This window comes from Coccinella septempunctata, chromosome 8 (genome assembly GCF_907165205.1).
Source record: "Coccinella septempunctata chromosome 8, icCocSept1.1, whole genome shotgun sequence".
NCBI lineage: Eukaryota > Metazoa > Arthropoda > Insecta > Coleoptera > Coccinellidae > Coccinella > Coccinella septempunctata.
In genome coordinates this window covers 4,216,699-4,288,787 of record NC_058196.1, presented here as the reverse complement: position 1 = coordinate 4,288,787, position 72,089 = coordinate 4,216,699, and positions in this window count along the sequence as shown.

Here is a 72,089-nt window from a genome sequence, read left to right as displayed (position 1 = left end):
TTTCGTGCTTGTGGAAAATGGATCGATATAATGTGTGGAAATTGGTCATGAGAAATACGTGGGTATTTGTTTTGACATTCTGAAAAATACACTTTCGATTGGGTATTGAAATATGCACGGAAAGATGATTTCATAAGGGGTGTGATGTACCCAACTAGGGTAGGTTCGGCTAATCGTCTATGCGGTGGAGGGATGACGAATAATGTTCGGCAGACTCATCAAAGGTGTTTATTTCTTAAGACATGTTGAACGGAGCACAGACTATAGAATTGACAACTGTATGATGTAATTCAATTATGAATGAATATACACACTGAATGAATCTTCCTTAGCCAAATGCTATATATTATTTATACATTGTTTACGGGTTGTGTTTATAATACATCATGAATTGATAAATATGAATGACAATGGTTATAAACATACAGATATCGATTACGTGTGATTTCAAGATCAATTCTATCTATCTGAGGCACGTTCTAATAATGATGTAAGGTTTCACAGGCCTTGCCGTCTCACGTATGAAAATATACAGGTTGTTCATACTGATACATACTACACCTTCCCTCTTTGTGAGAAAAAAAAAATTTTTCTATACAAAAATGAAAAAATTTTTTTTTTTTTTTTCCTTAACTTAATAACTATATATATTACATATCACAGTCTCAATGGGTCTTAAATCTACAAAGTTAAATACGTTAATATCCTAATCTAATTCTTAATTCTAATCACTGATTAGTAATTATTACTAGTTATGAGAAATACGGTTTCACTCTGTTCTTGTGCACTTCTTTGAGTTTGTTGTTGGCCGTTTTCACAATAATGTTCGGGTTTCGCACTTCCACTATTTCGTAGGGACCGTTAAATAAGGGGTCAAGTTTATTGTCAATGTTCTTATTATTCAAGAGCACCTTATCTCCTACTTTATAGTTTATTTCGTTACATTTCCTGTCGAAACTCTCTTTTCTCTTCAATTTTGTCTTTACCAAGTTTTCTCTAGCATCTTTCCATGCCGTTTGCAACCTATATTTTAGTTCAAGCGGATAGTTGTCAAAATTGTAGATTGGATCTATTTGGTTTTTTAAATTTTGTGGCAATCTACTAGGTTTTCCGAAAACTAATTCGTACGGAGTATAGCGAGTTGAAGAGTTAACGGTATTGTTATATGAAAAGCACCAATACGGAACCCAATTACTCCAGTTGTTACTTTCCTTAGCTGCGTGCATACGAAGGAAAGCTCCTAAGTGTTTATGCGAATTTTCGAGCGCACCTAGTGTTTCGTGGTGATAAGCTGTTGAATTGAATTGCTTAATTTTGAGCAAATCACACGATTCACTAAATATTCTTGATAAGAATTCAGTGCCTTGGTCTGTAACAACTTCAGAAGGTATACCATATCTTAAAACAAAGTTTTGAATAAAAGATTTCGAAACTGTTTCTGCTTCTTTGTTTGGTAGTGGGTAACACTCTACAAATTTGGTTAAGTCGCATTGAATTGTGAGTATATATTTGTTATTTTCGATATCTATAGGTAATGGACCTACGAGATCTAGAAAAATTTTCTGAAAGGCAGACGAAGCTGTGGTAGTGATTGTCAAAGGTTCTTTTCTAGGTAAAGAATGTTTATGACGTTGACAATCATCACACTTCTTTACAAATTTTTCAACATTAGATCTTAAGCCATTCCAGAAATACTCTCTTTTGATATTGTTGAACATGCGTTCGATACCTGCATGTCCACCGGTTGGAAGCATGTGAAAATCGTTCAGAATTATTTGCCTTAATTCTCTGTCTTCGATTCGCGTTACATCTCTTATTATATTAATCTTTAAGGATGTTCCTAGAATTTCATTCTTATAATTTGTCAACATATTCAAAAATTTTTTATTAGTAGCTAGCTTTATGAGGTACAATTCTAATATATTATTTTCTGCGCATAAGTTTTCCAGTTTCCTCAACGATGTACCTAAGTCGTACGCTGATCGGATATCCTGGTTAATGAAAATAATTTGTGAATTCACATTATATATTAAATTCTCATTGTAATCCTCTAAATGTTGATTTTTCAAATTATGAAATTCTTTTTCTGAAATTGGTCTTAACTCAAAACTTTTCGCTGGACGTTTTAAAACTTCGACAACAACAGGGTGATCAATCCTTTTGCCATCGGAGGCATTCGTCTCATGTTGATTAGAACCTACTTCATTTTTAGTTCGAGATCTCGTCATGACGCATATATTTCCAACTATACCGTTCGTCATTTCATTGAGTTCTGCTGAATCTATTTTGATACGCGATAAGGCATCTGCTGTTACATTTTCTGAACCTTTTACATAATGAACCGTGAAGTCATATTCTTCTAAAATCAAACGGAATTTGGTTAATCGACTAGATGGATTGGTCATACTGAACAAATAAATCAGTGGTCGGTGATCTGTTAAGATTTTAAATTTCCGTCCATACAAATAAGGTCTGAAATGTTTGACTGACCAAACTATTGCTAAGAGCTCTTTTTCAATTGTAGAATAGTTCTTTTCTGCTGGATTCAAACTTCGTGAAGCAAAGGCTATTGGATGGTCATTAGAATTTGATAAAACTGAACCTAATGCAAATTCACTAGCATCCGTTCTTAGAATGAATTCGTTATTCTCTGAAAAATCTGGATATTGTAGAATAGGTGCTGTCCGAAGGACTTGCCTTAAGGTTTGAAATGATTTTTCGCAATCTTCCGTCCATTGAAAAATTTTTCCTTTGCGTGATAAGCAACGAATGTCCAAAGATTATTAAATCATCTAAATAAATAAAACATGAATCGTAATTTAAACCTGACATAGCTTCTTCTTCTTCCCCATATTTTAAGTCTGCGGCTTGTATTTTCCAATTATGACTCCTGAGAGATGGATGTCCATGAGTCTCTCCAGCAGTGGTCTTCCCAACGGTCGGCATGTTCCCGGTGTTCCGTCTCTCGCAATCTTCGCAATTCTTTCCTCGCCCATTCTTTCCACGTGGGCATTCCATGCCCTTCTCCTATTGCGACCCCATCGGACTATATCCGGAACATCAAATTCCCTTCGAATTTCTTCGTTTCTCCTTCTGTCTCGTAATGTGAGGCCTAGGACGTTTCTGAGCACTTTCATCTCGGCAGTTCGTAGTGCGTTCTTCATTAATTTAGTGTCGGCTCTCGTTTCAATCCCATCTTGGCTTGGTTACGAACACTCAGTCAAAACCATATGGACCTCTAACCGCATACGACTGGCAGGATCGCCATGTGATGTACCCAACTAGGGTAGGTTCGGCTAATCGTCTATGCGGTGGAGGGATGACGAATAATGTTCGGCAGACTCATCAAAGGTGTTTATTTCTTAAGACATGTTGAACGGAGCACAGACTATAGAATTGACAACTGTATGATGTAATTCAATTATGAATGAATACACACACTGAATGAATCCTCCTTAGCCAAATGCTATATATTATTTATACATTGTTTACGGGTTGTGTTTATAATACATCATGAATTGATAAATATGAATGACAATGGTTATAAACATACAGATATCGATTACGTGTGATTTCAAGATCAATTCTATCTATCTGAGGCACGTTCTAATAATGATGTAAGGTTTCACAGGCCTTGCCGTCTCACGTATGAAAATATACAGGTTGTTCATACTGATACATACTACAGGGGCCGTTGTGAGACTGGGTCACATTTCAAGAAGGTGAGAGATCAGACGGTAAATACATCAACAGCTCTTTCTGTTTTTATCCTGATGTGAGCAGTTCTTCCTAGAAGGTGATAATACTAACACCCTGGAATATATCACTAAGGGTACTTGAAACTGATAGGACTCATCGAAAAACACAATAAACTTTTCGAAAGCACATCAGTGGTTATTTGTAAAAATATGTAATAAATGGTTCAAAGCTCACCTTAACTGGATTTCCGAAGAGGGGGGGAAGCACTAGTGGTGTACCTCCCGTATTTTCTTGCATCCTGGCTCTCAACTGTTTTTCCTGCTCCCGCCGGCGTTCCCTGTAAATAACGAATGGGTTAATATTAGGCTCAACAGGTACATGACTGCCAAACAATACAAAGAGCAACAAAAAATTGATGTACGTAAAAAGGAGATAGGCACAAAAATAAGGAATTCAGCGAGAATCGAATTTCATCATCGGTGTCGCAAACTTGATCGGATCTCGTCTATTTTTTGACCTCGAAGTGGTAATCCATGATCTACTTCATTATATCACTACCGTTATCAATTAGTTCGATATCAAGCAGCAGTCCAAAAACTCGTGTTCAGAGGAGAGTCAGTCATTCAGATTGAATAAGAACTATGAGACATTATGATATGTTTTTAAATGTATCCTATTGAAAACAGCTCTATAGTTAGAAAAGCAAACAAGATGAAGAATGTGATGATTGGAATATCAGAATTGTTGAAAATATTGAATCACAATTATGCAACCATACCTTGAGTTTTTTAGATGTTTCTGAGTTTAAGAGATACAAAACTGCAAATTCAACTGGGAATTTAGAGGACATTCCATCTTATATTCAAAAAAATGATATTTCGCGAAAAATATATATTTGTGAAACAGTATAATGATTTTTGGTTATTTTAATTCTGCATGTCATTTCGAAAACCAGAAATTATAACTATTCAAAGTTCACAAGAATGAATGAAAAAAAAATTTTTATTCGGAAGAATTATACTGAATAAAATTTCTGAACTTTATTTAGTAAAAAAGTAGGGATGCAGAATATTGAGAGAACGCATTAACTATCGATCAGGTTTCTACCTGGAATTTCAAGAACATTCTATCATATTCTTCAAAAGAATAATACTTTGCTAAAAGTCTAAATTCGTGAAACTGTAACATGATTATTTGTTATTTTGATTCTGCTTGTAATTTTGAGAAACTAAAATTATGTTAACTATTCAAAGATCACAAGAATGAATGAAAAAAAAATTCATATTTGGAAGAGCAAAAGGAGGAAGTGATAATTGAAATATTGAATGAGTTGAAAATACTGAATCACAATTGAGAAACCATACCTTGAGATTTTTAGATGTTCCTTAGTTCAAAAGATACGAAACTGCAAATTCAACTGGGAAATTAAAAGATATTCCATCTTATTTTCAAAACAATAATATTTCGCAAAAAATCCATATTCGTGAAACAGTATAATGATCCTTGGCTATTTTGATTCTGCATGTAATTTTGAAAAACTAAAAAAATGTAAACCATTCAAAGTTCACACGAATGAATGAAAAAAAATTATATTTGGAAGAGCCAAAAGAGAAAAGAAAGTGATAATTGAAATATTGAATAAGTTGGAAATATCTAATCACAATTAAGAAACCATAGGATAAGTTTCGATATGTTCTCAATTGAAAAGGAAATCGTTTATGCAAATTCAACCTAGAATTCCGAGAACATTCTATCTTATTTTTCGAAAGATTAATACTCTGCTAAAAGTTTATAATCTAAGTAATGTAATGTAATTCTCACGAAACGGTATCATGATTATTTGTTATTTTGAATATGCATGTAATTTTGAGGAACCGAAATGATTTTCTGCTAGTCAAAGTCCACAAAAATGAAAGAAATAAGCCTGTTTTATATTTCAAAACGCAAACAAAAAGAAGAAACAGTTTATTTGATTATTGAAGGGTTGAAAATATCGAATCAAAATTTTGAAACAATACGATAAGTGGAGAAATATTTTCAACGAAAAGAATATCAATTCTGCAAATGTATTGAATTAGTACGGGGTTAGAGTGGCTATTCAAAAAAATTTAAAAAGTGATTAGTGGGAAATATAAGAAACCTGAAATTCAATGGAGACTTGATTAAATGAAAAATATTTCGATGTTATGCTGAATATACACTACTTACATCAACTCCTTGTACCAATTATTAGTTAACTTCATTTTCGAATTTTATCGATACGGTATTCTGAATGAAAAAATTCACAAAACTTTGTCAATGATCTAGAAGACACTAAGGATTTCGCCAAAATTTTCAACTTCTCAAAAGAGCGAACAGAGTTATACTGAATAGAACTTTATCTACTAAAAGAGTAGGGATGCCGAATTTTGAGAAAACTCATTAACTATCGGTCAGGTTTCTACCTGGAGTTTCGAGAACATTCTATCTTTTTTTTTTCGAAATAATGATATTTTGCTAAAAGTCTATATTCGTGAAACTGTATCATGATTATTTGTTATTTCGATTCTTCATGTAATTTTAAGAAACTGAAATCATGTTTAATATTCAAAGATCAAAAGAATGAATGAAAAAAAAATTTATATTTGGATAAGCAAAAAGAAAAAAAGATAATTGAAATATTGAAAATATTGAATCACAATTGAGAAACCGAACGATAGGTTTTGGAATGTTCTCAATTGAAAAGGAAATCAATAATGCAAATTTAACCTAGAATTTCGAGTAAATTCTATCCTATTTTTCAAAAGAATAATACTTTGCTAAAATTCTATTCTCGCGAAACGGTATCATAATTGTTTGTTATTTTGAATATGCATGTAATTTTGAAGAACCGAAATGATTTTCTGCTAGTCAAAGTCCACAAAAATGAAAGAAATAAGCCTGTTTTATATTTCAAAACCCAAACAAAAGGAAGAAACAGTTTATTTGATTATTGAAGGGTTGAAAACATTGAATCACAATTTTGAAACCATGCGATGAGTGGAGAAATATTTTCAACGAAAAGAATCAATTCAGCAAATGTATTGAATTAGTACGAGGTTAGAGTGGCTATTCAAAAAAATTTAAAAATTGATTAGTGAGAAATATAAGAAACCTGAAATTCACTGGAGACTTGATTAAATGAAAAATATCTTGATGTTATTAACTTTTTCTACACTAACTAATTCGAAGTCATTCTGAATATACACTACTTACATCAGCTTCTCGTACCAATCATTAGTTAACTTCATTTTCAAATTTTATCGATACGGTATTGTGAATGAAAAGATTCACAAAACTTTGCCAATGATCTAGAAGACACTAAGGAATACGCCGAAATTTTCAACTTCTCAAAAGAGCGAACAGTGTTATACTGAATAGAACGTTATCTACTAAAAGAGTAGGGATGCAGAATTTTGAGAGCACGCATTAACTAACGGTCAGGTTTCTACCTGGAATTTCGAGAACATTCTATCATATTTTTCAAAAGAACAATACTTTGCTAAAAGTCTAAATTCGTGAAACTGTATCATGATCATTTGTTATTTCGATTCTTCATGTAATTTCTAAAAACTGCAATTATGTTAACCATTCAAATATCACAAGAATAAATGAAAAAAAAACTTTCATTCCTAAGAGCAAAAAGAAAAAAGATAATTGAAATATTGAAAATATTGAATCACAATTGAGAAACCGAACGATAGGTTTTGGAAGATTCTCAATTGAAAAGGAAATCAATTATGCAAATTTAATCTAGAATTTCGACAACATTCTTTCCTATTTTTCAAAAGAATAATACTTTGCTGAAATTCTATTCTCGCGAAACGGTATCATGATTATTTGTTATTTTGAATATGCATGTAATTTTGAAGAACCGAAATGATTTTCTGCTACTCAAAGTCCACAAAAATGAAAGAAATAAGCCTGTTTCATATCTCAAGACGCAAACAAAACGGGGAAAGAGTATAATTGATTATTGAAGGGTTGAAAATATTGAATCACAATTTTGAAACAATAGGATGAGTGGAGAAATATTTTTAACGGAAAGAATATCAATTCTGCAAATGTATTGAATTAGTACGGGGTTAGAGTGGCTATTCAAAAAGATTCAAAAATTGATTAGTGGGAAATATAAGAAACCTGAAATTCTCTGGAGACTTGATTGAATGAAAAATATTTTGATGTTAACAACTTTTTCTACACTAACTAATTCGAAGTCATGCTGAATATACACTACTTACATCAACTTCTCGTACCAATCATTAGTTAACATCATTTTCAAATTTTATCGATACGGTATTCTGAATGAAAAGATTCACAAAACTTTGCCAATGATCTAGAAGACACTAAGGAATACGCCGAAATTTTCAACTTCTCAAAAGAGCGAACAGTGTTATACTGAATAGAACGTTATCTACTAAAAGAGTAGGGATTCAGAATTTTGAGAGCACGCATTAACTAACGGTCAGGTTTCTACCTGGAATTTCGAGAACATTCTATCATATTTTTCAAAAGAACAATACTTTGCTAAAAGTCTAAATTCGTGAAACTGTATCATGCTCATTTGTTATTTCGATTCTTCATGTAATTTCTAAAAACTGCAATTATGTTAACCATTCAAATATCACAAGAATGAATGAAAAAAAAACTTTCATTTCTAAGAGCAAAAAGAAAAAAGATAATTGAAATATTGAATCACAATTGAGAAACCGAACGATAGGATTTGGAAGGTTCTCAATTGAAAAGGAAATCAATAATGCAAATTTAATCTAGAATTTCGACAACATTCTATCCTATTTTTCAAAAGAATAATACTTTGCTGAAATTCTATTCTCGCGAAACGGTATCATGATTATTTGTTATTTTGAATATGCATGTAATTTTGAAGAACCGAAATGATTTTCTGCTACTCAAAGTCCACAAAAATGAAAGAAATAAGCCTGTTCCATATCTCAAGACGCAAACAAAACGGGGAAAGAGTATAATTGATTATTGAAGGGTTGAAAATATTGAATCACAATTTTGAAACAATAGGATGAGTGGAGAAATATTTTTAACGGAAAGATTATCAATTCTGCAACTGTATTGAATTAGTACGGGGTTAGAGTGGCTATTCAAACAGATTCAAAAATTGATTAGTGGGAAATATAAGAAACCTGAAATTCTCTGGAGACTTGATTGAATGAAAAATATTTTGATGTTAACAACTTTTTCTACACTAATTAATTCGAAGTCATGCTGAATATACACTACTTACATCAACTTCTCGTACCAATCATTAGTTGACCTCATTTTCAAATTTTATCGATACGGTATTCTGAATGAAAAAATTCACACAATTTTGCCAATGATCGAGAAGACACTGAGGAATTCGCCGAGATTTTCAACCTCTCAAAAGAGCGAACAGAGTTATACTGAATAGAATTTCAGAACATGACGTTATCTAGTGAAAGAGTAGGGATGCAGAATTTTGAGAAAACGCATTAACTTTCGATCAGGTTTTTACCTGGAGTTTCGAGAACATTCTATTTCATTCGTCGAAAGCATATTACCTCACGAAAAATCAATATTCTTGAAGAGGAATAATGTTTTCGGGTTATTTTGATTCTGCATGTAATTTTGAAGAACCGTGTAGATGTTCAACTACTCAAAGTCCACAAGCATTAAATGGAAAAACAGTCTTATGAATGCCAAAGGTAAATAAAATGAATAAAGTCAGAATTGAAATTTTATAATTGTTGGAAATTTTGAATCACAATTATGAAATCATACGTTAAAATTTGAAATGGTCTCAATCGAAGAAAATACTGCAGATATATAAGTATAGAAATGGTTACAGTAACGTTCCGAAAAAATTGAGTAATTCTCTATTGAAAATTATGAAAATCCTGAAATTCAGAGAAATCACTGCCTATTATAAAACAGAGCTTTATGACTTTAGCCTTGCGGCTTTCACACTCCTCTTCAGAGGAAAATTCACTTATCCCAGATATCTCAGATATCAAAAGGATTAAGCTCTGTTGGAGCCCTTTCCAGGTTTTCGGGCTCGTGGTGTTGGTCGGGTTCAGGTCGCTCCTCGGATCCCTGCTGTAAGTTGGATTCCTGCTCCCTCCGCACTTCCTGTCGGAGCAGACGGTGTTCCTCTGAATTTCCCATGTACTTGCGTACAGTTCTCGCCGTTCCCAGCAGTACCGCCTTCTGCATCACTCTAGAGATATTTTCGTCCAGCTGAAGTTTCCTCAAGTTCTCCAGTAGTTTCTTCGGTATCAGGCCTGTAGATGATATGACAATAGGGATGGTCTTGACATCTTTCAGCTTCCACTGTCTCCTGGTTTGCTCCTCGAGATCTCTGTACTTTGAAATTTTTTCAGCGTGCCTATCTAGAAGATTGTTATTATTTGGAATCGCCACATCGATGAAAAGTGCTGTGTCCTCATCCTTATTGAGCAATATGAGGTCTGGTCTATTGTGGGTTATTTTCCGGTCTGTGAGAACCGTGCGATCCCAATAGAGCTTGTGATGTTCATTTTCCAATACAGCATCCGGATGGTAATTGCAATAAGAAACCTTTTTCGAACTTAGAAGTTGGTGTTTTAGTGCCAATTCTTGGTGAAGAATCTTCGCAACGGCATCATGTCTATTTTTGTACTCCGTGCCCGCGAACTTCTGACATCCCCCGGTGATGTGCTGGATAGTTTCATGTGTCGCACAGCCATAACGATAGCTATCATCCGCCACTGAGGCATCCTTGGCGATATATTTCATGTAGTTCCTTGTTGGAATCACCTGATCCTGGATGGCAAGCATGAAGCCCTCTGTCTCAGGAAACAACCTTCCGGAAGTCAACCAGTAGTTCGACGCAGAAATGTCGACGTAATCATGGTTGACCTCGTTCTGGTGCCTCCCATGCAAAGGTTTGCCAATCAGTTTCTGCATTTTACTTTCTGCAGAGTGTTCGACGGTTTCCAAGTGGTCCTGCTGTAGCTTCAACGGTGTAGAAGTATCAGCAACACAAACTACTCGATGGAGTTCTGACGAAGCAGCCTTGCTCAGAAAATATTTTCGAAGTCCTTCAATTTCCTGGGTCATACGGTTGGACAAATCAACAATTCCTCTACCCCCAAGATGTCGTGGCAGCTCGGTCCGTTCTATTGAGCTTTTGGGGTGATGTTTATTGTGTTTAGTGAGCATCGTCCTTATTTTTCTTTGTAAGGCTGCTAAATCGGTGGTGGTCCAAGAGATGATACCGAATGAGTAGCTCAGTGCCGAGCAAGCGTAGGTGGGTAGGCAGATTCTTGCTGTAAAGGCCAGTTCTCATTATCCTTCTCAATCTTCGGGTGAACTTCTCCGTTAGTTCTTTCTTCATCTGGATCTGATTGATTTTTCTTGCCTATTTTATGCCCAGATACTTGTATGTGTCTCCTTCCTTCAATGCTTCAATTTCTGCACCTTCTCTGAGTTTGAACGTACCATCTTCTATTTTCCATCTCGTTATGTTGAGCAGTCGACATTTTTCTAATCCAAACTTCATTTTGATGTCTTCCGAAAATCCTTCCACCATTTTCAGCATCTGTTGCATTTGTTTTTTGGTAGATGCGAAGAGTTTCAAATCGTCCATGTAAAGGAGATGATTCAGTTTCATCATAGTTCTACTGCCGCTTTTGATGGCAAATCCGTAGTCCGTAGAGTTCAATCTATGAGACAAGGGATTCAGAGCCATGCAGAACCACAGAGGGCTCAGCGAATCCCCTTGGAAAATTCCGCGTCTTATTGGAATAGGTCCTGTCGTAATGGAGCCATCTGCGGCTTTCATTTGAAGACTAGTACGCCAGGTTGACATAGCGTTTTTCAGGAACTTAACAATATTGGGATCCACCTTGTAAATATTCAAGATAGTCAAGAGCCATTCGTGAGGTATGGAATCGAATGCTTTCTTGTAGTCTATGTACGCAGCGTAAAGATTCCTTCGCTTGGAGAACGCTTGATTGCCGATAACTGAATCAATTATTAGCTGTTTTTTGCACCCTCTGCTCTCTTTGTTGCATCCTTTTTGTTGCATGGCGATGATGTTATTCCTTTCGCAATGGTTGTGAATTCGATTTGAAATGCACGATGTGATTAATTTGTACATCGTTGGAAGACATGTGATTGGTCGGTATTTGGATGGGTCTTCTGTATTCCTTTGGCCTTTAGGTAACAGGTACGTTGTGCCATGTGTAAGGAATATTGGCATTCTTTCAGGATTTTCAATGACATCATTTATTGCGGAGGTCAATTTGTCATGCATGATCCAAAGTTTCTTGATACAGAAGTTCTGTAATCCATCAGGCCCAGGTGTTTTCCAGTTGTGTAGTCCTCTGATAGCTGATTTTACTTCTTCAATTGTGATTATGTCATGTTGTATCGGCTCATATTTTACAGCTTCAGACTTTTCATCTTCAATTCATCCGGTATCTCCATTGAACTGAGGTTTCGTTGATAATTGTTCGGTCCAGAATTGTTCAATGGCTTCTTTTGGTGGTAACTTTCCATTTTCTCCATCAGACGATGTGAGTGACCGGTAGAAAGTTTCTTCCGACTTTTCGAATGAATTGTTGTCTCTTTTCCGGCTATAATTGCTTTTATATCTTCTCAGGCGTTCTGCATACAGACTTAGCTTTTGCTTCAGAGTGTCGAGGCAGTGGTGAGCTGAAGCATTCTCAGTCTCTCGTTCTGTGTGTGTTCTGTTTCTATCCATGATTTCTTTGGCAGCTTTCACAACCTTCCTTCCGCGATTTCCGTTCACGTACTCCGTCAGTCGTCCAATGTCTCTTATTAGTCTCTCTGTTTTGTGTTGAAGACGTTTCTGCCATGGTGGCGCATATAATTTGTGTAATTTTGGACCATCGTTGTTCGTTCGGCGAATTTTTGCCCCTATGATTTTAGCCGTCGTTAGCGCTGCACAGTAAAAAACTAGATGAAGATATTCCAATGAACTGCCATTCTGTAGGTACTCAGGTAAAACGTCCTTATTCAAGATGTCGATTATGAGTGACATATTCTTGGATGTATTGAGTCGGGGAGGTGCTATTCGATGAAGAGGATCTGTTCCTTCCAATTCGGCAAAATATCTCCTCATCTCAGAGTCAATTTGTCGGTGGAGCTCTTCCCTATCGTCCTGGTGTTCTGCTTCACTTGGGTTGCAAGATGGACTTTCAGCGTCAATTTCTTCTGGCTGTTGTTGCCCAGGCATGTGAATCTCATCAGAGATGTTGGTGTCGCTCTCTGTTACTGGCGGACGCTGAAGTTCTTGTTTAATTGCGTCGATTCTGGCCATTGGTATTAGTTCATTTCTCAGAATTACGCGGTACTGGTCTGACACCCGTTGTTCAGTGACATTTATATTTGGGTAGGCGTTGCAGAATTCCTCATGGAGCCTTTTCCTATAGTTGTTCGTGTTCTGCCCTAGTCCCGTGATAGAGTTATATATGCGCACAATAGTTTCATTCATGGACGTTGTCCACTTCATGCGCTTTCTAACTAACCCCGCTTGGGTAAGCACTGGCTGAATATCCTGCGCAGCACCTTCAGCGGTTCGAGTCGGCAATTGAATTGGACTCGTTGGTTGCTGTTGTTGCTTTGGAGCTGTAGCTTCTTCTGCAGCAGGAGCCCGCTTCCTCAACATCCTGCCACCGACGTCCCGCATGCTCTCATGTCCAGCGCCGGCTCCAGACATGCCCTGACGATTATATTATTTGTATTATTATTATTAACATTTTTTATATTGATTTGAATTCAGAAGAGCAAACAGAAAGAATAAAGCGATCATTCAAATATGGAAAGAGTTGAAAATATTGAATCAGGACTATAAAACCATACGATAAGTTTTGAAATGTTCTCAATTTATTTATTTATTTATTGATACAACTCATACAGATTCCACAATACAAGTATTCTAGTTTCCGATTCTTGAGTCGGCTATTACTAATAACAATTGTACACTAATAATTATCAATCCGATTCAATTTTAACCATTACGGTTCTTGAATATACAATACATAATTGAAATCATCAACAAAAGAATGAAACAAAAAAAAAAAAAAAAATTGAAATCAAGTTTGAACTCTCAAGTTGCAATTATTGAATCATAGAAGTAGTCATACAGTTTTCGCTTTATTTGAGATGTTGAGTGCGAAAACAAATCACATACATCCTGAACCCTATTGTACTTATCACACATTGAATGTATTGGAGAAAATTTCATATAATTTGTTCTAGGGCAAGGTAAATAGAATGTAGAATGAGATCTCACATTAATCCTCGGTACTGAGAAAAGTAATTTATCAAGTGTAGCACTGTCAGTATTTTCATTTGTGATAGTTTTATGTAGGTAAACTATTTCAGCAATAAATCTTCTATTTCCTAGTGTTATTAAATTATAATTTTTTAAAATATTGTTAAAACTATTTTTACTCTTACGTAATATAAAGTTAACATTATTAAGAAATTTCTTGATTACACCTTCAATCTTTCTTTGTTGACACAAATAACTAGGATTCCAAACAACCGAACAATACTCAAGTCTAGATATAACATATGAATCAAATAGGATTTTGATTGTTCTAAAGTTTGTGAACTCTCTAGTGTTCCTCAAAATGAACCCAAGCATCTTATAAGAATTTTTAACTACTTCATCAATATGATCATTAAAGGTTAAAGATCTATCAAATGTTACACCTAAATCTTTGATTTTCTCGAGTCTAGTCAAGGGATCACCGTCCACAGCATAATTATAGATAAGGTCCACCTTTTTTCTAGAAAATGTTACAAGATAACATTTCGCACTGTTAAATGTCAGTTTATTTCTTTTAGCCCAGGCCACAACCCTATCCAAATCAGACCTCAGTTCCTCTGCATCATTAGGATTTCTAATAATCCTATATAACTTCACATCATCAGCATAGAGACTCATCTCAGAGAAAGTCACAACATCAACAATATCATTGATATAAAGAAGGAACAACAAGGGCCCAAGGTTTGAACCCTGTGGTACCCCTGATGTGGCTTCGAAGTTTTCAGAAAAAAATTGATTTATCCTCACACACTGAGTTCTCCCACCCAAATAAGAACCAAAAAAAGAAACCAAATGAGGTGAAAAATTGTGTATATGCAGAAGCTTAAACAATATAATGTCATGGGGTACCCTATCGAAGGCTTTAACTGCATCCAGATAAAGCACATCTACTTGAGAATGATTAGAAAAGGCATTCAAGGAATATTCAACAAACTCGATCAAGTTTGATGATGTAGACCTACCAGCAGTGAAACCATGCTGTTGAACTGGGATTTTGTTCTTCACGTGAAACATAATATATTTATATAAGACCGATTCAAACACTTTTGCAATATTTGAAATGATAGAAATAGGCCGGTAATTCACTATTTTTTCTTTTTCACCCGTTTTATATACTGGGCATATGGAGGCTGTTTTAAGACATGTCGGAAAACTAGCTGTTTTCAAGGATAAATTAAATAATATGAAAAATGGTTTCGCAAAAATATCTGCACACTGCCTAATTACACATGCCGGTAAATTATCAGGACCCATACTTTTTTTTGGTTTCAAATTTTGAATAGCCTCTTCAATATCTTCCACAGTTATCTGACTTATATGGAAAAACCCACCACGATCAGCATTGCAAACATTATCTAAACAACCCGGTTCCTGCCTTGTATAATTTTTAGAGAAGTGATCTGCAAATGCATTTACTATTTGTGAACCGTCTGATAAGATTTCACCCCCATACTCCATCTCACCTGGTATCCTAGTGATATCTTTTTTGTTATTGATAAAATTCCAAAACTTTTTAGGGTTTTCTTGAAGTTCTACTTCTACATTCATCAAATATTTTTTATAAGCAGTTCTAATATCTTTTTTAATTTTGGATCTTAATTCATTGAATCTTTCATAGTAACAACTTAGTAAATGCCTCTTATATAGTCTATGATATTTATTTTTTTGTTTTATATTATTAATTATATCACTACAATTGAAAACAGAATCGATAATGCAAATTCAGCTCAGATAGACGATATGAGAGATAAAGAAAAATTATCAACTCCTCTTTTGTAGAGCTCAGAAAGTTCTATAAAAAATCAATGATGCTATATATGTAACTCTCGTGAATAACCCAATTAATCCGTTTCAACGTTATATATTTGATTCGAGAATATTCTCCATTTAAAGAGGTGTTTTGAGCAACCTCAAATAAAGTAACCTCAGTTAAAATACTGAAAGAGTTGAAATTATTATATCAAAATTTTGAAACCATACGATGAGTGGAGAAATGGTTTTAATAAAAGAAATTATTCCTGCGAATGTATTGAAAGAGAAAGAGGTAAGAGAAAGGTTCCGAAAAAATTCAAGAATACTCCAAATAATTCTTCGGTACGCTCTTCTATAGAAAATGAACTTACGGGAAGTGTTGATTTCGAGGAAGTGAACAAGTTGATTGAATACAAAAAAGGAAAATTATCTCACTGAGCGGGTACTTATTTTTCAAAAACAAAAATTTTCAGTTATTTTCTGTTGTGAACATACTTCATAAAAATATTTGTTATGAAATTAACATAATCGCTATTTTATTTTTTTGAAAATTTTAATTGTTAGATGGTTTCAAGAATGAAAAAATATAATTTTTGGATTATTTATTTATTTGAATAATTATAACAGAGTATGGGCACTGAAAAATCTGCTGCTTTGGGCGCTGACTCTCTCAAGATAGTCCTTCAGGATTTGCGGGATGACGTCCATGTGATTGGCGGGTGGTATCGCCGTTATGTTAGACAGCGTTCTTTTCACTACAGAATGGTCTTATTCCTCGTCGTCGCTGATATCGGACAACGCCAATTGTATTCTGAGATCGCTGGAGGAGAAATTAAGGATTAGTTGAATGCGAATCTACGGTTTGGAATGCGGTTCGAAAGCGTTTGACGGAGAGTTACTTACGCTGATGTCCCAGAGATGTTGTGCAAGGTTTGATCGGAAAGTTTTTCATTCTGTTCTGAAAAGGAAAAATAATGGTTACTAGATAAAAATTTCGAATTTTGGTGAAAGCCAGCAAGGTCTAGATCTATTCTCGCAACCAATTACCTCATAGGTGATCAGAAGTTTTCCTAGTTAAAGTTCTGAGCAGCATTATGTGCAATACTTCGACAATACATTTCATATCAATTTACATTGTAGCCTTGAGAAAAAGCTGAATAATGTCCGAAACGTCGGCCAAATGATAAAGAAATTCAGTAGTTCAGATTCCTTAAAATCTCATCATATATGAAAAAATGGACCTTAACGAAACAAAAAGTTTCAACAAACTGAAAGACCCCGCCAAAAAATCGAATTCCCTAAAATTTTCGCAAGTGAAAACGAACAAGTTTTCGAATGAAAATCAGGTTATTTAGAACCATCACATCGGCTGAAAACTGCCCGTTCGCGGATTTCCATTCAGGCTTCCTGTGATATTGTATTTCAATTTTATCACGTGATTGGCGATTTTCATGTTCCGTTCGACGTCCCTGAATTTTGACTCAAGATTTGAAATGAAGTCTGTGTGTATACGTTGAAATTTCATTGCAAAGACAAATCAGAGAAATTTGGTTTCGAAAGAAATTTTAGTTTCTCAGATGAGTTGAATGTTGGGAGCGTAAATGTGGAGATAAATTATTTGTACTTACTCGGGGTAGAGGAACCTTTACAAAGGGGCATCTCTGATAGCTGAAATTGAAAAAAGGAATTAGTGTTGATCGATGTGTGGTTTCTTTTTCTCCCTATCAATATGAAAAAAATGTAGGATTGAAATAGGAAAAAAATATCTTATCAAACTCACCGTTGCCTTAGGATGATGGAAGATAAATTATTTTTTGTTAATATCCAACCCCGAAATGGGAACAATAGGCGAAAGTTTTGCTTTCATAATGATCATTTCCTTCAGAGCCCTGTCTACTTCGTAGTTCGAGGAAGCTGGACTCTGGTGAAGTAGAGTTTTTCTGTCCTGTGAAATAAAAATCATGTGTAAGTATTAAGGATACCTCGTTTCGATAATGAAATTTACTACGATTTTTGAAAGAGTCTGGAGTTGACAAGAGTTCACTTATTTACCACTCAGAACGTTTATTGGATGGAAATGCTGAGAGGATAATACATGCTGTACGTCGAATTACGAAGGCAATAGAATAATTTAAATAAATCCAAAATCTTTCAGCTCGTATTTCACAGCGAGGCATAATTTTTAGAAGAACTGGTGTTTCATACTTACCGGTACAGGAACGGCTGTACGCCTCACTTGATTATGACTAGGATCACCCATGGTCATAGGACGACGCATTATTAGTGGAGATAGACCATTTACTTTCTGTTTGTAGGCGGCATAGTTGTAGTTAATTTGCCTATTCTTGTGGCCCTGATAAGGGCCGCGTTCGTGGGGTCTGATGTCGAAGGGCCTTTGTTGGTTCGATACGGGGCCGGCTGGACGGGTCATTCGATAAGCAGTAGGACGACCCATGGCCATAGGACGACGCATCATTTGTTGATATGCGCCGTTTCCGCTATGTTCGTAGTTGTTTTTGTTGATTTGCCTGACCTGGTGGCCCTGAAAAGGGCCGCTTTCGTGTGGCCTGCTGTCGACTGGCCTGTGTTGAATCGGTTTCTTCTCGGGCATAAAATGAAAGCCAGGATGGTGGTGGTTATTTTTCTTCATCAACTCGTGCCTGGCTTCAACAGAAGTTGGTCTGCAAGGAAAAATATTGATTAGTATTCTGTTTATATAAAGTAGTTCAGTAAAAGTTAGGGTATTTCAAAAAGGGCTGCACATTGAGATACGACGCGTTGCACGATAAAATGTGCATCAAGATGATTTGAATCTTCCTTGACTGAAGTCAAGGATAACATCTTCATAATGCTCGTCACAAAAATTAAGCAGTGACATTCTACCGATCAATCCTGACAAGTATTTGAAATAAGTTGGAAAAATAGCGTTGTTGAGACACATCTCAATGTCAGTAAGGGTCTTGTGAATTCTACATTTAATTACCTGTTTGCTGGCTGATGGGGTGGCATGTGTGTTCTCGGTTGCACCGCATATAGAGTGGTGAAACCAGGCTGGATCAAGACCTTCTTCCCATCGAATAAATGCTTGGCCCTGCTATACTCTCCCAGTACGCCGTTAATTCTTTTCACCAACGGGTCATTCTTATTTGTAGGAACCTGAGAAAAATAAAAAAAAATTGAGATCAGTTGAAAGATGATTAAAGCAAGGCTACTAGGATAATTTTTCAAAATTATAATGACTCATACAGTTTTGAATTATCATTTCATTATCGAAGATGTTATGATATTGTAAAGTTTCGAAGTTGTCGAAAAAATTAAAATGGGGGGATTTATACGCGAGGACTCCAGGAAATAATGTTGGGGCTTAGAGATCCATATCATTATGTCTACATAAAATATCACTTCTAAAATATTGTGATTAATCTATAGGGAAAGATGATAGAACAAATACTGACTGGCGGATCGAAACTAAAAAAGGTGCGTTTAAGAATCCCCAATCCCGGATTGTGGGTCATAGGCCCATTTTACATATATTCAAATTGGATACCATCTGATGGGCGCTAAGATGTTCTGAATCTCTTTTTTTGCATTTCACAGAACCTTTCGTGCTTGTGGAAAATGGATCGATATAATGTGTGGAAATTGGTCATGAGAAATACGTGGGTATTTGTTTTGACATTCTGAAAAATACACTTTCGATTGGGTATTGAAATATGCACGCAAAGATGATTTCATAAGGGGCCGTTGTGAGACTGGGTCACATTTCAAGAAGGTGAGAGATCAGACGGTAAATACATCAACAGCTCTTTCTGTTTTTATCCTGATGTGAGCAGTTCTTCCTAGAAGGTGATAATACTAACACCCTGGAATATATCACTAAGGGTACTTGAAACTGATAGGACTCATCGAAAAACACAATAAACTTTTCGAAAGCACATCAGTGGTTAGTTGTAAAAATATGTAATAAATGGTTCAAAGCTCACCTTAACTGGATTTCCGAAGAGGGGGGGAAGCACTAGTGGTGTACCTCCCGTATTTCTTGCATCCTGGCTCTCAACTGTTTTTCCTGCTCCCGCCGGCGTTCCCTGTAAATAACGAATGGGTTAATATTAGGCTCAACAGGTACATGACTGCCAAACAATACAAAGAGCAACAAAAAATTGATGTACGTAAAAAGGAGATAGGCACAAAAATAAGGAATTCAGCGAGAATCGAATTTCATCATCGGTGTCGCAAACTTGATCGGATCTCGTCTATTTTTTGACCTCGAAGTGGTAATCCATGATCTACTTCATTATATCACTACCGTTATCAATTAGTTCGATATCAAGCAGCAGTCCAAAAACTCGTGTTCAGAGGAGAGTCAGTCATTCAGATTGAATAAGAACTATGAGACATTATAATATGTTTTTAAATGTATCCTATTGAAAACAGCTCTATAGTTAGAAAAGCAAACAAGATGAAGAATGTGATGATTGGAATATCAGAATTGTTGAAAATATTGAATCACAATTATGCAACCATACCTTGAGTTTTTTAGATGTTTCTGAGTTTAAGAGATACAAAACTGCAAATTCAACTGGGAATTTAGAGGACATTCCATCTTATATTCAAAAAAATGATATTTCGCGAAAAATATATATTTGTGAAACAGTATAATGATTTTTGGTTATTTTAATTCTGCATGTCATTTCGAAAACCAGAAATTATGTTAACTATTCAAAGTTCACAAGAATGAATGAAAAAAAAATTTTTATTCGGAAGAATTATACTGAATAAAATTTCTGAACTTTATTTAGTAGAAAAGTAGGGATGCAGAATATTGAGAGAACGCATTAACTATCGATCAGGTTTCTACCTGGAATTTCAAGAACATTCTATCATATTCTTCAAAAGAATAATACTTTGCTAAAAGTCTAAATTCGTGAAACTGTAACATGATTATTTGTTATTTTGATTCTGCTTGTAATTTTGAGAAACTAAAATTATGTTAACTATTCAAAGATCACAAGAATGAATGAAAAAAAAATTCATATTTGGAAGAGCAAAAGGAGGAAGTGATAATTGAAATATTGAATGAGTTGAAAATACTGAATCACAATTGAGAAACCATACCTTGAGATTTTTAGATGTTCCTTAGTTCAAAAGATACGAAACTGCAAATTCAACTGGGAAATTAAAAGATATTCCTTCTTATTTTCAAAACAATAATATTTCTCAAAAAATCCATATTCGTGAAACAGTATAATGATCCTTGGCTATTTTGATTCTGCATGTAATTTTGAAAAACTAAAAAAATGTAAACCATTCAAAGTTCACACGAATGAATGAAAAAAAATTATATTTGGAAGAGCCAAAAGAGAAAAGAAAGTGATAATTGAAATATTGAATAAGTTGAACATATCTAATCACAATTAAGAAACCATAGGATAAGTTTCGATATGTTCTCAATTGAAAAGGAAATCGTTTATGCAAATTCAACCTAGAATTCCGAGAACATTCTATCTTATTTTTCGAAAGATTCATACTCTGCTAAAAGTTTATAATCTAAGTAATGTAATGTAATTCTCACGAAACGGTATCATGATTATTTGTTATTTTGAATATGCATGTAATTTTGAGGAACCGAAATGATTTTCTGCTAGTCAAAGTCCACAAAAATGAAAGAAATAAGCCTGTTTTATATTTCAAAACGCAAACAAAAAGAAGAAACAGTTTATTTGATTATTGAAGGGTTGAAAATATCGAATCAAAATTTTGAAACAATACGATAAGTGGAGAAATATTTTCAACGAAAAGAATATCAATTCTGCAAATGTATTGAATTAGTACGGGGTTAGAGTGGCTATTCAAAAAAATTTAAAAAGTGATTAGTGGGAAATATAAGAAACCTGAAATTCAATGGAGACTTGATTAAATGAAAAATATTTCGATGTTATGCTGAATATACACTACTTACATCAACTCCTTGTACCAATTATTAGTTAACTTCATTTTCGAATTTTATCGATACGGTATTCTGAATGAAAAAATTCACAAAACTTTGTCAATGATCTAGAAGACACTAAGGATTTCGCCAGAATTTTCAACTTCTCAAAAGAGCGAACAGAGTTATACTGAATAGAACTTTATCTACTAAAAGAGTAGGGATGCCGAATTTTGAGAAAACTCATTAACTATCGGTCAGGTTTCTACCTGGAGAACATTCTATCTTTTTTTTTTCGAAATAATGATATTTTGCTAGAAGTCTATATTCGTGAAACTGTATCATGATTATTTGTTATTTCGATTCTTCATGTAATTTTAAGAAACTGAAATCATGTTAAATATTCAAAGATCAAAAGAATGAATGAAAAAAAAATTTATATTTGGATAAGCAAAAAGAAAAAAAGATAATTGAAATATTGAATCACAATTGAGAAACCGAACGATAGGTTTTGGAATGTTCTCAATTGAAAAGGAAATCAATAATGCAAATTTAACCTAGAATTTCGAGTAAATTCTATCCTATTTTTCAAAAGAATAATACTTTGCTAAAATTCTATTCTCGCGAAACGGTATCATGATTGTTTGTTATTTTGAATATGCATGTAATTTTGAAGAACCGAAATGATTTTCTGCTAGTCAAAGTCCACAAAAATGAAAGAAATAAGCCTGTTTTATATTTCAAAACCCAAACAAAAGGAAGAAACAGTTTATTTGATTATTGAAGGGTTGAAAACATTGAATCACAATTTTGAAACCATGCGATGAGTGGAGAAATATTTTCAACGAAAAGAATCAATTCAGCAAATGTATTGAATTAGTACGAGGTTAGAGTGGCTATTCAAAAAAATTTAAAAATTGGTTAGTGAGAAATATAAGAAACCTGAAATTCACTGGAGACTTGATTAAATGAAAAATATCTTGATGTTATTAACTTTTTCTACACTAACTAATTCGAAGTCATTCTGAATATACACTACTTACATCAGCTTCTCGTACCAATCATTAGTTAACTTCATTTTCAAATTTTATCGATACGGTATTCTGAATGAAAAGATTCACAAAACTTTGCCAATGATCTAGAAGACACTAAGGAATACGCCGAAATTTTCAACTTCTCAAAAGAGCGAACAGTGTTATACTGAATAGAACGTTATCTACTGAAAGAGTAGGGATGCAGAATTTTGAGAGCACGCATTAACTAACGGTCAGGTTTCTACCTGGAATTTCGAGAACATTCTATCATATTTTTCAAAAGAACAATACTTTGCTAAAAGTCTAAATTCTTGAAACTGTATCATGATCATTTGTTATTTCGATTCTTCATGTAATTTCTAAAAACTGCAATTATGTTAACCATTCAAATATCACAAGAATGAATGAAAAAAAAACTTTCATTTCTGAGAGCAAAAAGAAAAAAGATAATTGAAATATTGAAAATATTGAATCACAATTGAGAAACCGAACGATAGGATTTGGAAGGTTCTCAATTGAAAAGGAAATCAATAATGCAAATTTAATCTAGAATTTCGACAACATTCTATCCTATTTTTCAAAAGAATAATACTTTGCTGAAATTCTATTCTCGCGAAACGGTATCATGATTATTTGTTATTTTGAATATGCATGTAATTTTGAAGAACCGAAATGATTTTCTGCTACTCAAAGTCCACAAAAATGAAAGAAATAAGCCTGTTTCATATCTCAAGACGCAAACAAAACGGGGAACGAGTATAATTGATTATTGAAGGGTTGAAAATATTGAATCACAATTTTGAAACAATAGGATGAGTGGAGAAATATTTTTAACGGAAAGAATATCAATTCTGCAAATGTATTGAATTAGTACGGGGTTAGAGTGGCTATTCAAACAGATTCAAAAATTGATTAGTGGGAAATATAAGAAACCTGAAATTCTCTGGAGACTTGATTGAATGAAAAATATTTTGATGTTAACAACTTTTTCTACACTAATTAATTCGAAGTCATGCTGAATATACACTACTTACATCAACTTCTCGTACCAATCATTAGTTAACCTAATTTTCAAATTTTATCGATACGGTATTCTGAATGAAAAAATTCACACAATTTTGCCAATGATCGAGAAGACACTGAGGAATTCGCCGAGATTTTCAACCTCTCAAAAGAGCGAACAGAGTTATACTGAATAGAATTTCAGAACATGACGTTATCTAGTGAAAGAGTAGGGATGCAGAATTTTGAGAAAACGCATTAACTTTCGATCAGGTTTTTACCTGGAGTTTCGAGAACATTCTATTTCATTCGTCGAAAGCATATTACCTCACGAAAAATCAATATTCTTGAAGAGGAATAATGTTTTTGGGTTATTTTGATTCTGCATGTAATTTTGAAGAACCGTGTAGATGTTCAACTACTCAAAGTCCACAAGCATTAAATGGAAAAACAGTCTTATGAATGCCAAAGGTAAATAAAATGAATAAAGTCAGAATTGAAATTTTATAATTGTTGGAAATTTTGAATCACAATTATGAAATCATACGTTAAAATTTGAAATGGTCTCAATCGAAGAAAATACTGCAGATATATAAGTATAGAAATGGTTACAGTAACGTTCCGAAAAAATTGTGTAATTCTCTATTGAAAATTATGAAAATCCTGAAATTCAGAGAAATCACTGCCTATTATAAAACAGAGCTTTATGACTTTAGCCTTGCGGCTTTCACACTCCTCTTCAGAGGAAAATTCACTTATCCCAGATATCTCAGATATCAAAAGGATTAAGCTCTGTTGGAGCCCTTTCCAGGTTTTCGGGCTCGTGGTGTTGGTCGGGTTCAGGTCGCTCCTCGGATCCCTGCTCTAAGTTGGATTCCTGCTCCCTCCGCACTTCCTGTCGGAGCAGACGGTGTTCCTCTGAATTTCCCATGTACTTGCGTACAGTTCTCGCCGTTCCCAGCAGTACCGCCTTCTGCATCACTCTAGAGATATTTTCGTCCAGCTGAAGTTTCCTCAAGTTCTCCAGTAGTTTCTTCGGTATCAGGCCTGTAGATGATATGACAATAGGGATGGTCTTGACATCTTTCAGCTTCCACTGTCTCCTGGTTTGCTCCTAGAGATCTCTGTACTTTGAAATTTTTTCAGCGTGCCTATCTAGAAGATTGTTATTATTTGGAATCGCCACATCGATGAAAAGTGCTGTGTCCTCATCCTTATTGAGCAATATGAGGTCTGGTCTATTGTGGGTTATTTTCCGGTCTGTGAGAACCGTGCGATCCCAATAGAGCTTGTGATGTTCATTTTCCAATACAGCATCCGGATGGTAATTGTAATAAGAAACCTTTTTCGAACTTAGAAGTTGGTGTTTTAGTGCCAATTCTTGGTGAAGAATCTTCGCAACGGCATCATGTCTATTTTTGTACTCCGTGCCCGCGAACTTCTGACATCCCCCGGTGATGTGCTGGATAGTTTCATGTGTCGCACAGCCATAACGATAGCTATCATCCGCCACTGAGGCATCCTTGGCGATATATTTTATGTAGTTCCTTGTTGGAATCACCTGATCCTGGATGGCAAGCATGAAGCCCTCTGTCTCAGGAAACAACCTTCCGGAAGTCAACCAGTAGTTCGACGCAGAAATGTCGACGTAATCATGGTTGACCTCGTTCTGGTGCCTCCCATGCAAAGGTTTGCCAATCAGTTTCTGCATTTTACTTTCTGCAGAGTGTTCGACGGTTTCCAAGTGGTCCTGCTGTAGCTTTAACGGTGTAGAAGTATCAGCAACACAAACTACTCGATGGAGTTCTGACGAAGCAGCCTTGCTCAGAAAATATTTTCGAAGTCCTTCAATTTCCTGGGTCATACGGTTGGACAAATCAACAATTCCTCTACCCCCAAGATGTCGTGGCAGCTCGGTCCGTTCTATTGAGCTTTTGGGGTGATGTTTATTGTGTTTAGTGAGCATCGTCCTTATTTTTCTTTGTAAGGCTGCTAAATCGGTGGTGGTCCAAGAGATGATACCGAATGAGTAGCTCAGCGCCGAGCAAGCGTAGGTATTGATAGCTTTTATCAGATTCTTGCTGTAAAGGCCAGTTCTCATTATCCTTCTCAATCTTCGGGTGAACTCCTCCGTTAGTTCTTTCTTCATCTGGATCTGATTGATTTTTCTTGCCTATTTTATGCCCAGATACTTGTATGTGTCTCCTTCCTTCAATGCTTCAATTTCTGCACCTTCTCTGAGTTTGAACGTACCATCTTCTATTTTCCATCTCGTTATGTTGAGCAGTCGACATTTTTCTAATCCAAACTTCATTTTGATGTCTTCCGAAAATCCTTCCACCATTTTCAGCATCTGTTGCATTTGTTTTTTGGTAGATGCGAAGAGTTTCAAATCGTCCATGTAAAGGAGATGATTCAGTTTCATCATAGTTCTACTGCCGCTTTTGATGGCAAATCCGTAGTCCGTAGAGTTCAATCTATGAGACAAGGGATTCAGAGCCATGCAGAACCACAGAGGGCTCAGCGAATCCCCTTGGAAAATTCCGCGTCTTATTGGAATAGGTCCTGTCGTAATGGAGCCATCTGCGGCTTTCATTTGAAGACTAGTACGCCAGGTTGACATAGCGTTTTTCAGGAACTTAACAATATTGGGATCCACCTTGTAAATATTCAAGATAGTCAAGAGCCATTCGTGAGGTATGGAATCGAATGCTTTCTTGTAGTCTATGTACGCAGCGTAAAGATTCCTTCGCTTGGAGAACGCTTGATTGCCGATAACTGAATCAATTATTAGCTGTTTTTTGCACCCTCTGCTCTCTTTGGTGCATCCTTTTTGTTGCATGGCGATGATGTTATTCCTTTCGCAATGGTTGTGAATTCGATTTGAAATGCACGATGTGATTAATTTGTACATCGTTGGAAGACATGTGATTGGTTGGTATTTGGATGGGTCTTCTGTATTCCTTTGGCCTTTAGGTAACAGGTACGTTGTGCCATGTGTAAGGAATATTGGCATTCTTTCAGGATTTTCAATGACATCATTTATTGCGGAGGTCAATTTGTCATGCATGATCCAAAGTTTCTTGATACAGAAGTTCTGTAATCCATCAGGCCCAGGTGTTTTCCAGTTGTGTAGTCCTCTGATAGCTGATTTTACTTCTTCAATTGTGATTATGTCATGTTGTATCGGATCATATTTTACAGCTTCAGACTTTTCATCTTCAATTCATCCGGTATCTCCATTGAACTGAGGTTTCGTTGATAATTGTTCGGTCCAGAATTGTTCAATGGCTTCTTTTGGTGGTAACTTTCCATTTTCTCCATCAGACGATGTGAGTGACCGGTAGAAAGTTTCTTCCGACTTTTCGAATGAATTGTTGTCTCTTTTCCGGCTAAAATTGCTTTTATATCTTCTCAGGCGTTCTGCATACAGACTTAGCTTTTGCTTCAGAGTGTCGAGGCAGTGGTGAGCTGAAGCATTCTCAGTCTCTCGTTCTGTGTGTGTTCTGTTTCTATCCATGATTTCTTTGGCAGCTTTCACAACCTTCCTTCCGCGATTTCCGTTCACGTACTCCGTCAGTCGTCCAATGTCTCTTATTAGTCTCTCTGTTTTGTGTTGAAGACGTTTCTGCCATGGTGGCGCATATAATTTGTGTAATTTTGGACCATCGTTGTTCGTTCGGCGAATTTTTGCCCCTATGATTTTAGCCGTCGTTAGCGCTGCACAGTAAAAAACTAGATGAAGATATTCCAATGAACTGCCATTCTGTAGGTACTCAGGTAAAACGTCCTTATTCAAGATGTCGATTATGAGTGACATATTCTTGGATGTATTGAGTCGGGGAGGTGCTATTCGATGAAGAGGATCTGTTCCTTCCAATTCGGCAAAATATCTCCTCATCTCAGAGTCAATTTGTCGGTGGAGCTCTTCCCTATCGTCCTGGTGTTCTGCCTCACTTGGGTTGCAAGATGGACTTTCACCGTCAATTTCTTCTGGCTGTTGTTGCCCAGGCATGTGAATCTCATCAGAGATGTTGGTGTCGCTCTCTGTTACTGGCGGACGCTGAAGTTCTTGTTTAATTGCGTCGATTCTGGCCATTGGTATTAGTTCATTTCTCAGAATTACGCGGTACTGGTCTGCCACCCGTTGTTCAGTGACATTTATATTTGGGTAGGCGTTGCAGAATTCCTCATGGAGCCTTTTCCTATAGTTGTTCGTGTTCTGCCCTAGTCCCGTGATGGAGTTATATATGCGCACAATAGTTTCATTCATGGACGTTGTCCACTTCATGCGCTTTCTAACTAACCCCGCTTGGGTAAGCACTGGCTGAATATCCTGCGCAGCACCTTCAGCGGTTCGAGTCGGCAATTGAATTGGACTCGTTGGTTGCTGTTGTTGCTTTGGAGCTGTAGCTTCTTCTGCAGCAGGAGCCCGCTTCCTCAACATCCTGCCACCGACGTCCCGCATGCTCTCATGTCCAGCGCCGGCTCCAGACATGCCCTGACGATTATATTATTTGTATTATTATTATTAACATTTTTTATATTGATTTGAATTCAGAAGAGCAAACAGAAAGAATAAAGCGATCATTCAAATATGGAAAGAGTTGAAAATATTGAATCAGGACTATAAAACCATACGATAAGTTTTGAAATGTTCTCAATTTATTTATTTATTTATTGATACAACTCATACAGATTCCACAATACAAGTATTCTAGTTTCCGATTCTTGAGTCGGCTATTACTAATAACAATTGTACACTAATAATTATCAATCCGATTCAATTTTAACCATTACGGTTCTTGAATATACAATACATAATTGAAATCATCAACAAAAGAATGAAAAAAAAAAAAAAAAAAAAAATTGAAATCAAGTTTGAACTCTCAAGTTGCAATTATTGAATCATAGAAGTAGTCATACAGTTTTCGCTTTATTTGAGATGTTGAGTGCGAAAACAAATCACATACATCCTGAACCCTATTGTACTTATCACACATTGAATGTATTGGAGAAAATTTCATATAATTTGTTCTAGGGCAAGGTAAATAGAATGTATAATGAGATCTCACATTAATCCTCGGTACTGAGAAAAGTAATTTATCAAGTGTAGCACTGTCAGTATTTTCATTTGTGATAGTTTTATGTAGGTAAACTATTTCAGCAATAAATCTTCTATTTTCTAGTGTTATTAAATTATAATTTTTTAAATTATTGTTAAAACTATTTTTACTCTTACGTAATATAAAGTTAACATTATTAAGAAATTTCTTGATTACACCTTCAATCTTTCTTTGTTGACACAAATAACTAGGATTCCAAACAACCGAACAATACTCAAGTCTAGATATAACATATGAATCAAATAGGATTTTGATTGTTCTAAAGTTTGTGAACTCTCTAGTGTTCCTCAAAATGAACCCAAGCATCTTATAAGAATTTTTAACTACTTCATCAATATGATCATTAAAGGTTAAAGATCTATCAAATGATACACCTAAATCTTTGATTTTCTCGAGTCTAGTCAAGGGATCACCGTCCACAGCATAATTATAGATAAGGTCCACCTTTTTTCTAGAAAATGTTACAAGATAACATTTCGCACTGTTAAATGTCAGTTTATTTCTTTTAGCCCAACCCACAACCCTATCCAAATCAGACCTCAGTTCCTCTGCATCATTAGGATTTCTAATAATCCTATATAACTTCACATCATCAGCATAGAGACTCATCTCAGAGAAAGTCACAACATCAACAATATCATTGATATAAAGAAGGAACAACAAGGGCCCAAGGTTTGAACCCTGTGGTACCCCTGATGTGGCTTCGAAGTTTTCAGAAAAAAATTGATTTATCCTCACACACTGAGTTCTCCCACCCAAATAAGAACCAAAAAAAGAAACCAAATGAGGTGAAAAATTGTGTATATGCAGAAGCTTAAACAATATAATGTCATGGGGTACCCTATCGAAGGCTTTAACTGCATCCAGATAAAGCACATCTACTTGAGAATGATTAGAAAAGGCATTCAAGGAATATTCAACAAACTCGATCAAGTTTGATGATGTAGACCTACCAGCAGTGAAACCATGCTGTTGAACTGGGATTTTGTTCTTCACGTGAAACATAATATATTTATATAAGACCGATTCAAACACTTTTGCAATATTTGAAATGATAGAAATAGGCCGGTAATTCACTATTTTTTCTTTTTCACCCGTTTTATATACTGGGCATATGAAGGCTGTTTTAAGACATGTCGGAAAACTAGCTGTTTTCAAGGATAAATTAAATAATATGAAAAATGGTTTCGCAAAAATATCTGCACACTGCCTAATTACACATGCCGGTAAATTATCAGGACCCATACTTTTTTTGGTTTCAAATTTTGAATAGCCTCTTCAATATCTTCCACAGTTATCTGACTTATATGGAAAAACCCACCACGATCAGCATTGCAAACATTATCTAAACAACCCGGTTCCTGCCTTGTATAATTTTTAGAGAAGTGATCTGCAAATGCATTTACTATTTGTGAACCGTCTGATAAGATTTCACCCCCATACTCCATCTCACCTGGTATCCTAGTGATATCTTTTTTGTTATTGATAAAATTCCAAAACTTTTTAGGGTTTTCTTGAAGTTCTACTTCTACATTCATCAAATATTTTTTATAAGCAGTTCTAATATCTTTTTTAATTTTGGATCTTAATTCATTGAATCTTTCATAGTAACAACTTAGTAAATGCCTCTTATATAGTCTATGATATTTATTTTTTTGTTTTATATTATTAATTATATCACTACAATTGAAAACAGAATCAATAATGCAAATTCAGCTCAGATAGACGATATGAGAGATAAAGAAAAATTATCAACTCCTCTTTTGTAGAGCTCAGAAAGTTCTATAAAAAATCAATGATGCTATATATGTAACTCTCGTGAATAACCCAATTAATCCGTTTCAACGTTATATATTTGATTCGAGAATATTCTCCATTTAAAGAGGTGTTTTGAGCAACCTCAAATAAAGTAACCTCAGTTAAAATACTGAAAGAGTTGAAATTATTATATCAAAATTTTGAAACCATACGATGAGTGGAGAAATGGTTTTAATAAAAGAAATTATTCCTGCGAATGTATTGAAAGAGAAAGAGGTAAGAGAAAGGTTCCGAAAAAATTCAAGAATACTCCAAATAATTCTTCGGTACGCTCTTCTATAGAAAATGAACTTACGGGAAGTGTTGATTTCGAGGAAGTGAACAAGTTGATTGAATACAAAAAAGGAAAATTATCTCACTGAGCGGGTACTTATTTTTCAAAAACAAAAATTTTCAGTTATTTTCTGTTGTGAACATACTTCATAAAAATATTTGTTATGAAATTAACATAATCGCTATTTTATTTTTTTGAAAATTTTAATTGTTAGATGGTTTCAAGAATGAAAAAATATAATTTTTGGCTTATTTATTTATTTGAATAATTATAACAGAGTATGGGCACTGAAAAATCTACTGCTTTGGGCGCTGACTCTCTCAAGATAGTCCTTCAGGATTTGCGGGATGACGTCCATGTGATTGGCGGGTGGTATCGCCGTTATGTTAGACAGCGTTCTTTTCACTACAGAATGGTCTTATTCCTCGTCGTCGCTGATATCGGACAACGCCAATTGTATTCTGAGATCGCTGGAGGAGAAATTAAGGATTAGTTGAATGCGAATCTACGGTTTGGAATGCGGTTCGAAAGCGTTTGACGGAGAGTTACTTACGCTGATGTCCCAGAGATGTTGTGCAAGGTTTGATCGGAAAGTTTTTCATTCTGTTCTGAAAAGGAAAAATAATGGTTACTAGATAAAAATTTCGAATTTTGGTGAAAGCCAGCAAGGTCTAGATCTATTCTCGCAACCAATTACCTCATAGGTGATCAGAAGTTTTCCTAGTTAAAGTTCTGAGCAGCATTATGTGCAATACTTCGACAATACATTTCATATCAATTTACATTGTAGCCTTGAGAAAAAGCTGAATAATGTCCGAAACGTCGGCCAAATGATAAAGAAATTCAGTAGTTCAGATTCCTTAAAATCTCATCATATATGAAAAAATGGACCTTAACGAAACAAAAAGTTTCAACAAGCTGAAAGACCCCGCCAAAAAATCGAATTCCCTAAAATTTTCGCAAGTGAAAACGAACAAGTTTTCGAATGAAAATCAGGTTATTTAGAACCATCACATCGGCCGAAAACTGCCCGTTCGCGGATTTCCATTCAGGCTTCCTGTGATATTGTATTTCAATTTTATCACGTGATTGGCGATTTTCATGTTCCGTTCGACGTCCCTGAATTTTGACTCAAGATTTGAAATGAAGTCTGTGTGTATACGTTGAAATTTCATTGCAAAGACAAATCAGAGAAATTTGGTTTCGAAAGAAATTTTAGTTTCTCAGATGAGTTGATGGTTGGGAGCGTAAATGTGGAGATAAATTATTTGTACTTACTCGGGGTAGAGGAACCTTTACAAAGGGGCATCTCTGATAGCTGAAATTGAAAAAAGGAATTAGTTTTGATCGATGTGTGGTTTCTTTTTCTCCCTATCCATATGAAAAAAATGTAGGATTGAAATAGGAAAAAAATATCTTATCAAACTCACCGTTGCCTTAGGATGATGGAAGATAATTTTTTTTTTGTTAATAACCAACCCCGAAATGGGAACAATAGGCGAAAGTTTTGCTTTCATAATGATCATTTCCTTCAGAGCCCTGTCTACTTCGAAGTTCGAGGAAGCTGGACTCTGGTGAAGTAGAGTTTTTCTGTCCTGTAAAATAAAAATCATGTGTAAGTATTAAGGATACCTCGTTTCGATAATGAAATTCACTACGATTTTTGAAAGAGTCAGGAGTTGACAAGAGTTCACTTATTTACCACTCAGAACGTTTATTGGATGGAAATGCTGAGAGGATAATACATGCTGTACGTCGAATTACGAAGGCAATAGAATAATTTAAATAAATCCAAAATCTTTCAGCTCGTATTTCACAGCGAGGCATAATTTTTAGAAGAACTGGTGTTTCATACTTACCGGTACAGGAACGGCTGTACGCCTCACTTGATTATGACTAGGATCACCCATGGTCATAGGACGACGCATTATTAGTGGAGATAGACCATTTACTTTCTGTTTGTAGGCGGCATAGTTGTAGTTAATTTGCCTATTCTTGTGGCCCTGATAAGGGCCGCGTTCGTGGGGTCTGATGTCGAAGGGCCTTTGTTGGTTCGATACGGGGCCGGCTGGACGGGTCATTCGATAAGCAGTAGGACGACCCATGGCCATAGGACGACGCATCATTTGTTGATATGCGCCGTTTCCGCTATGTTCGTAGTTGTTTTTGTTGATTTGCCTGACCTGGTGGCCCTGAAAAGGGCCGCTTTCGTGTGGCCTGCTGTCGACTGGCCTGTGTTGAATCGGTTTCTTCTCGGGCATAAAATGAAAGCCAGGATGGTGGTGGTTATTTTTCTTCATCAACTCGTGCCTGGCTTCAACAGAAGTTGGTCTGCAAGGAAAAATATTGATTAGTATTCTGTTTATATAAAGTAGTTCAGTAAAAGTTTGGGTATTTCAAAAAGGGCTGCACATTGAGATATGACGCGTTGCACGATAAAATGTGCATCAAGATGATTTGAATCTTCCTTGACTGAAGTCAAGGATAACATCTTCATAATGCTCGTCACAAAAATTAAGCAGTGACATTCTACCGATCAATCCTGACAAGTATTTGAAATAAGTTGGAAAAATAGCGTTGTTGAGACACATCTCAATGTCAGTAAGGGTCTTGTGAATTCTACATTTAATTACCTGTTTGCTGGCTGATGGGGTGGTATGTGTGTTCTCGGTTGCACCGCATATAGAGTGGTGAAACCAGGCTGGATCAAGACCTTCTTCCCATCGAATAAATGCTTGGCCCTGCTATACTCTCCCAGTACGCCGTTAATTCTTTTCACCAACGGGTCATTCTTATTTGTAGGAACCTGAGAAAAATTAAAAAAAATTGAGATCAGTTGAAAGATGATTAAAGCAAGGCTACTAGGATAATTTTTCAAAATTATAATGACTCATACAGTTTTGAATTATCATTTCATTAACGAAGATGTTATGATATTGTAAAGTTTCGAAGTTGTCGAAAAAATTAAAATGGGGGGATTTATACGCGAGGACTCCAGGAAATAATGTTGGGGCTTAGAGATCCATATCATTATGTCTACATAAAATATCACTACTAAAATATTGTGATTAATCTATAGGGAAAGATGATAGAACAAATACTGACTGGCGGATCGAAACTAAAAAAGGTGCGTTTAAGAATCCCCAATCCCGGATTGTGGGTCATAGGCCCATTTTATATTCAAATTGGATACCATCTGATGGGCGCTAAGATGTTCTGAATCTCTTTTTTTGCATTTCACAGAACCTTTCGTGCTTGTGGAAAATGGATCGATATAATGTGTGGAAATTGGTCATGAGAAATACGTGGGTATTTGTTTTGACATTCTGAAAAATACACTTTCGATTGGGTATTGAAATATGCACGGAAAGATGATTTCATAAGGGGCCGTTGTGAGACTGGGTCACATTTCAAGAAGGTGAGAGATCAGACGGTAAATACATCAACAGCTCTTTCTGTTTTTATCCTGATGTGAGCAGTTCTTCCTAGAAGGTGATAATACTAACACCCTGGAATATATCACTAAGGGTACTTGAAACTGATAGGACTCATCGAAAAACACAATAAACTTTTCGAAAGCACATCAGTGGTTATTTGTAAAAATATGTAATAAATGGTTCAAAGCTCACCTTAACTGGATTTCTGAAGAGGGGGGGAAGCACTAGTGGTGTACCTCCCGTATTTTCTTGCATCCTGGCTCTCAACTGTTTTTCCTGCTCCCGCCGGCGTTCCCTGTAAATAACGAATGGGTTAATATTAGGCTCAACAGGTACATGACTGCCAAACAATACAAAGAGCAACAAAAAATTGATGTACGTAAAAAGGAGATAGGCACAAAAATAAGGAATTCAGCGAGAATCGAATTTCATCATCGGTGTCGCAAACTTGATCGGATCTCGTCTATTTTTTGACCTCGAAGTGGTAATCCATGATCTACTTCATTATATCACTACCGTTATCAATTAGTTCGATATCAAGCAGCAGTCCAAAAACTCGTGTTCAGAGGAGAGTCAGTCATTCAGATTGAATAAGAACTATGAGACATTATGATATGTTTTTAAATGTATCCTATTGAAAACAGCTCTATAGTTAGAAAAGCAAACAAGATGAAGAATGTGATGATTGGAATATCAGAATTGTTGAAAATATTGAATCACAATTATGCAACCATACCTTGAGTTTTTTAGATGTTTCTGAGTTTAAGAGATACAAAACTGCAAATTCAACTGGGAATTTAGAGGACATTCCATCTTATATTCAAAAAAATGATATTTCGCGAAAAATATATATTTGTGAAACAGTATAATGATTTTTGGTTATTTTAATTCTGCATGTCATTTCGAAAACCAGAAATTATGTTAACTATTCAAAGTTCACAAGAATGAATGAAAAAAAAATTTTTATTCGGAAGAATTATACTGAATAAAATTTCTGAACTTTATTTAGTAAAAAAGTAGGGATGCAGAATATTGAGAGAACGCATTAACTATCGATCAGGTTTCTACCTGGAATTTCAAGAACATTCTATCATATTCTTCAAAAGAATAATACTTTGCTAAAAGTCTAAATTCGTGAAACTGTAACATGATTATTTGTTATTTTGATTCTGCTTGTAATTTTGAGAAACTAAAATTATGTTAACTATTCAAAGATCACAAGAATGAATGAAAAAAAAATTCATATTTGGAAGAGCAAAAGGAGGAAGTGATAATTGAAATATTGAATGAGTTGAAAATACTGAATCACAATTGAGAAACCATACCTTGAGATTTTTAGATGTTCCTTAGTTCAAAAGATACGAAACTGCAAATTCAACTGGGAAATTAAAAGATATTCCATCTTATTTTCAAAACAATAATATTTCGCAAAAAATCCATATTCGTGAAACAGTATAATGATCCTTGGCTATTTTGATTCTGCATGTAATTTTGAAAAACTAAAAAAATGTAAACCATTCAAAGTTCACACGAATAAATGAAAAAAAATTATATTTGGAAGAGCCAAAAGAGAAAAGAAAGTGATAATTGAAATATTGAATAAGTTGAAAATATCTAATCACAATTAAGAAACCATAGGATAAGTTTCGATATGTTCTCAATTGAAAAGGAAATCGTTTATGCAAATTCAACCTAGAATTCCGAGAACATTCTATCTTATTTTTCGAAAGATTAATACTCTGCTAAAAGTTTATAATCTAAGTAATGTAATGTAATTCTCACGAAACGGTATCATGATTATTTGTTATTTTGAATATGCATGTAATTTTGAGGAACCGAAATGATTTTCTGCTAGTCAAAGTCCACAAAAATGAAAGAAATAAGCCTGTTTTATATTTCAAAACGCAAACAAAAAGAAGAAACAGTTTATTTGATTATTGAAGGGTTGAAAATATCGAATCAAAATTTTGAAACAATACGATAAGTGGAGAAATATTTTCAACGAAAAGAATATCAATTCTGCAAATGTATTGAATTAGTACGTGGTTAGAGTGGCTATTCAAAAAAATTTGAAAAGTGATTAGTGGGAAATATAAGAAACCTGAAATTCAATGGAGACTTGATTAAATGAAAAATATTTCGATGTTATGCTGAATATACACTACTTACATCAACTCCTTGTACCAATTATTAGTTAACTTCATTTTCGAATTTTATCGATACGGTATTCTGAATGAAAAAATTCACAAAACTTTTTCAATGATCTAGAAGACACTAAGGATTTCGCCAGAATTTTCAACTTCTCAAAAGAGCGAACAGAGTTATACTGAATAGAACTTTATCTACTAAAAGAGTAGGGATTTCGAATTTTGAGAAAACTCATTAACTATCGGTCAGGTTTCTACCTGGAGTTTCGAGAACATTCTATTTTTTTTTTTTCGAAATAATGATATTTTGCTAAAAGTCTATATTCGTGAAACTGTATCATGATTATTTGTTATTTCGATTCTTCATGTAATTTTAAGTAACTGAAATCATGTTAAATATTCAAAGATCAAAAGAATGAATGAAAAAAAAATTTATATTTGGATAAGCAAAAAGAAAAAAAGATAATTGAAATATTGAAAATATTGAATCACAATTGAGAAACCGAACGATAGGTTTTGGAATGTTCTCATTTGAAAAGGAAATCAATAATGCAAATTTAACCTAGAATTTCGATTAAATTCTATCCTATTTTTCAAAAGAATAATACTTTGCTAAAATTCTATTCTCGCGAAACGGTATCATGATTGTTTGTTATTTTGAATATGCATGTAATTTTGAAGAACCGAAATGATTTTCTGCTAGTCAAAGTCCACAAAAATGAAAGAAATAAGCCTGTTTTATATTTCAAAACCCAAACAAAAGGAAGAAACAGTTTATTTGATTATTGAAGGGTTGAAAACATTGAATCACAATTTTGAAACCATGCGATGAGTGGAGAAATATTTTCAACGAAAAGAATCAATTCAGCAAATGTATTGAATTAGTACGAGGTTAGAGTGGCTATTCAAAAAAATTTAAAAATTGATTAGTGAGAAATATAAGAAACCTGAAATTCACTGGAGACTTGATTAAATGAAAAATATCTTGATGTTATTAACTTTTTCTACACTAACTAATTCGAAGTCATTCTGAATATACACTACTTACATCAGCTTCTCGAACCAATCATTAGTTAACTTCATTTTCAAATTTTATCGATACGGTATTCTGAATGAAAAGATTCACAAAACTTTGCCAATGATCTAGAAGACACTAAGGAATACGCCGAAATTTTCAACTTCTCAAAAGAGCGAACAGTGTTATACTGAATAGAACGTTATCTACTAAAAGAGTAGGGATGCAGAATTTTGAGAGCACGCATTAACTAACGGTCAGGTTTCTACCTGGAATTTCGAGAACATTCTATCATATTTTTCAAAAGAACAATACTTTGCTAAAAGTCTAAATTCGTGAAACTGTATCATGATCATTTGTTATTTCGATTCTTCATGTAATTTCTAAAAACTGCAATTATGTTAACCATTCAAATATCACAAGAATGAATGAAAAAAAAACTTTCATTTCTAAGAGCAAAAAGAAAAAAGATAATTGAAATATTGAAAATATTGAATCACAATTGAGAAACCGAACGATAGGATTTGGAAGGTTCTCAATTGAAAAGGAAATCAATAATGCAAATTTAATCTAGAATTTCGACAACATTCTATCCTATTTTTCAAAAGAATAATACTTTGCTGAAATTCTATTCTCGCGAAACGGTATCATGATTATTTGTTATTTTGAATATGCATGTAATTTTGAAGAACCGAAATGATTTTCTGCTACTCAAAGTCCACAAAAATGAAAGAAATAAGCCTGTTTCATATCTCAAGACGCAAACAAAACGGGGAAAGAGTATAATTGATTATTGAAGGGTTGAAAATATTGAATCACAATTTTGAAACAATAGGATGAGTGGAGAAATATTTTTAACGGAAAGAATATCAATTCTGCAAATGTATTGAATTAGTACGGGGTTAGAGTGGCTATTCAAACAGATTCAAAAATTGATTAGTGGGAAATATAAGAAACCTGAAATTCTCTGGAGACTTGATTGAATGAAAAATATTTTGATGTTAACAACTTTTTCTACACTAATTAATTCGAAGTCATGCTGAATATACACTACTTACATCAACTTCTCGTACCAATCATTAGTTAACCTCATTTTCAAATTTTATCGATACGGTATTCTGAATGAAAAAATTCACACAATTTTGCCAATGATCGAGAAGACACTGAGGAATTCGCCGAGATTTTCAACCTCTCAAAAGAGCGAACAGAGTTATACTGAATAGAATTTCAGAACATGACGTTATCTAGTGAAAGAGTAGGGATGCAGAATTTTGAGAAAACGCATTAACTTTCGATCAGGTTTTTACCTGGAGTTTCGAGAACATTCTATTTCATTCGTCGAAAGCATATTACCTCACGAAAAATCAATATTCTTGAAGAGGAATAATGTTTTTGGGTTATTTTGATTCTGCATGTAATTTTGAAGAACCGTGTAGATGTTCAACTACTCAAAGTCCACAAGCATTAAATGGAAAAACAGTCTTATGAATGCCAAAGGTAAATAAAATGAATAAAGTCAGAATTGAAATTTTATAATTGTTGGAAATTTTGAATCACAATTATGAAATCATACGTTAAAATTTGAAATGGTCTCAATCGAAGAAAATACTGCAGATATATAAGTATAGAAATGGTTACAGTAACGTTCCGAAAAAATTGAGTAATTCTCTATTGAAAATTATGAAAATCCTGAAATTCAGAGAAATCACTGCCTATTATTAAACAGAGCTTTATGACTTTAGCCTTGCGGCTTTCACACTCCTCTTCAGAGGAAAATTCACTTATCCCAGATATCTCAGATATCAAAAGGATTAAGCTCTGTTGGAGCCCTTTCCAGGTTTTCGGGCTCGTGGTGTTGGTCGGGTTCAGGTCGCTCCTCGGATCCCTGCTGTAAGTTGGATTCCTGCTCCGTCCGCACTTCCTGTCGGAGCAGACGGTGTTCCTCTGAATTTCCCATGTACTTGCGTACAGTTCTCGCCGTTCCCAGCAGTACCGCCTTCTGCATCACTCTAGAGATATTTTCGTCCAGCTGAAGTTTCCTCAAGTTCTCCAGTAGTTTCTTCGGTATCAGGCCTGTAGATGATATGACAATAGGGATGGTCTTGACATCTTTCAGCTTCCACTGTCTCCTGGTTTGCTCCTCGAGATCTCTGTACTTTGAAATTTTTTCAGCGTGCCTATCTAGAAGATTGTTATTATTTGGAATCGCCACATCGATGAAAAGTGCTGTGTCCTCATCCTTATTGAGCAATATGAGGTCTGGTCTATTGTGGGTTATTTTCCGGTCTGTGAGAACCGTGCGATCCCAATAGAGCTTGTGATGTTCATTTTCCAATACAGCATCCGGATGGTTATTGTAATAAGAAACCTTTTTCGAACTTAGAAGTTGGTGTTTTAGTGCCAATTCTTGGTGAAGAACCTTCGCAACGGCATCATGTCTATTTTTGTACTCCGTGCCCGCGAACTTCTGACATCCCCCGGTGATGTGCTGGATAGTTTCATGTGTCGCACAGCCATAACGATAGCTATCATCCGCCACTGAGGCATCCTTGGCGATATATTTCATGTAGTTCCTTGTTGGAATCACCTGATCCTGGATGGCAAGCATGAAGCCCTCTGTCTCAGGAAACAACCTTCCGGAAGTCAACCAGTAGTTCGACGCAGAAATGTCGACGTAATCATGGTTGACCTCGTTCTGGTGCCTCCCATGCAAAGGTTTGCCAATCAGTTTCTGCATTTTACTTTCTGCAGAGTGTTCGACGGTTTCCAAGTGGTCCTGCTGTAGCTTTAACGGTGTAGAAGTATCAGCAACACAAACTACTCGATGGAGTTCTGACGAAGCAGCCTTGCTCAGAAAATATTTTCGAAGTCCTTCAATTTCCTGGGTCATACGGTTGGACAAATCAACAATTCCTCTACCCCCAAGATGTCGTGGCAGCTCGGTCCGTTCTATTGAGCTTTTGGGGTGATGTTTATTGTGTTTAGTGAGCATCGTCCTTATTTTTCTTTGTAAGGCTGCTAAATCGGTGGTGGTCCAAGAGATGATACCGAATGAGTAGCTCAGCGCCGAGCAAGCGTAGGTATTGATAGCTTTTATCAGATTCTTGCTGTAAAGGCCAGTTCTCATTATCCTTCTCAATCTTCGGGTGAACTCCTCCGTTAGTTCTTTCTTCATCTGGATCTGATTGATTTTTCTTGCCTATTTTATGCCCAGATACTTGTATGTGTCTCCTTCCTTCAATGCTTCAATTTCTGCACCTTCTCTGAGTTTGAACGTACCATCTTCTATTTTCCATCTCGTTATGTTGAGCAGTCGACATTTTTCTAATCCAAACTTCATTTTGATGTCTTCCGAAAATCCTTCCACCATTTTCAGCATCTGTTGCATTTGTTTTTTGGTAGATGCGAAGAGTTTCAAATCGTCCATGTAAAGGAGATGATTCAGTTTCATCATAGTTCTACTGCCGCTTTTGATGGCAAATCCGTAGTCCGTAGAGTTCAATCTATGAGACAAGGGATTCAGAGCCATGCAGAACCACAGAGGGCTCAGCGAATCCCCTTGGAAAATTCCGCGTCTTATTGGAATAGGTCCTGTCGTAATGGAGCCATCTGCGGCTTTCATTTGAAGACTAGTACGCCAGGTTGACATAGCGTTTTTCAGGAACTTAACAATATTGGGATCCACCTTGTAAATATTCAAGATAGTCAAGAGCCATTCGTGAGGTATGGAATCGAATGCTTTCTTGTAGTCTATGTACGCAGCGTAAAGATTCCTTCGCTTGGAGAACGCTTGATTGCCGATAACTGAATCAATTATTAGCTGTTTTTTGCACCCTCTGCTCTCTTTGGTGCATCCTTTTTGTTGCATGGCGATGATGTTATTCTTTTCGCAATGGTTGTGAATTCGATTTGAAATGCACGATGTGATTAATTTGTACATCGTTGGAAGACAGGTGATTGGTCGGTATTTGGATGGGTCTTCTGTATTCCTTTGGCCTTTAGGTAACAGGTACGTTGTGCCATGTGTAAGGAATATTGGCATTCTTTCAGGATTTTCAATGACATCATTTATTGCGGAGGTCAATTGGTCATGCATGATCCAAAGTTTCTTGATACAGAAGTTCTGTAATCCATCAGGCCCAGGTGTTTTCCAGTTGTGTAGTCCTCTGATAGCTGATTTTACTTCTTCAATTGTGATTATGTCATGTTGTATCGGCTCATATTTTACAGCTTCAGACTTTTCATCTTCAATTCATCCGGTATCTCCATTGAACTGAGGTTTCGTTGATAATTGTTCGGTCCAGAATTGTTCAATGGCTTCTTTTGGTGGTAACTTTCCATTTTCTCCATCAGACGATGTGAGTGACCGGTAGAAAGTTTCTTCCGACTTTTCGAATGAATTGTTGTCTCTTTTCCGGCTATAATTGCTTTTATATCTTCTCAGGCGTTCTGCATACAGACTTAGCTTTTGCTTCAGAGTGTCGAGGCAGTGGTGAGCTGAAGCATTCTCAGTCTCTCGTTCTGTGTGTGTTCTGTTTCTATCCATGATTTCTTTGGCAGCTTTCACAACCTTCCTTCCGCGATTTCCGTTCACGTACTCCGTCAGTCGTCCAATGTCTCTTATTAGTCTCTCTGTGTTGTGTTGAAGACGTTTCTGCCATGGTGGCGCATATAATTTGTGTAATTTTGGACCATCGTTGTTCGTTCGGCGAATTTTTGCCCCTATGATTTTAGCCGTCGTTAGCGCTGCACAGTAAAAAACTAGATGAAGATATTCCAATGAACTGCCATTCTGTAGGTACTCAGGTAAAACGTCCTTATTCAAGATGTCGATTATGAGTGACATATTCTTGGATGTATTGAGTCGGGGAGGTGCTATTCGATGAAGAGGATCTGTTCCTTCCAATTCGGCAAAATATCTCCTCATCTCAGAGTCAATTTGTCGGTGGAGCTCTTCCCTATCGTCCTGGTGTTCTGCCTCACTTGGGTTGCAAGATGGACTTTCAGCGTCAATTTCTTCTGGCTGTTGTTGCCCAGGCATGTGAATCTCATCAGAGATGTTGGTGTCGCTCTCTGTTACTGGCGGACGCTGAAGTTCTTGTTTAATTGCGTCGATTCTGGCCATTGGTATTAGTTCATTTCTCAGAATTACGCGGTACTGGTCTGCCACCCGTTGTTCAGTCACATTTATATTTGGGTAGGCGTTGCAGAATTCCTCATGGAGCCTTTTCCTATAGTTGTTCGTGTTCTGCCCTAGTCCCGTGATGGAGTTATATATGCGCACAATAGTTTCATTCATGGACGTTGTCCACTTCATGCGCTTTCTAACTAACCCCGCTTGGGTAAGCACTGGCTGAATATCCTGCGCAGCACCTTCAGCGGTTCGAGTCGGCAATTGAATTGGACTCGTTGGTTGCTGTTGTTGCTTTGGAGCTGTAGCTTCTTCTGCAGCAGGAGCCCGCTTCCACAACATCCTGCCACCGACGTCCCGCATGCTGTCATGTCCAGCGCCGGCTCCAGACATGCCCTGACGATTATATTATTTGTATTATTATTATTAACATTTTTTATATTGATTTGAATTCAGAAGAGCAAACAGAAAGAATAAAGCGATCATTCAAATATGGAAAGAGTTGAAAATATTGAATCAGGACTATAAAACCATACGATAAGTTTTGAAATGTTCTCAATTTATTTATTTATTTATTGATACAACTCATACAGATTCCACAATACAAGTATTCTAGTTTCCGATTCTTGAGTCGGCTATTACTAATAACAATTGTACACTAATAATTATCAATCCGATTCAATTTTAACCATTACGGTTCTTGAATATACAATACATAATTGAAATCATCAACAAAAGAATGAAACAAAAAAAAAAAAAAAAAATTGAAATCAAGTTTGAACTCTCAAGTTGCAATTATTGAATCATAGAAGTAGTCATACAGTTTTCGCTTTATTTGAGATGTTGAGTGCGAAAACAAATCACATACATCCTGAACCCTATTGTACTTATCACACATTGAATGTATTGGAGAAAATCTCATATAATTTGTTCTAGGGCAAGGTAAATAGAATGTAGAATGAGATCTCACATTAATCCTCGGTACTGAGAAAAGTAATTTATCAAGTGTAGCACTGTCAGTATTTTCATTTGTGATAGTTTTATGTAGGTAAACTATTTCAGCAATAAATCTTCTATTTTCTAGTGTTATTAAATTATAATTTTTTAAATTATTGTTAAAACTATTTTTACTCTTACGTAATAAAAAGTAAACATTATTAAGAAATTTCTTGATTACACCTTCAATCTTTCTTTGTTGACACAAATAACTAGGATTCCAAACAACCGAACAATACTCAAGTCTAGATATAACATATGAATCAAATAGGATTTTGATTGTTCTAAAGTTTGTGAACTCTCTAGTGTTCCTCAAAATGAACCCAAGCATCTTATAAGAATTTTTAACTACTTCATCAATATGATCATTAAAGGTTAAAGATCTATCAAATGATACACCTAAATCTTTGATTTTCTCGAGTCTAGTCAAGGGATCACCGTCCACAGCATAATTATAGATAAGGTCCACCTTTTTTCTAGAAAATGTTACAAGATAACATTTCGCACTGTTAAATGTCAGTTTATTTCTTTTAGCCCAGGCCACAACCCTATCCAAATCAGACCTCAGTTCCTCTGCATCATTAGGATTTCTAATAATCCTATATAACTTCACATCATCAGCATAGAGACTCATCTCAGAGAAAGTCACAACATCAACAATATCATTGATATAAAGAAGGAACAACAAGGGCCCAAGGTTTGAACCCTGTGGTACCCCTGATGTGGCTTCGAAGTTTTCAGAAAAAAATTGATTTATCCTCACACACTGAGTTCTCCCACCCAAATAAGAACCAAAAAAAGAAACCAAATGAAGTGAAAAATTGTGTATATGCAGAAGCTTAAACAATATAATGTCATGGGGTACCCTATCGAAGGCTTTAACTGCATCCAGATAAAGCACATCTACTTGAGAATGATTAGAAAAGGCATTCAAGGAATATTCAACAAACTCGATCAAGTTTGATGATGTAGACCTACCAGCAGTGAAACCATGCTGTTGAACTGGGATTTTGTTCTTCACGTGAAACATAATATATTTATATAAGACCGATTCAAACACTTTTGCAATATTTGAAATGATAGAAATAGGCCGGTAATTCACTATTTTTTCTTTTTCACCCGTTTTATATACTGGGCATATGAAGGCTGTTTTAAGACATGTCGGAAAACTAGCTGTTTTCAAGGATAAATTAAATAATATGAAAAATGGTTTCGCAAAAATATCTGCACACTGCCTAATTACACATGCCGGTAAATTATCAGGACCCATACTTTTTTTTGGTTTCAAATTTTGAATAGCCTCTTCAATATCTTCCACAGTTATCTGACTTATATGGAAAAACCCACCACGATCAGCATTGCAAACATTATCTAAACAACCCGGTTCCTGCCTTGTATAATTTTTAGAGAAGTGATCTGCAAATGCATTTACTATTTGTGAACCGTCTGATAAGATTTCACCCCCATACTCCATCTCACCTGGTATCCTAGTGATATCTTTTTTGTTATTGATAAAATTCCAAAACTTTTTAGGGTTTTCTTGAAGTTCTACTTCTACATTCATCAAATATTTTTTATAAGCAGTTCTAATATCTTTTTTAATTTTGGATCTTAATTCATTGAATCTTTCATAGTAACAACTTAGTAAATGCCTCTTATATAGTCTATGATATTTATTTTCTTGTTTTATATTATTAATTATATCACTACAATTGAAAACAGAATCGATAATGCAAATTCAGCTCAGATAGACGATATGAGAGATAAAGAAAAATTATCAACTCTTCTTTTGTAGAGCTCAGAAAGTTCTATAAAAAATCAATGATGCTATATATGTAACTCTCGTGAATAACCCAATTAATCCGTTTCAACGTTATATATTTGATTCGAGATTATTCTCCATTTAAAGAGGTGTTTTGAGCAACCTCAAATAAAGTAACCCCAGTTAAAATACTGAAAGAGTTGAAATTATTATATCAAAATTTTGAAACCATACGATGAGTGGAGAAATGGTTTTAATAAAAGAAATTATTCCTGCGAATGTATTGAAAGAGAAAGAGGTAAGAGAAAGGTTCCGAAAAAATTCAAGAATACTCCAAATAATTCTTCGGTACGCTCTTCTATAGAAAATGAACTTACGGGAAGTGTTGATTTCGAGGAAGTGAACAAGTTGATTGAATACAAAAAAGGAAAATTATCTCACTGAGCGGGTACTTATTTTTCAAAAACAAAAATTTTCAGTTATTTTCTGTTGTGAACATACTTCATAAAAATATTTGTTATGAAATTAACATAATCGCTATTTTATTTTTTTGAAAATTTTAATTGTTAGATGGTTTCAAGAATGAAAAAATATAATTTTTGGATTATTTATTTATTTGAATAATTATAACAGAGTATGGGCACTGAAAAATCTGCTGCTTTGGGCGCTGACTCTCTCAAGATAGTCCTTCAGGATTTGCGGGATAACGTCCATGTGATTGGCGGGTGGTATCGCCGTTATGTTAGACAGCGTTCTTTTCACTACAGAATGGTCTTATTCCTCGTCGTCGCTGATATCGGACAACGCCAATTGTATTCTGAGATCGCTGGAGGAGAAATTAAGGATTAGTTGAATGCGAATCTACGGTTTGGAATGCGGTTCGAAAGCGTTTGACGGAGAGTTACTTACGCTGATGTCCCAGAGATGTTGTGCAAGGTTTGATCGGAAAGTTTTTCATTCTGTTCTGAAAAGGAAAAATAATGGTTACTAGATAAAAATTTCGAATTTTGGTGAAAGCCAGCAAGGTCTAGATCTATTCTCGCAACCAATTACCTCATAGGTGATCAGAAGTTTTCCTAGTTAAAGTTCTGAGCAGCATTATGTGCAATACTTCGACAATACATTTCATATCAATTCACATTGTAGCCTTGAGAAAAAGCTGAATAATGTCCGAAACGTCGGCCAAATGATAAAGAAATTCAGTAGTTCAGATTCCTTAAAATCTCATCATATATGAAAAAATGGACCTTAACGAAACAAAAAGTTTCAACAAGCTGAAAGACCCCGCCAAAAAATCGAATTCCCTAAAATTTTCGCAAGTGAAAACGAACAAGTTTTCGAATGAAAATCAGGTTATTTAGAACCATCACATCGGCTGAAAACTGCCCGTTCGCGGATTTCCATTCAGGTTTCCTGTGATATTGTATTTCAATTTTATCACGTGATTGGCGATTTTCATGTTCCGTTCGACGTCCCTGAATTTTGACTCAAGATTTGAAATGAAGTCTGTGTGTATACGTTGAAATTTCATTGCAAAGACAAATCAGAGAAATTTGGTTTCGAAAGAAATTTTAGTTTCTCAGATGAGTTGAATGTTGGGAGCGTAAATGTGGAGATAAATTATTTGTACTTACTCGGGGTAGAGGAACCTTTACAAAGGGGCATCTCTGATAGCTGAAATTGAAAAAAGGAATTAGTTTTGATCGATGTGTGGTTTCTTTTTCTCCCTATCCATATGAAAAAAATGTAGGATTGAAATAGGAAAAAAATATCTTATCAAACTCACCGTTGCCTTAGGATGATGGAAGATAATTTTTTTTTTGTTAATAACCAACCCCGAAATGGGAACAATAGGCGAAAGTTTTGCTTTCATAATGATCATTTCCTTCAGAGCCCTGTCTACTTCGAAGTTCGAGGAAGCTGGACTCTGGTGAAGTAGAGTTTTTCTGTCCTGTAAAATAAAAATCATGTGTAAGTATTAAGGATACCTCGTTTCGATAATGAAATTTACTACGATTTTTGAAAGAGTCTGGAGTTGACAAGAGTTCACTTATTTACCACTCAGAACGTTTATTGGATGGAAATGCTGAGAGGATAATACATGCTGTACGTCGAATTACGAAGGCAATAGAATAATTTAAATAAATCCAAAATCTTTCAGCTCGTATTTCACAGCGAGGCATAATTTTTAGAAGAACTGGTGTTTCATACTTACCGGTACAGGAACGGCTGTACGCCTCACTTGATTATGACTAGGATCACCCATGGTCATAGGACGACGCATTATTAGTGGAGATAGACCATTTACTTTCTGTTTGTAGGCGGCATAGTTGTAGTTAATTTGCCTATTCTTGTGGCCCTGATAAGGGCCGCGTTCGTGGGGTCTGATGTCGAAGGGCCTTTGTTGGTTCGATACGGGGCCGGCTGGACGGGTCATTCGATAAGCAGTAGGACGACCCATGGCCATAGGACGACGCATCATTTGTTGATATGCGCCGTTTCCGCTATGTTCGTAGTTGTTTTTGTTGATTTGCCTGACCTGATGGCCCTGAAAAGGGCCGCTTTCGTGTGGCCTGCTGTCGACTGGCCTGTGTTGAATCGGTTTCTTCTCGGGCATAAAATGAAAGCCAGGATGGTGGTGGTTATTTTTCTTCATCAACTCGTGCCTGGCTTCAACAGAAGTTGGTCTGCAAGGAAAAATATTGATTAGTATTCTGTTTATATAAAGTAGTTCAGTAAAAGTTTGGGTATTTCAAAAAGGGCTGCACATTGAGATATGACGCGTTGCACGATAAAATGTGCATCAAGATGATTTGAATCTTCCTTGACTGAAGTCAAGGATAACATCTTCATAATGCTCGTCACAAAAATTAAGCAGTGACATTCTACCGATCAATCCTGACAAGTATTTGAAATAAGTTGGAAAAATAGCGTTGTTGAGACACATCTCAATGTCAGTAAGGGTCTTGTGAATTCTACATTTAATTACCTGTTTGCTGGCTGATGGGGTGGCATGTGTGTTCTCGGTTGCACCGCATATAGAGTGGTGAAACCAGGCTGGATCAAGACCTTCTTCCCATCGAATAAATGCTTGGCCCTGCTATACTCTCCCAGTACGCCGTTAATTCTTTTCACCAACGGGTCATTCTTATTTGTAGGAACCTGAGAAAAATTAAAAAAAATTGAGATCAGTTGAAAGATGATTAAAGCAAGGCTACTAGGATAATTTTTCAAAATATAATGACTCATACAGTTTTGAATTATCATTTCATTATCGAAGATGTTATGATATTGTAAAGTTTCGAAGTTGTCGAAAAAATTAAAATGGGGGGATTTATACGCGAGGACTCCAGGAAATAATGTTGGGACTTAGAGATCCATATCATTATGTCTACATAAAATATCACTTCTAAAATATTGTGATTAATCTATAGGGAAAGATGATAGAACAAATACTGACTGGCGGATCGAAACTAAAAAAGGTGCGTTTAAGAATCCCCAATCCCGGATTGTGGGTCATAGGCCCATTTTATATTCAAATTGGATACCATCTGATGGGCGCTAAGATGTTCTGAATCTCTTTTTTTGCATTTCACAGAACCTTTCGTGCTTGTGGAAAATGGATCGATATAATGTGTGGAAATTGGTCATGAGAAATACGTGGGTATTTGTTTTGACATTCTGAAAAATACACTTTCGATTGGGTATTGAAATATGCACGGAAAGATGATTTCATAAGGGGCCGTTGTGAGACTGGGTCACATTTCAAGAAGGTGAGAGATCAGACGGTAAATACATCAACAGCTCTTTCTGTTTTTATCCTGATGTGAGCAGTTCTTCCTAGAAGGTGATAATACTAACACCCTGGAATATATCACTAAGGGTACTTGAAACTGATAGGACTCATCGAAAAACAAAATAAACTTTTCGAAAGCACATCAGTGGTTATTTGTAAAAATATGTAATAAATGGTTCAAAGCTCACCTTAACTGGATTTCCGAAGAGGGGGGGAAGCACTAGTGGTGTACCTCCCGTATTTTCTTGCATCCTGGCTCTCAACTGTTTTTCCTGCTCCCGCCGGCGTTCCCTGTAAATAACGAATGGGTTAATATTAGGCTCAACAGGGACATGACTGCCAAACAATACAAAGAGCAACAAAAAATTGATGTACGTAAAAAGGAGATAGGCACAAAAATAAGGAAATCAGCGAGAATCGAATTTCATCATCGGTGTCGCAAACTTGATCGGATCTCGTCTATTTTTTGACCTCGAAGTGGTAATCCATGATCTACTTCATTATATCACTACCGTTATCAATTAGTTCGATATCAAGCAGCAGTCCAAAAACTCGTGTTCAGAGGAGAATCAGTCATTCAGATTGAATAAGAACTATGAGACATTATGATATGTTTTTAAATGTATCCTATTGAAAACAGCTCTATAGTTAGAAAAGCAAACAAGATGAAGAATGTGATGATTGGAATATCAGAATTGTTGAAAATATTGAATCACAATTATGCAACCATACCTTGAGTTTTTTAGATGTTTCTGAGTTTAAGAGATACAAAACTGCAAATTCAACTGGGAATTTAGAGGACATTCCATCTTATATTCAAAAAAATGATATTTCGCGAAAAATATATATTTGTGAAACAGTATAATGATTTTTGGTTATTTTAATTCTGCATGTCATTTCGAAAACCAGAAATTATGTTAACTATTCAAAGTTCACAAGAATGAATGAAAAAAAAATTTTTATTCGGAAGAATTATACTGAATAAAATTTCTGAACTTTATTTAGTAAAAAAGTAGGGATGCAGAATATTGAGAGGACGCATTAACTATCGATCAGGTTTCTACCTGGAATTTCAAGAACATTCTATCATATTCTTCAAAAGAATAATACTTTGCTAAAAGTCTTAATTCGTGAAACTGTAACATGATTATTTGTTATTTTGATTCTGCTTGTAATTTTGAGAAACTAAAATTATGTTAACTATTCAAAGATCACAAGAATGAATGAAAAAAAAATTCATATTTGGAAGAGCAAAAGGAGGAAGTGATAATTGAAATATTGAATGAGTTGAAAATACTGAATCACAATTGAAAAACCATACCTTGAGATTTTTAGATGTTCCTTAGTTCAAAAGATACGAAACTGCAAATTCAACTGGGAAATTAAAAGATATTCCATCTTATTTTCAAAACAATAATATTTCGCAAAAAATCCATATTCGTGAAACAGTATAATGATCCTTGGCTATTTTGATTCTGCATGTAATTTTGAAAAACTAAAAAAATGTAAACCATTCAAAGTTCACACGAATGAATGAAAAAAAATTATATTTGGAAGAGCCAAAAGAGAAAAGAAAGTGATAATTGAAATATTGAATGAGTTGAAAATATCTAATCACAATTAAGAAACCATAGGATAAGTTTCGATATGTTCTCAATTGAAAAGGAAATCGTTTATGCAAATTCAACCTAGAATTCCGAGAACATTCTATCTTATTTTTCGAAAGATTAATACTCTGCTAAAAGTTTATAATCTAAGTAATGTAATGTAATTCTCACGAAACGGTATCATGATTATTTGTTATTTTGAATATGCATGTAATTTTGAGGAACCGAAATGATTTTCTGCTAGTCAAAGTCCACAAAAATGAAAGAAATAAGCCTGTTTTATATTTCAAAACGCAAACAAAAAGAAGAAACAGTTTATTTGATTATTGAAGGGTTGAAAATATCGAATCAAAATTTTGAAACAATACGATAAGTGGAGAAATATTTTCAACGAAAAAAATATCAATTCTGCAAATGTATTGAATTAGTACGGGGTTAGAGTGGCTATTCAAAAAAATTTAAAAAGTGATTAGTGGGAAATATAAGAAACCTGAAATTCAATGGAGACTTGATTAAATGAAAAATATTTCGATGTTATTCTGAATATACACTACTTACATCAACTCCTTGTACCAATTATTAGTTAACTTCATTTTCGAATTTTATCGATACGGTATTCTGAATGAAAAAATTCACAAAACTTTGTCAATGATCTGGAAGACACTAAGGATTTCGCCAAAATTTTCAACTTCTCAAAAGAGCGAACAGAGTTATACTGAATAGAACTTTATCTACTAAAAGAGTAGGGATGCCCAATTTTGAGAAAACTCATTAACTATCGGTCAGGTTTCTACCTGGAGTTTCGAGAACATTCTATCTTTTTTTTTCGAAATAATGATATTTTGCTAAAAGTCTATATTCGTGAAACTGTATCATGATTATTTGTTATTTCGATTCTTCATGTAATTTTAAGAAACTGAAATCATGTTAAATATTCAAAGATCAAAAGAATGAATGAAAAAAAAATTTATATTTGGATAAGCAAAAAGAAAAAAAGATAATTGAAATATTGAAAATATTGAATCACAATTGAGAAACCGAACGATAGGTTTTGGAATGTTCTCAATTGAAAAGGAAATCAATAATGCAAATTTAACCTAGAATTTCGAGTAAATTCTATCCTATTTTTCAAAAGAATAATACTTTGCTAAAATTCTATTCTCGCGAAACGGTATCATGATTGTTTGTTATTTTGAATATGCATGTAATTTTGAAGAACCGAAATGATTTTCTGCTAGTCAAAGTCCACAAAAATGAAAGAAATAAGCCTGTTTTATATTTCAAAACCCAAACAAAAGGAAGAAACAGTTTATTTGATTATTGAAGGGTTGAAAACATTGAATCACAATTTTGAAACCATGCGATGAGTGGAGAAATATTTTCAACGAAAAGAATCAATTCAGCAAATGTATTGAATTAGTACGAGGTTAGAGTGGCTATTCAAAAAAATTTAAAAATTGATTAGTGAGAAATATAAGAAACCTGAAATTCACTGGAGACTTGATTAAATGAAAAATATCTTGATGTTATTAACTTTTTCTACACTAACTAATTCGAAGTCATTCTGAATATACACTACTTACATCAGCTTCTCGTACCAATCATTAGTTAACTTCATTTTCAAATTTTATCGATACGGTATTCTGAATGAAAAGATTCACAAAACTTTGCCAATGATCTAGAAGACACTAAGGAATACGCCGAAATTTTCAACTTCTCAAAAGAGCGAACAGTGTTATACTGAATAGAACGTTATCTACTAAAAGAGTAGGGATGCAGAATTTTGAGAGCACGCATTAACTGACGGTCAGGTTTCTACCTGGAATTTCGAGAACATTCTATCATATTTTTCAAAAGAACAATACTTTGCTAAAAGTCTAAATTCGTGAAACTGTATCATGATCATTTGTTATTTCGATTCTTCATGTAATTTCTAAAAACTGCAATTATGTTAACCATTCAAATATCACAAGAATGAATGAAAAAAAAAACTTTCATTTCTAAGAGCAAAAAGAAAAAAGATAATTGAAATATTGAATCACAATTGAGAAACCGAACGATAGGTTTTGGAAGATTCTCAATTGAAAAGGAAATCAATTATGCAAATTTAATCTAGAATTTCGACAACATTCTTTCCTATTTTTCAAAAGAATAATACTTTGCTGAAATTCTATTCTCGCGAAACGGTATCATGATTATTTGTTATTTTGAATATGCATGTAATTTTGAAGAACCGAAATGATTTTCTGCTACTCAAAGTCCACAAAAATGAAAGAAATAAGCCTGTTTCATATCTCAAGACGCAAACAAAACGGGGAAAGAGTATAATTGATTATTGAAGGGTTGAAAATATTGAATCACAATTTTGAAACAATAGGATGAGTGGAGAAATATTTTTAACGGAAAGAATATCAATTCTGCAAATGTATTGAATTAGTATGGGGTTAGAGTGGCTATTCAAAAAGATTCAAAAATTGATTAGTGGGAAATATAAGAAACCTGAAATTCTCTGGAGACTTGATTGAATGAAAAATATTTTGATGTTAGCAACTTTTTCTACACTAACTAATTCGAAGTCATGCTGAATATACACTAATTACATCAACTTCTCGTACCAATCATTAGTTAACATCATTTTCAAATTTTATCGATACGGTATTCTGAATGAAAAGATTCACAAAACTTTGCCAATGATCTAGAAGACACTAAGGAATACGCCGAAATTTTCAACTTCTCAAAAGAGCGAACAGTGTTATACTGAATAGAACGTTATCTACTAAAAGAGTAGGGATGCAGAATTTTGAGAGCACGCATTAACTAACGGTCAGGTTTCTACCTGGAATTTCGAGAACATTCTATCATATTTTTCAAAAGAACAATACTTTGCTAAAAGTCTAAATTCGTGAAACTGTATCATGATCATTTGTTATTTCGATTCTTCATGTAATTTCTGAAAACTGCAATTATGTTAACCATTCAAATATCACAAGAATGAATGAAAAAAAAACTTTCATTTCTAAGAGCAAAAAGAAAAAAGATAATTGAAATATTGAAAATATTGAATCACAATTGAGAAACCGAACGATAGGATTTGGAAGGTTCTCAATTGAAAAGGAAATCAATAATGCAAATTTAATCTAGAATTTCGACAACATTCTATCCTATTTTTCAAAAGAATAATACTTTGCTGAAATTCTATTCTCGCGAAACGGTATCATGATTATTTGTTATTTTGAATATGCATGTAATTTTGAAGAACCGAAATGATTTTCTGCTACTCAAAGTCCACAAAAATGAAAGAAATAAGCCTGTTTCATATCTCAAGACGCAAACAAAACGGGGAAAGAGTATAATTGATTATTGAAGGGTTGAAAATATTGAATCACAATTTTGAAACAATAGGATGAGTGGAGAAATATTTTTAACGGAAAGAATATCAATTCTGCAAATGTATTGAATTAGTACGGGGTTAGAGTGGCTATTCAAACAGATTCAAAAATTGATTAGTGGGAAATATAAGAAACCTGAAATTCTCTGGAGACTTGATTGAATGAAAAATATTTTGATGTTAACAACTTTTTCTACACTAATTAATTCGAAGTCATGCTGAATATACACTACTTACATCAACTTCTCGTACCAATCATTAGTTAACCTCATTTTCAAATTTTATCGATACGGTATTCTGAATGAAAAAATTCACACAATTTTGCCAATGATCGAGAAGACACTGAGGAATTCGCCGAGATTTTCAACCTCTCAAAAGAGCGAACAGAGTTATACTGAATAGAATATCAGAACATGACGTTATCTAGTGAAAGAGTAGGGATGCAGAATTTTGAGAAAACGCATTAACTTTTGATCAGGTTTTTACCTGGAGTTTCGAGAACATTCTATTTCATTCGTCGAAAGCATATTACCTCACGAAAAATCAATATTCTTGAAGAGGAATAATGTTTTTGGGTTATTTTGATTCTGCATGTAATTTTGAAGAACCGTGTAGATGTTCAACTACTCAAAGTCCACAAGCATTAAATGGAAAAACAGTCTTATGAATGCCAAAGGTGAATAAAATGAATAAAGTCAGAATTGAAATTTTATAATTGTTGGAAATTTTGAATCACAATTATGAAATCATACGTTAAAATTTGAAATGGTCTCAATCGAAGAAAATACTGCAGATATATAAGTATAGAAATGGTTACAGTAACGTTCCGAAAAAATTGAGTAATTCTCTATTGAAAATTATGAAAATCCTGAAATTCAGAGAAATCACTGCCTATTATAAAACAGAGCTTTATGACTTTAGCCTTGCGGCTTTCACACTCCTCTTCAGAGGAAAATTCACTTATCCCAGATATCTCAGATATCAAAAGGATTAAGCTCTGTTGGAGCCCTTTCCAGGTTTTCGGGCTCGTGGTGTTGGTCGGGTTCAGGTCGCTCCTCGGATCCCTGCTGTAAGTTGGATTCCTGCTCCGTCCGCACTTCCTGTCGGAGCAGACGGTGTTCCTCTGAATTTCCCATGTACTTGCGTACAGTTCTCGCCGTTCCCAGCAGTACCGCCTTCTGCATCACTCTAGAGATATTTTCGTCCAGCTGAAGTTTCCTCAAGTTCTCCAGTAGTTTCTTCGGTATCAGGCCTGTAGATGATATGACAATAGGGATGGTCTTGACATCTTTCAGCTTCCACTGTCTCCTGGTTTGCTCCTCGAGATCTCTGTACTTTGAAATTTTTTCAGCGTGCCTATCTAGAAGATTGTTATTATTTGGAATCGCCACATCGATGAAAAGTGCAGTGTCCTCATCCTTATTGAGCAATATGAGGTCTGGTCTATTGTGGGTTATTTTCCGGTCTGTGAGAACCGTGCGATCCCAATAGAGCTTGTGATGTTCATTTTCCAATACAGCATCCGGATGGTAATTGTAATAAGAAACCTTTTTCGAACTTAGAAGTTGGTGTTTTAGTGCCAATTCTTGGTGAAGAATCTTCGCAACGGCATCATGTCTATTTTTGTACTCCGTGCCCGCGAACTTCTGACATCCCCCGGTGATGTGCTGGATAGTTTCATGTGTCGCACAGCCATAACGATAGCTATCATCCGCCACTGAGGCATCCTTGGCGATATATTTCATGTAGTTCCTTGTTGGAATCACCTGATCCTGGATGGCAAGCATGAAGCCCTCTGTCTCAGGAAACAACCTTCCGGAAGTCAACCAGTAGTTCGACGCAGAAATGTCGACGTAATCATGGTTGACCTCGTTCTGGTGCCTCCCATGCAAAGGTTTGCCAATCAGTTTCTGCATTTTACTTTCTGCAGAGTGTTCGACGGTTTCCAAGTGGTCCTGCTGTAGCTTTAACGGTGTAGAAGTATCAGCAACACAAACTACTCGATGGAGTTCTGACGAAGCAGACTTGCTCAGAAAATATTTTCGAAGTCCTTCAATTTCCTGGGTCATACGGTTGGACAAATCAACAATTCCTCTACCCCCAAGATGTCGTGGCAGCTCGGTCCGTTCTATTGAGCTTTTGGGGTGATGTTTATTGTGTTTAGTGAGCATCGTCCTTATTTTTCTTTGTAAGGCTGCTAAATCGGTGGTGGTCCAAGAGATGATACCGAATGAGTAGCTCAGCGCCGAGCAAGCGTAGGTATTGATAGCTTTTATCAGATTCTTGCTGTAAAGGCCAGTTCTCATTATCCTTCTCAATCTTCGGGTGAACTCCTCCGTTAGTTCTTTCTTCATCTGGATCTGATTGATTTTTCTTGCCTATTTTATGCCCAGATACTTGTATGTGTCTCCTTCCTTCAATGCTTCAATTTCTGCACCTTCTCTGAGTTTGAACGTACCATCTTCTATTTTCCATCTCGTTATGTTGAGCAGTCGACATTTTTCTAATCCAAACTTCATTTTGATGTCTTCCGAAAATCCTTCCACCATTTTCAGCATCTGTTGCATTTGTTTTTTGGTAGATGCGAAGAGTTTCAAATCGTCCATGTAAAGGAGATGATTCAGTTTCATCATAGTTCTACTGCCGCTTTTGATGGCAAATCCGTAGTCCGTAGAGTTCAATCTATGAGACAAGGGATTCAGAGCCATGCAGAACCACAGAGGGCTCAGCGAATCCCCTTGGAAAATTCCGCGTCTTATTGGAATAGGTCCTGTCGTAATGGAGCCATCTGCGGCTTTCATTTGAAGACTAGTACGCCAGGTTGACATAGCGTTTTTCAGGAACTTAACAATATTGGGATCCACCTTGTAAATATTCAAGATAGTCAAGAGCCATTCGTGAGGTATGGAATCGAATGCTTTCTTGTAGTCTATGTACGCAGCGTAAAGATTCCTTCGCTTGGAGAACGCTTGATTGCCGATAACTGAATCAATTATTAGCTGTTTTTTGCACCCTCTGCTCTCTTTGGTGCATCCTTTTTGTTGCATGGCGATGATGTAATTCCTTTCGCAATGGTTGTGAATTCGATTTGAAATGCACGATGTGATTAATTTGTACATCGTTGGAAGACATGTGATTGGTCGGTATTTGGATGGGTCTTCTGTATTCCTTTGGCCTTTAGGTAACAGGTACGTTGTGCCATGTGTAAGGAATATTGGCATTCTTTCAGGATTTTCAATGACATCATTTATTGCGGAGGTCAATTTGTCATGCATGATCCAAAGTTTCTTGATACAGAAGTTCTGTAATCCATCAGGCCCAGGTGTTTTCCAGTTGTGTAGTCCTCTGATAGCTGATTTTACTTCTTCAATTGTGATTATGTCATGTTGTATCGGCTCATATTTAACAGCTTCAGACTTTTCATCTTCAATTCATCCGGTATCTCCATTGAACTGAGGTTTCGTTGATAATTGTTCGGTCCAGAATTGTTCAATGGCTTCTTTTGGTGGTAACTTTCCATTTTCTCCATCAGACGATGTGAGTGACCGGTAGAAAGTTTCTTCCGACTTTTCGAATGAATTGTTGTCTCTTTTCCGGCTATAATTGCTTTTATATCTTCTCAGGCGTTCTGCATACAGACTTAGCTTTTGCTTCAGAGTGTCGAGGCAGTGGTGAGCTGAAGCATTCTCAGTCTCTCGTTCTGTGTGTGTTCTGTTTCTATCCATGATTTCTTTGGCAGCTTTCACAACCTTCCTTCCGCGAGTTCCGTTCACGTACTCCGTCAGTCGTCCAATGTCTCTTATTAGTCTCTCTGTTTTGTGTTGAAGACGTTTCTGCCATGGTGGCGCATATAATTTGTGTAATTTTGGACCATCGTTGTTCGTTCGGCGAATTTTTGCCCCTATGATTTTAGCCGTCGTTAGCGCTGCACAGTAAAAAACTAGATGAAGATATTCCAATGAACTGCCATTCTGTAGGTACTCAGGTAAAACGTCCTTATTCAAGATGTCGATTATGAGTGACATATTCTTGGATGTATTGAGTCGGGGAGGTGCTATTCGATGAAGAGGATCTGTTCCTTCCAGTTCGGCAAAATATCTCCTCATCTCAGAGTCAATTTGTCGGTGGAGCTCTTCCCTATCGTCCTGGTGTTCTGCTTCACTTGGGTTGCAAGATGGACTTTCAGCGTCAATTTCTTCTGGCTGTTGTTGCCCAGGCATGTGAATCTCATCAGAGATGTTGGTGTCGCTCTCTGTTACTGGCGGACGCTGAAGTTCTTGTTTAATTGCGTCGATTCTGGCCATTGGTATTAGTTCATTTCTCAGAATTACGCGGTACTGGTCTGCCACCCGTTGTTCAGTGACATTTATATTTGGGTAGGCGTTGCAGAATTCCTCATGGAGCCTTTTCCTATAGTTGTTCGTGTTCTGCCCTAGTCCCGTGATGGAGTTATATATGCGCACAATAGTTTCATTCATGGACGTTGTCCACTTCATGCGCTTTCTAACTAACCCCGCTTGGGTAAGCACTGGCTGAATATCCTGCGCAGCACCTTCAGCGGTTCGAGTCGGCAATTGAATTGGACTCGTTGGTTGCTGTTGTTGCTTTGGAGCTGTAGCTTCTTCTGCAGCAGGAGCCCGCTTCCTCAACATAATGCCACCGACGTCCCGCATGCTCTCATGTCCAGCGCCGGCTCCAGACATGCCCTGACGATTATATTATTTGTATTATTATTATTAACATTTTTTATATTGATTTGAATTCAGAAGAGCAAACAGAAAGAATAAAGCGATCATTCAAATATGGAAAGAGTTGAAAATATTGAATCAGGACTATAAAACCATACGATAAGTTTTGAAATGTTCTCAATTTATTTATTTATTTATTGATACAACTCATACAGATTCCACAATACAAGTATTCTAGTTTCCGATTCTTGAGTCGGCTATTACTAATAACAATTGTACACTAATAATTATCAATCCGATTCAATTTTAACCATTACGGTTCTTGAATATACAATACATAATTGAAATCATCAACAAAAGAATGAAACAAAAAAAAAAAAAAAATTGAAATCAAGTTTGAACTCTCAAGTTGCAATTATTGAATCATAGAAGTAGTCATACAGTTTTCGCTTTATTTGAGATGTTGAGTGCGAAAACAAATCACATACATCCTGAACCCTATTGTACTTATCACACATTGAATGTATTGGAGAAAATTTCATATAATTTGTTCTAGGGCAAGGTAAATAGAATGTAGAATGAGATCTCACATTAATCCTCGGTACTGAGAAAAGTAATTTATCAAGTGTAGCACTGTCAGTATTTTCATTTGTGATAGTTTTATGTAGGTAAACTATTTCAGCAATAAATCTTCTATTTTCTAGTGTTATTAAATTATAATTTTTTAAATTATTGTTAAAACTATTTTTACTCTTACGTAATATAAAGTTAACATTATTAAGAAATTTCTTGATTACACCTTCAATCTTTCTTTGTTGACACAAATAACTAGGATTCCAAACAACCGAACAATACTCAAGTCTAGATATAACATATGAATCAAATAGGATTTTGATTGTTCTAAAGTTTGTGAACTCTCTAGTGTTCCTCAAAATGAACCCAAGCATCTTATAAGAATTTTTAACTACTTCATCAATATGATCATTAAAGGTTAAAGATCTATCAAATGATACACCTAAATCTTTGATTTTCTCGAGTCTAGTCAAGGGATCACCGTCCACAGCATAATTATAGATAAGGTCCACCTTTTTTCTAGAAAATGTTACAAGATAACATTTCGCACTGTTAAATGTCAGTTTATTTCTTTTAGCCCAGGCCACAACCCTATCCAAATCAGACCTCAGTTCCTCTGCATCATTAGGATTTCTAATAATCCTATATAACTTCACATCAGCAGCATAGAGACTCATCTCAGAGAAAGTCACAACATCAACAATATCATTGATATAAAGAAGGAACAACAAGGGCCCAAGGTTTGAACCCTGTGGTACCCCTGATGTGGCTTCGAAGTTTTCAGAAAAAAATTGATTTATCCTCACACACTGAGTTCTCCCACCCAAATAAGAACCAAAAAAAGAAACCAAATGAGGTGAAAAATTGTGTATATGCAGAAGCTTAAACAATATAATGTCATGGGGTACCCTATCGAAGGCTTTAACTGCATCCAGATAAAGCACATCTACTTGAGAATGATTAGAAAAGGCATTCAAGGAATATTCAACAAACTCGATCAAGTTTGATGATGTAGACCTACCAGCAGTGAAACCATGCTGTTGAACTGGGATTTTGTTCTTCACGTGAAACATAATATATTTATATAAGACCGATTCAAACACTTCTGCAATATTTGAAATGATAGAAATAGGCCGGTAATTCACTATTTTTTCTTTTTCACCCGTTTTATATACTGGGCATATGAAGGCTGTTTTAAGACATGTCGGAAAACTAGCTGTTTTCAAGGATAAATTAAATAATATGAAAAATGGTTTCGCAAAAATATCTGCACACTGCCTAATTACACATGCCGGTAAATTATCAGGACCCATACTTTTTTTTGGTTTCAAATTTTGAATAGCCTCTTCAATATCTTCCACAGTTATCTGACTTATATGGAAAAACCCACCACGATCAGCATTGCAAACATTATCTAAACAACCCGGTTCCTGCCTTGTATAATTTTTAGAGAAGTGATCTGCAAATGCATTTACTATTTGTGAACCGTCTGATAAGATTTCACCCCCATACTCCATCTCACCTGGTATCCTAGTGATATCTTTTTTGTTATTGATAAAATTCCAAAACTTTTTAGGGTTTTCTTGAAGTTCTACTTCTACATTCATCAAATATTTTTTATAAGCAGTTCTAATATCTTTTTTAATTTTGGATCTTAATTCATTGAATCTTTCATAGTAACAACTTAGTAAATGCCTCTTATATAGTCTATGATATTTATTTTTTTGTTTTATATTATTAATTATATCACTACAATTGAAAACAGAATCGATAATGCAAATTCAGCTCAGATAGACGATATGAGAGATAAAGAAAAATTATCAACTCCTCTTTTGTAGAGCTCAGAAAGTTCTATAAAAAATCAATGATGCTATATATGTAACTCTCGTGAATAACCCAATTAATCCGTTTCAACGTTATATATTTGATTCGAGAATATTCTCCATTTAAAGAGGTGTTTTGAGCAACCTCAAATAAAGTAACCTCAGTTAAAATACTGAAAGAGTTGAAATTATTATATCAAAATTTTGAAACCATACGATGAGTGGAGAAATGGTTTTAATAAAAGAAATTATTCCTGCGAATGTATTGAAAGAGAAAGAGGTAAGAGAAAGGTTCCGAAAAAATTCAAGAATACTCCAAATAATTCTTCGGTACGCTCTTCTATAGAAAATGAACTTACGGGAAGTGTTGATTTCGAGGAAGTGAACAAGTTGATTGAATACAAAAAAGGAAAATTATCTCACTGAGCGGGTACTTATTTTTCAAAAACAAAAATTTTCAGTTATTTTCTGTTGTGAACATACTTCATAAAAATATTTGTTATGAAATTAACATAATCGCTATTTTATTTTTTTGAAAATTTGAATTGTTAGATGGTTTCAAGAATGAAAAAATATAATTTTTGGCTTATTTATTTATTTGAATAATTATAACAGAGTATGGGCACTGAAAAATCTGCTGCTTTGGGCGCTGACTCTCTCAAGATAGTCCTTCAGGATTTGCGGGATGACGTCCATGTGATTGGCGGGTGGTATCGCCGTTATGTTAGACAGCGTTCTTTTCACTACAGAATGGTCTTATTCCTCGTCGTCGCTGATATCGGACAACGCCAATTGTATTCTGAGATCGCTGGAGGAGAAATTAAGGATTAGTTGAATGCGAATCTACGGTTTGGAATGCGGTTCGAAAGCGTTTGACGGAGAGTTACTTACGCTGATGTCCCAGAGATGTTGTGCAAGGTTTGATCGGAAAGTTTTTCATTCTGTTCTGAAAAGGAAAAATAATGGTTACTAGATAAAAATTTCGAATTTTGGTGAAAGCCAGCAAGGTCTAGATCTATTCTCGCAACCAATTACCTCATAGGTGATCAGAAGTTTTCCTAGTTAAAGTTCTGAGCAGCATTATGTGCAATACTTCGACAATACATTTCATATCAATTTACATTGTAGCCTTGAGAAAAAGCTGAATAATGTCCGAAACGTCGGCCAAATGATAAAGAAATTCAGTAGTTCAGATTCCTTAAAATCTCATCTTATATGAAAAAATGGACCTTAACGAAACAAAAAGTTTCAACAAGCTGAAAGACCCCGCCAAAAAATCGAATTCCCTAAAATTTTCGCAAGTGAAAACGAACAAGTTTTCGAATGAAAATCAGGTTATTTAGAACCATCACATCGGCTGAAAACTGCCCGTTCGCGGATTTCCATTCAGGCTTCCTGTGATATTGTATTTCAATTTTATCACGTGATTGGCGATTTTCATGTTCCGTTCGACGTCCCTGAATTTTGACTCAAGATTTGAAATGAAGTCTGTGTGTATACGTTGAAATTTCATTGCAAAGACAAATCAGAGAAATTTGGTTTCGAAAGAAATTTTAGTTTCTCAGATGAGTTGAATGTTGGGAGCGTAAATGTGGAGATAAATTATTTGTACTTACTCGGGGTAGAGGAACCTTTACAAAGGGGCATCTCTGATAGCTGAAATTGAAAAAAGGAATTAGTGTTGATCGATGTGTGGTTTCTTTTACTCCCTATCAATATGAAAAAAATGTAGGATTGAAATAGGAAAAAAATATCTTATCAAACTCACCGTTGCCTTAGGATGATGGAAGATAAATTTTTTTTTGTTAATATCCAACCCCGAAATGGGAACAATAGGCGAAAGTTTTGCTTTCATAATGATCATTTCCTTCAGAGCCCTGTCTACTTCGAAGTTCGAGGAAGCTGGACTCTGGTGAAGTAGAGTTTTTCTGTCCTGTAAAATAAAAATCATGTGTAAGTATTAAGGATACCTCGTTTCGATAATGAAATTTACTACGATTTTTGAAAGAGTCTGGAGTTGACAAGAGTTCACTTATTTACCACTCAGAACGTTTATTGGATGGAAATGCTGAGAGGATAATACATGCTGTACGTCGAATTACGAAGGCAATAGAATAATTTAAATAAATCCAAAATCTTTCAGCTCGTATTTCACAGCGAGGCATAATTTTTAGAAGAACTGGTGTTTCATACTTACCGGTACATGAACGGCTGTACGCCTCACTTGATTATGACTAGGATCACCCATGGTCATAGGACGACGCATTATTAGTGGAGATAGACCATTTACTTTCTGTTTGTAGGCGGCATAGTTGTAGTTAATTTGCCTATTCTTGTGGCCCTGATAAGGGCCGCGTTCGTGGGGTCTGATGTCGAAGGGCCTTTGTTGGTTCGATACGGGGCCGGCTGGACGGGTCATTCGATAAGCAGTAGGACGACCCATGGCCATAGGACGACGCATCATTTGTTGATATGCGCCGTTTCCGCTATGTTCGTAGTTGTTTTTGTTGATTTGCCTGACCTGGTGGCCCTGAAAAGGGCCGCTTTCGTGTGGCCTGCTGTCGACTGGCCTGTGTTGAATCGGTTTCTTCTCGGGCATAAAATGAAAGCCAGGATGGTGGTGGTTATTTTTCTTCATCAACTCGTGCCTGGCTTCAACAGAAGTTGGTCTGCAAGGAAAAATATTGATTAGTATTCTGTTTATATAAAGTAGTTCAGTAAAAGTTTGGGTATTTCAAAAAGGGCTGCACATTGAGATATGACGCGTTGCACGATAAAATGTGCATCAAGATGATTTGAATCTTCCTTGACTGAAGTCAAGGATAACATCTTCATAATGCTCGTCACAAAAATTAAGCAGTGACATTCTACCGATCAATCCTGACAAGTATTTGAAATAAGTTGGAAAAATAGCGTTGTTGAGACACATCTCAATGTCAGTAAGGGTCTTGTGAATTCTACATTTAATTACCTGTTTGCTGGCTGATGGGGTGGCATGTGTGTTCTCGGTTGCACCGCATATAGAGTGGTGAAACCAGGCTGGATCAAGACCTTCTTCCCATCGAATAAATGCTTGGCCCTGCTATACTCTCCCAGTACGCCGTTAATTCTTTTCACCAACGGGTCATTCTTATTTGTAGGAACCTGAGAAAAATTAAAAAAAATTGAGATCAGTTGAAAGATGATTAAAGCAAGGCTACTAGGATAATTTTTCAAAATTATAATGACTCATACAGTTTTGAATTATCATTTCATTATCGAAGATGTTATGATATTGTAAAGTTTCGAAGTTGTCGAAAAAATTAAAATGGGGGGATTTATACGCGAGGACTCCAGGAAATAATGTTGGGGCTTAGAGATCCATATCATTATGTCTACATAAAATATCACTTCTAAAATATTGTGATTAATCTATAGGGAAAGATGATAGAACAAATACTGACTGGCGGATCGAAACTAAAAAAGGTGCGTTTAAGAATCCCCAATCCCGGATTGTGGGTCATAGGCCCATTTTATATTCAAATTGGATACCATCTGATGGGCGCTAAGATGTTCTGAATCTCTTTTTTTGCATTTCACAGAACCTTTCGTGCTTGTGGAAAATGGATCGATATAATGTGTGGAAATTGGTCATGAGAAATACGTGGGTATTTGTTTTGACATTCTGAAAAATACACTTTCGATTGGGTATTGAAATATGCACGGAAAGATGATTTCATAAGGGGTGTGATGTACCCAACTAGGGTAGGTTCGGCTAATCGTCTATGCGGTGGAGGGATGACGAATAATGTTCGGCAGACTCATCAAAGGTGTTTATTTCTTAAGACATGTTGAACGGAGCACAGACTATAGAATTGACAACTGTATGATGTAATTCAATTATGAATGAATACACACACTGAATGAATCTTCCTTAGCCAAATGCTATATATTATTTATACATTGTTTACGGGTTGTGTTTATAATACATCATGAATTGATAAATATGAATGACAATGGTTATAAACATACAGATATCGATTACGTGTGATTTCAAGATCAATTCTATCTATCTGAGGCACGTTCTAATAATGATGTAAGGTTTCACAGGCCTTGCCGTCTCACGTATGAAAATATACAGGTTGTTCATACTGATACATACTACACCTTCCCTCTTTGTGAGAAAAAAAAAATTTTTCTATACAAAAATGAAAAAAATTTTTTTTTTTTTTTTCCTTAACTTAATAACTATATATATTACATATCACAGTCTCAATGGGTCTTAAATCTACAAAGTTAAATACGTTAATATCCTAATCTAATTCTTAATTCTAATCACTGATTAGTAATTATTACTAGTTATGAGAAATACGGTTTCACTCTGTTCTTGTGCACTTCTTTGAGTTTGTTGTTGGCCGTTTTCACAATAATGTTCGGGTTTCGCACTTCCACTATTTCGTAGGGACCGTTAAATAAGGGGTCAAGTTTATTGTCAATGTTCTTATTATTCAAGAGCACCTTATCTCCTACTTTATAGTTTATTTCGTTACATTTCCTGTCGAAACTCTCTTTTCTCTTCAATTTTGTCTTTACCAAGTTTTCTCTAGCATCTTTCCATGCCGTTTGCAACCTATATTTTAGTTCAAGCGGATAGTTGTCAAAATTGTAGATTGGATCTATTTGGTTTTTTAAATTTTGTGGCAATCTACTAGGTTTTCCGAAAACTAATTCGTACGGAGTATAGCGAGTTGAAGAGTTAACGGTATTGTTATATGAAAAGCACCAATACGGAACCCAATTACTCCAGTTGTTACTTTCCTTAGCTGCGTGCATACGAAGGAAAGCTCCTAAGTGTTTATGCGAATTTTCGAGCGCACCTAGTGTTTCGTGGTGATAAGCTGTTGAATTGAATTGCTTAATTTTGAGCAAATCACACGATTCACTAAATATTCTTGATAAGAATTCAGTGCCTTGGTCTGTAACAACTTCAGAAGGTATACCATATCTTAAAACAAAGTTTTGAATAAAAGATTTCGAAACTGTTTCTGCTTCTTTGTTTGGTAGTGGGTAACACTCTACAAATTTGGTTAAGTCGCATTGAATTGTGAGTATATATTTGTTATTTTCGATATCTATAGGTAATGGACCTACGAGATCTAGAAAAATTTTATGAAAGGCAGACGAAGCTGTGGTAGTGATTGTCAAAGGTTCTTTTCTAGGTAAAGAATGTTTATGACGTTGACAATCATCACACTTCTTTACAAATTTTTCAACATCAGATCTTAAGCCATTCCAGAAATACTCTCTTTTGATATTGTTGAACATGCGTTCGATACCTGCATGTCCACCGGTTGGAAGCATGTGAAAATCGTTCAGAATTATTTGCCTTAATTCTCTGTCTTCGATTCGCGTTACATCTCTTATTATATTAATCTTTAAGGATGTTCCTAGAATTTCATTCTTATAATTTGTCAACATATTCAAAAATTTTTTATTAGTAGCTAGCTTTATGAGGTACAATTCTAATATATTATTTTCTGCGCATAAGTTTTCCAGTTTCCTCAACGATGTACCTAAGTCGTACGCTGATCGGATATCCTGGTTAATGAAAATAATTTGTGAATTCACATTATATATTAAATTCTCATTGTAATCCTCTAAATGTTGATTTTTCAAATTATGAAATTCTTTTTCTGAAATTGGTCTTAACTCAAAACTTTTCGCTGGACGTTTTAAAACTTCGACAACAACAGGGTGATCAATCCTTTTGCCATCGGAGGCATTCGTCTCATGTTGTTTAGAACCTACTTCATTTTTAGTTCGAGATCTCGTCATGACGCATATATTTCCAACTATACCGTTCGTCATTTCATTGAGTTCTGCTGAATCTATTTTGATACGCGATAAGGCATCTGCTGTTACATTTTCTGAACCTTTTACATAATGAACCGTGAAGTCATATTCTTCTAAAATCAAACGGAATTTGGTTAATCGACTAGATGGATTGGTCATACTGAACAAATAAATCAGTGGTCGGTGATCTGTTAAGATTTTAAATTTCCGTCCATACAAATAAGGTCTGAAATGTTTGACTGACCAAACTATTGCTAAGAGCTCTTTTTCAATTGTAGAATAGTTCTTTTCTGCTGGATTCAAACTTCGTGAAGCAAAGGCTATTGGATGGTCATTAGAATTTGATAAAACTGAACCTAATGCAAATTCACTAGCATCCGTTCTTAGAATGAATTCGTTATTCTCTGAAAAATCTGGATATTGTAGAATAGGTGCTGTCCGAAGGACTTGCCTTAAGGTTTGAAATGATTTTTCGCAATCTTCCGTCCATTGAAAAATTTTTCCTTTGCGTGATAAGCAACGAATGTCCAAAGATTATTAAATCATCTAAATAAATAAAACATGAATCGTAATTTAAACCTGACATAGCTTCTTCTTCTTCCCCATATTTTAAGTCTGCGGCTTGTATTTTCCAATTATGACTCCTGAGAGATGGATGTCCATGAGTCTCTCCAGCAGTGGTCTTCCCAACGGTCGGCATGTTCCCGGTGTTCCGTCTCTCGCAATCTTCGCAATTCTTTCCTCGCCCATTCTTTCCACGTGGGCATTCCATGCCCTTCTCCTATTGCGATCCCATTCGGACTATATCCGGAACATCAAATTCCCTTCGAATTTCTTCGTTTCTCCTTCTGTCTCGTAATGTGAGGCCTAGGACGTTTCTGAGCACTTTCATCTCGGCAGTTCGTAGTGCGTTCTTCATTAATTTAGTGTCGGCTCTCGTTTCAATCCCATCTTGGCTTGGTTACGAACACTCAGTCAAAACCATATGGACCTCTAACCGCATACGACTGGCAGGATCGCCATGTGATGTACCCAACTAGGGTAGGTTCGGCTAATCGTCTATGCGGTGGAGGGATGACGAATAATGTTCGGCAGACTCATCAAAGGTGTTTATTTCTTAAGACATGTTGAACGGAGCACAGACTATAGAATTGACAACTGTATGATGTAATTCAATTATGAATGAATACACACACTGAATGAATCCTCCTTAGCCAAATGCTATATATTATTTATACATTGTTTACGGGTTGTGTTTATAATACATCATGAATTGATAAATATGAATGACAATGGTTATAAACATACAGATATCGATTACGTGTGATTTCAAGATCAATTCTATCTATCTGAGGCACGTTCTAATAATGATGTAAGGTTTCACAGGCCTTGCCGTCTCACGTATGAAAATATACAGGTTGTTCATACTGATACATACTACAGGGGCCGTTGTGAGACTGGGTCACATTTCAAGAAGGTGAGAGATCAGACGGTAAATACATCAACAGCTCTTTCTGTTTTTATCCTGATGTGAGCAGTTCTTCCTAGAAGGTGATAATACTAACACCCTGGAATATATCACTAAGGGTACTTGAAACTGATAGGACTCATCGAAAAACACAATAAACTTTTCGAAAGCACATCAGTGGTTATTTGTAAAAATATGTAATAAATGGTTCAAAGCTCACCTTAACTGGATTTCCGAAGAGGGGGGGAAGCACTAGTGGTGTACCTCCCGTATTTTCTTGCATCCTGGCTCTCAACTGTTTTTCCTGCTCCCGCCGGCGTTCCCTGTAAATAACGAATGGGTTAATATTAGGCTCAACAGGTACATGACTGCCAAACAATACAAAGAGCAACAAAAAATTGATGTACGTAAAAAGGAGATAGGAACAAAAATAAGGAATTCAGAGAGAATCGAATTTCATCATCGGTGTCGCAAACTTGATCGGATCTCGTCTATTTTTTGACCTCGAAGTGGTAATCCATGATCTACTTCATTATATCACTACCGTTATCAATTAGTTCGATATCAAGCAGCAGTCCAAAAACTCGTGTTCAGAGGAGAGTCAGTCATTCAGATCGAATAAGAACTATGAGACATTATGATATGTTTTTAAATGTATCCTATTGAAAACAGCTCTATAGTTAGAAAAGCAAACAAGATGAAGAATGTGATGATTGGAATATCAGAATTGTTGAAAATATTGAATCACAATTATGCAACCATACCTTGAGTTTTTTAGATGTTTCTGAGTTTAAGAGATACAAAACTGCAAATTCAACTGGGAATTTAGAGGACATTCCATCTTATATTCAAAAAAATGATATTTCTCGAAAAATATATATTTGTGAAACAGTATAATGATTTTTGTTTATTTTAATTCTGCATGTCATTTCGAAAACCAGAAATTATGTTAACTATTCAAAGTTCACCAGAATGAATGAAAAAAAAATTTTTATTCGGAAGAATTATACTGAATAAAATTTCTGAACTTTATTTAGTAAAAAAGTAGGGATGCAGAATATTGAGAGAACGCATTAACTATCGATCAGGTTTCTACCTGGAATTTCAAGAACATTCTATCATATTCTTCAAAAGAATAATACTTTGCTAAAAGTCTAAATTCGTGAAACTGTAACATGATTATTTGTTATTTTGATTCTGCTTGTAATTTTGAGAAACTAAAATTATGTTAACTATTCAAAGATCACAAGAATGAATGAAAAAAAAATTCATATTTGGAAGAGCAAAAGGAGGAAGTGATAATTGAAATATTGAATGAGTTGAAAATACTGAATCACAATTGAGAAACCATACCTTGAGATTTTTAGATGTTCCTTAGTTCAAAAGATACGAAACTGCAAATTCAACTGGGAAATTAAAAGATATTCCATCTTATTTTCAAAACAATAATATTTCGCAAAAAATCCATATTCGTGAAACAGTATAATGATCCTTGGCTATTTTGATTCTGCATGTAATTTTGAAAAACTAAAAAAATGTAAACCATTCAAAGTTCACACGAATGAATGAAAAAAAAATTTTATTTGGAAGAGCCAAAAGAGAAAAGAAAGTGATAATTGAAATATTGAATAAGTTGAAAATATCTAATCACAATTAAGAAACCATAGGATAAGTTTCGATATGTTCTCAATTGAAAAGGAAATCGTTTATGCAAATTCAACCTAGAATTCCGAGAACATTCTATCTTATTTTTCGAAAGATTAATACTCTGCTAAAAGTTTATAATCTAAGTAATGTAATGTAATTCTCACGAAACGGTATCATGATTATTTGTTATTTTGAATATGCATGTAATTTTGAGGAACCGAAATGATTTTCTGCTAGTCAAAGTCCACAAAAATGAAAGAAATAAGCCTGTTTTATATTTCAAAACGCAAACAAAAAGAAGAAACAGTTTATTTGATTATTGAAGGGTTGAAAATATCGAATCAAAATTTTGAAACAATACGATAAGTGGAGAAATATTTTCAACGAAAAGAATATCAATTCTGCAAATGTATTGAATTAGTACGGGGTAAGAGTGGCTATTCAAAAAAATTTAAAAAGTGATTAGTGGGAAATATAAAAAACCTGAAATTCAATGGAGACTTGATTAAATGAAAAATATTTCGATGTTATGCTGAATATACACTACTTACATCAACTCCTTGTACAAATTATTAGTTAACTTCATTTTCGAATTTTATCGATACGGTATTCTGAATGAAAAAATTCACAAAACTTTGTCAATGCTCTAGAAGACACTAAGGATTTCGCCAAAATTTTCAACTTCTCAAAAGAGCGAACAGAGTTATACTGAATAGAACTTTATCTACTAAAAGAGTAGGGATGCCGAATTTTGAGAAAACTCATTAACTATCGGTCAGGTTTCTATCTGGAGTTTCGAGAACATTCTATCTTTTTTTTTTCGAAATAATGATATTTTGCTAAAAGTCTATATTCGTGAAACTGTATCATGATTATTTGTTATTTCGATTCTTCATGTAATTTTAAGAAACTGAAATCATGTTAAATATTCAAAGATCAAAAGAATGAATGAAAAAAAAATTTATATTCGGATAAGCAAAAAGAAAAAAAGATAATTGAAATATTGAAAATATTGAATCACAATTGAGAAACCGAACGATAGGTTTTGGAATGTTCTCAATTGAAAAGGAAATCAATAATGCAAATTTAACCTAGAATTTCGAGTAAATTCTATCCTATTTTTCAAAAGAATAATACTTTGCTAAAATTCTATTCTCGCGAAACGGTATCATGATTGTTTGTTATTTTGAATATGCATGTAATTTTGAAGAACCGAAATGATTTTCTGCTAGTCAAAGTCCACAAAAATGAAAGAAATAAGCCTGTTTTATATTTCAAAACCCAAACAAAAGGAAGAAACAGTTTATTTGATTATTGAAGGGTTGAAAACATTGAATCACAATTTTGAAACCATGCGATGAGTGGAGAAATATTTTCAACGAAAAGAATCAATTCAGCAAATGTATTGAATTAGTACGAGGTTAGAGTGGCTATTCAAAAAAATTTAAAAATTGATTAGTGAGAAATATAAGAAACCTGAAATTCACTGGAGACTTGATTAAATGAAAAATATCTTGATGTTTTTAACTTTTTCTACACTAACTAATTCGAAGTCATTCTGAATATACACTACTTACATCAGCTTCTCGTACCAATCATTAGTTAACTTCATTTTCAAATTTTATCGATACGGTATTCTGAATGAAAAGATTCACAAAACTTTGCCAATGATCTAGAAGACACTAAGGAATACGCCGAAATTTTCAACTTCTCAAAAGAGCGAACAGTGTTATACTGAATAGAACGTTATCTACTAAAAGAGTAGGGATGCAGAATTTTGAGAGCACGCATTAACTA